The sequence below is a fragment of the Panicum virgatum genome, chromosome 2N (genome assembly GCF_016808335.1).
Source record: "Panicum virgatum strain AP13 chromosome 2N, P.virgatum_v5, whole genome shotgun sequence".
Taxonomy (NCBI): domain Eukaryota; kingdom Viridiplantae; phylum Streptophyta; class Magnoliopsida; order Poales; family Poaceae; genus Panicum; species Panicum virgatum.
Genome location: NC_053146.1, coordinates 17,483,607 through 17,553,660, shown reverse-complemented (window position 1 = coordinate 17,553,660; position 70,054 = coordinate 17,483,607). Strand labels below are relative to the sequence as shown.

At 45.3% G+C, this 70,054-nt stretch overlaps 2 protein-coding genes across 8 annotated transcripts; one reads left to right on the top strand and one right to left on the bottom strand.

Annotated features, from left to right (window-relative positions):
- The first annotated feature begins 43,497 nt into the window (after positions 1-43,497).
- LOC120659895 (probable indole-3-pyruvate monooxygenase YUCCA9) lies at positions 43,498-45,916 on the top strand. 2 transcript variants are annotated; one of them, XM_039938158.1, is made up of 3 exons: positions 43,498-44,353; positions 44,454-44,825; positions 45,204-45,916. In XM_039938158.1, the coding sequence occupies exons 1-3, from the start codon at positions 43,706-43,708 to the stop codon at positions 45,384-45,386; spliced, it is 1,203 nt and encodes a 400-aa protein (XP_039794092.1). In that variant the 5' UTR covers positions 43,498-43,705; the 3' UTR covers positions 45,387-45,916. The 2 variants fall into 2 exon arrangements, with proteins under 2 accessions (XP_039794092.1, XP_039794091.1); XM_039938157.1 differs by having other exon boundaries at positions 43,508-44,353; positions 44,451-44,825.
- Positions 45,917-48,715: 2,799 nt separating this feature from the next.
- LOC120659894 (pentatricopeptide repeat-containing protein At3g46790, chloroplastic-like) lies at positions 48,716-56,585 on the bottom strand. Of its 6 annotated transcripts, none has more exons than XM_039938153.1 (7): positions 54,745-56,585; positions 53,503-53,663; positions 50,835-50,927; positions 50,270-50,750; positions 50,128-50,194; positions 49,747-50,009; positions 48,716-49,580 (listed from the first exon to the last, which is right to left on the bottom strand). In XM_039938153.1, exon 1 carries the CDS (start codon positions 56,538-56,540, stop codon positions 55,017-55,019), a length of 1,524 nt encoding a protein of 507 aa, XP_039794087.1. In that variant the 5' UTR covers positions 56,541-56,585; the 3' UTR covers positions 48,716-49,580; positions 49,747-50,009; positions 50,128-50,194; positions 50,270-50,750; positions 50,835-50,927; positions 53,503-53,663; positions 54,745-55,016. The 6 variants fall into 6 exon arrangements, with proteins under 6 accessions (XP_039794087.1, XP_039794089.1, XP_039794086.1 ...); XM_039938155.1 differs by having other exon boundaries at positions 48,716-50,009; positions 50,270-50,577; positions 50,678-50,750; XM_039938152.1 differs by having other exon boundaries at positions 48,716-50,053.
- Between the last annotated feature and the right edge of the window lie 13,469 nt (positions 56,586-70,054).

The following is a 70,054-nucleotide window of genomic DNA, read 5'->3' as shown; positions in this document are numbered from 1 at the left end:
GCTCTAGTCTAAGAGGGGGAGGGGTGAATTAGGCAACTTAAAACCTTAACCTTTGGCTCCAACTAGATTGCACAATATTAAACTAAAACATGCTATCTATATGTGCAACTAAGGTTGTTCTAGTGTGAAACCCCTATCCCAAAAGAGTTTAGCAACCTATGGCCTTTGCTATCAAGAAACTACTCTATGAAAGTAGAGGTAAACAAGAATTGCTAATATAAAATGCGAAACCTTAAAGAGCGGGATATGAGGAAGCAAACTCTTGACGCGGGTGTTTACCCCGTAGTTCGGTTAGCCACAAAGGCACATCTACATCCACGTTGTTGAAGCACTCACTAAGAGTATTGTTTCTCGGCAATTAAGTCTCTCCCGTGAACTCAATCACGGTCACCTTGATCCCGAATTCCACTAAGGAGCTTCTTCACAAAGGAAGGGGGTCTCCACGTCCCCCGCACAAGGTTGTCGTCGCCGCTCCACACCAAGTCGGAGGGTCGATGACGTTGCCGGCGAGCTACAAAGCTCCAAGGGGCCGGCCCTCCAAGATGTCTTCTTTTGGTTCACAAGAGAACCACAGCACAAAGGCACAAAGCCTTGTTTGTTCACTCTCTAAAGAGCTAACCTAGCATTAACACTCTCAAGTGTGTGCTAAGGACTAAAGAAATGATTAATAAGAATTTGGATGGCTTGGAGATGTTCTTGGGTGTGTTTGAGGCTTGTAGCAACTCCAGCAATCTTGAAATGCCCAGGGGATAGCATATATATTGCCCACAAAGTCCATAGAGCCGTTAAAAGCCGTTGGGGCTTTCCTGTGTAAAGCACCGGATAGACCGGTGGTAGAGCACCGGTGTTTCCGGTCACTCACAGCTCTGACTTAGTCGTTGGGCCTTCTGACAGACCACCGGATAGACCGGTCAGTTGCACGGGTGGTGCACCGGTACAACCGGTCCTAAATATTTTCTCCTCAGCCTCCTTGATATTGCACCGGTGCATTACTCCGGTGGGGCACCGGTGTATCCGGTCCTGAAGGATTGCTTGCTGGCCACTTTGACATGCTCTCTGAGTGATAGCATGGTGGTTGCACCGATGCTCCCACTTGACATCACCAGTGCATTCGGTGACACTTGCTCCTCTTCACATGGCCTGGGCATTGGCCCCGTTTGGTTTGCAGTGTGCTAGTGAATAGTGACAGTTTGACCGCTAATTACGGTGTCAAATAAAGGCAGTTTACGAAACCAACTTCAGAACCCCCGCGCTAGTGACCCTGAAGAATCTAATGAGGCCTTTGACCGTGCGATTAGAGGATGATTACTGTAGCATAACTGTAGCAAATCAGCGATTAATTAACGTCATTAGATTCTTCACGAAAAGCTACACCCATCTCTAAAAAAGTTTTAAGTTTTGCAAATAGACTTCATTCAGTCCTTCATGCGGGAAAGATTCACTTCTAGCGCTAGCATTGTAGCGCCAAACCAAACAAGGCCATTGCATGGCCCAATGCACTGGTGGTAAGGCACCGGTGTATCTGCTGACAACCGGTTAGACCGGTGCAGTATCACCGGTGCATCCGGTGCCACTGTTTTATGCTGAACTCGTCCATTTTAACCTTTCTTTGAGTTCTTTCTTCGTGTTTTGCTTTGCTTGGCCTTTTTGCTTCATCCCTAGGATCTATTAATGTTCACTTGACAAACTCATTAGTTCCATTGATTGCGTTGTTACTCAATCACCAAAATCACAAAACAATGGCTTAATGGGGCCATTTTCCTTACAATCTCCCCATTTTTGGTGATTGATGACAACACAATCAAAGCAAGTATAAATTTTACAAAAATTGACAAATTGAACTACTTACACTTGCTTGGATGCTTACCATCATCCAATGTTGACTTGGCCTCCCCCTAAATCCATCACCCCCCTTTGTTTCTCCCTATTTTTGCTACTTCTTCTTTTTCTCCCCCTTTGGAATCAAAGTTTCTCCACCTTTGGAAGATACTCATTTTCACCTTGCTTTGATCCAAACTTCTCCCCCTTTGGAATAAAATCACCTAAAAAGGCTTGGCAAACCAAAATAGCTCAAAGGGAAAATTTAGTAGCCTAGAGAGTTAGTCCCATGAATCATGATCCAAGTGTATGATATCAATGAAGATACCAATTTGAAAAATTACTAAGGTGGATCACAAAAACACGAAACTAGCATGATATGAGCTAAGCTTTCCACAAAGTGTGTGCATAAAATGATAATGTGAAAAATATATGCACAACTAGACATTGAAAGAGAAAGCTTAGATCATATCATGCACGGAGGTAGCCCTAAATTAACAAAGAATTGACAAAGATACCAATTGAAGGGGTTGTAGATCATGCATACCTCCGGGGAATTTGTTGGCGCTCCTTAAGTATCCATTTTATCCCCTGTTTAACTTTGATAATGGCATGAATTTAATATCAGAATCACTAACCATCCTAACCTCGGCCCAATTATTGGTCGTTTTCGCGTTTGCACATATATTTTGGAGGTACTTCGTTTTTGCAGGTTTTTGACCAATTTTGGAGCATGAAATGGCGAGGCCCACGATCATGCGATGACACGAAGAAAGACGAAGGCCCAAGCCCGAACAAAGGATCGAAGGCCAAGATGATTAGAGGCCCGTTCATGCACATCCACCCTCCAATGAAGCCCAAAAGACAAAGCCCACAAGATAAGATCAAGATACTTCGGGGCTAAGCAAAGCAAAGAGATATTTAAGGAAGGATTTTCCATCATATCCTTCTCCTCGAAGAAATCTCGAAGATAATGATGTCTAATGGGGTGCAATCGTGAAAGACATAAACTCTAGAAGATACCAGGAGACTTGGGGAGAAAGATGAACACGAGCCGGCGAAGGAAAGTGCCAGGCCGGCCGGCCTAGGCTCATTGGGCCGGCTGGCCCAGCCCTTTTTTAGGTCGGTTCGACCTCCCCTTTGACCGAGGGTTCCCTGAGGCTATTTAAAGACCCCTCCCCAAGGTTCACGCAGAGATCAATTCGGGAGACGACGCCAAGGAGCAGAGAAGATAGAGGGACACCTCTCGGAGAGCCGAGGGTCGTGCTAGTTGTCTAGGGTTCGCCCTAGCCGATGTGGGAACCTTGCAAGGAAGACCACGTCGGAGTTCTGGAGCTAGGATCATCAAGATCAAGGTAGGGCCCCGGTTGTGATCTTGTGATGTACAATCATTCGTGGTGAAGTTATTTGTGATTCCGAATGTTTAGCGATCATGTTCTCTCTTTCGATTTCGTTCTTTTCTTTGGGTTTGCTTCATCCTAGATCTATTATCGAGATAGATCGCTTAGCATGATCTTGTAGTCATGGTGGCTAGAGGTTCATGACGGAACTACCAAAGGGGGTTCGACTTGCTTCAGGGTATTTCGTTCAAAAGGGGGGCGTCGTGACAGGCCGTCTCCACAGAGTAGGCGGAGTATCGAGGGATCGGATTGGAGATTTTGGGTTTAAAGAGGCTTTTCATTGAGATTCACATCTATCTTACTTCACTTTATCTAGCTGGAATTACAACATATGCATGATCTAGGTGATCTAGATTGATTATCTCTAACTTTCTCTTGCTACCTTCGGTGTTTGTCGTGACTTTAATAGATTAGATTCGTTTTACACCACATCAACACAAAGGAATCTCTTATTTTTCTGAGCTAACTAAAAAAACGGATCTATTCCACGAAAATCAATCTAATCTAGAGTTTTCTTTATTTTGCTTTGTTTTTCTTTTATGTTTTAGATCTTGTATATTCATCTTTTAGATCTCGTATATATTTTTTCTTTTTCACTAACCCCTAATAGGAGATGGATGGGAGGCTATCCAACAAACCCGAAAATTTTGTGGATGATCCAGAAAAAATTTACAGGCAAAGGAGACGAGAAGCACGATCAAGGAAGCCGGAACTAGTAGATTCAAAAGTTGAAGCCGACGATTCATCGTCTTCACCTCAAGCAACTCCACCAACAAGTCCAAAGGAGGCGCCACTTCACCAAGGGATGGCGCTACCGGAGCCGGAGCGTACGATCGGAGAGCTATGCACTCCGGACGTTCGGGACTTGCCGATCCAAAATCTCGACAACATCGGAGTTCCGTTCGAGATCAAGACTTCAATCATAAGGATGGTGCAAAGCTCGCCCTTCACTGGAAAAGAAGACGCTAATCTACATCTTCAAGCGTTCCTCCAACTATGCCGCACCTTCGACATGCAAGGGATGACTCAAGATCAAATAAGAGCGAGGCTCTTTCCGTTCTCTCTACTTGGGAGAGCGCTGCAATGGTTTCATTCTCTACCACCGCGCACCGTGCAAAATTGGGAGTCCTTGATGAAAGAATTCATAACGGAGTTCTACTCGCCGGGCAAGACCCAGATTCTACGCAACAAGATTGCAACATTCGCGCAAGCCCCGACGGAGACTATTGCGGAAGCCTATGAGCGCTTCAACGACTATATCCGCGCCGTACCTCATCACAAGTTTCAAGGGAGGATGTGGTCCAGAAGTTCTATCAAGGCCTCACTACTGCATCAAGGGGGATCATTGACGCATCGGCTGGAGGTTCTATCATTGAGCTCACGCCTACTCAAGTTTTCAAGCTATTCAAGAAGGTGGCGGACAATGACGCATGGGTATCATCGGGGCGCCTACAACACTCACCAGGATGACTCAATAGGGCTCTCCGTTCTCTCTACTTGGGAGAGCGCTGCAATGGTTTCATTCTCTACCACCGCGCACCGTGCAAAATTGGGAGTCCTTGATGAAAGAATTCATAACGGAGTTCTACTCGCCGGGCAAGACCCAGATTCTACGCAACAAGATTGCAACATTCGCGCAAGCCCCGACGGAGACTATTGCGGAAGCCTATGAGCGCTTCAACGACTATATCCGCGCCGTACCTCATCACAAGTTTTCAAGGGAGGATGTGGTCCAGAAGTTCTATCAAGGCCTCACTACTGCATCAAGGGGGATCATTGACGCATCGGCTGGAGGTTCTATCATTGAGCTCACGCCTACTCAAGTTTTCAAGCTATTCAAGAAGGTGGCGGACAATGACGCATGGGTATCATCGGGGCGCCTACAACCACTCCAAGCTGTGGGCGCCGCGAAGAGTGTATTACAAGTGGAACGCGAAGAAGTGCTAGAAGGGAAGATCGACTCGCTCATGAGAAGGTTGGAGAAGATGGAAGTGGAAAAGAGAGAAGCCCAAGCTATCGATTTGAAGGCGGCCGAAGCGAGGTCTACATGTGAAGAATGTGGAGAGTACGGCCATGTACAAAAGAATTGCCCGGAGGAAGCCAAGATGCTCGACTACATGAAGAAGGGAGAATGGATTCCGCCGACCAACTTCCGCTACGGGCAAGGTAGACCCCAATTTAATGCAAGCTCTTCCATTCAAAACTCGGTGCCTCTTCGTATACAATTGAAGGAGTTCATGGAGGAGCAAGGCAAGATCAACAAGGACACCGTCACCAAGTTCAAGGCTATGGACAAGATTTTGGAGAACATTGATGGCAAGGTGACGGAGGTCGGGAGCTCTAACCTTCAAGTACTCAACATGATGAAGATGCTAGAAACACAAGTAGCCCAGCTCGCCGGACGCCTATCTAGCAATGAAGGAAAATTGCCCGGGCAACCTCAAAGTCCGGAGACGGCTAAGGCAATTCAAACTCGCTCGGGAAAGGAGACCGAAGAACCCGAACATGCAGCGAGAGCAAGGAAGCCTAAGCCAAGAGTTGAAGTGGAGACCATCATCAAGGAGAAGGCACCTACTCCTATGCCAGAGATAGTCAAAGAAGAGCCGGAGTTTGAGCTAGATGATATAGATACCAAGATTCTATCGCCAAGGCCACGATACCGCAAAGGTAAACATGAAGATGAGCAATTCAACAAATTTGTTGACATGGTACGCAGGTTGAGCATCAATATGCCGCTCTTGGACGCTCTACAAGTTCTGACGTATTCTCGCTACTTCAAAGACATCATGGGAAACAAGCGCGAGATACCGCCAAGCACTGTCAAGCTAACCGAGTAATGTAGTGCGGCAATCACTAATGAAGCTCCTGAAAAGAAGAGGGACCCCGGATGTCCTACCATCCCGTGTTCCGTTGGGTCTCTTATGTTCGAAAGAGCACTTTGTGATCTCGGTGCAAGTGTGAGCGTCATGCCAAAGAATGTGTTCAAGAAGCTACGCTTACCGGAGCCGGAGCCCACCGCCATGTGCCTAGAGTTAGCGGAATTCCATTCGCTATCCTTTGGGAATCGCCGAAGACGTGCCCGTGAAGATTGGAGAACACTTAGTCCCCGTTGACTTTGTGATTCTCGATATGGGAGAAGGGAGCAAGGCGTCTCTCATACTTGGGAGGCCTTTCCTCAAGACCGCAAGGGTAAACATCGACGTTGGCAAGGGGGAGATAAAGTTCGACATCAATGGCACCACAAACGAATTCAAGTTTCGTCCACGCCTCGAGGTAGGCAACATGATCAATGTCAAATATGTTCCGCCTCACCGCCATGTCACAAAGGAGAAGCCGGAGAAAGATGAGGAACCAAACAAGAAGGAAGCGAAGAAGGAGATAGAAGTCGTCGCGTCCATCGCGACAAAGAAGATCGTTGCACCCGTTAAGAAGAAAGCTAAAAGCCCGCCTGTGAAGAACAAAAAGAAGACTAACGTAGAAGACAAACACGCACCAAGGATTGTGTTGAAGAGGGTACCCAAGACTGCAGCGCCATCACCAAGCGTTGGTCCAAAGTGAAGATGAAGAAAGTCTAGCTATAGACTATAAACGAAGCGCTTTGCGGGAGGCAACCCGTTCGTCGAGTCAAGAATAAAGCTGCTGGGAGTGCAACCCGTTCGTCGAGTCAAGAATAAGCTGCCGGGAGGACAACCCGCGAAAAGTTTAGGTAATGAAGTCAAGAATTTTTCTATACAAGAACATGATATACTTTTGAACAATTGGTAGTTCGGTCAAACAATTCAATTTGGATTTTATTCGCTCAGTCATTTCGATGTTGTTTCTTATTTTAAACCAATGACATGAGCCATCCTATGATTTATTTGCCTCTTCTTGAGAAAGCCACATCCAAAATTCCATACCCATTTTTGGCGACCGTCCTGTCGATGACGGCCGGACCAAGTAAAGATAAAACACACAAGTAGAGCCGCGCTATGTTTATATTACTTAAATTCTTGATGCGTAGGTTCGCACAAACATAGAGAGAATTTTCAGTTTCATCACCATAGGACTAGAATTTTCCTAACCTTAATTACTCTCTTTTTCAAAATTCTCTCTCTCATTTTGGCAAAAATTAGAACCTAAACCCAAGACCCACGGTTGAATTCGAGATTGTTCGCTATCAATTCATGAAAGTGAACGGTTCCGGTGCAATCAAAATTAATGTAGTCGGGAAATATTTTTCGACTTACAAATGTAAAGATGTTTCAATCCCCCCCCTAATTATTCAGTTAAACTCATTGCATGCTTTGAGTCAATTCTGAAATTTCGAAGTTAGAGGAGGATTAAACATCTAAGCATGATTTGGAAAGGGTTTATGTGCTTGATTAACACCCATTGATCAAAGTGAGTTCACGGGAAAGAGTAGTGCTATCTACCTACCACCACATGCAAATAATTCAAAGGAGGGAGCAGCCATGCATGGAAGGACATGTGATTTTCAGCAAAGATGGCACCATGTGATGCATGATGAAGCATGGGACAAGGTGAATGACACAAAGTGGAGAAATAATATTGCAAGTGGACATCAAAGGCAAAGAAGGAGTGGTTCACGGGATTTGGATGGTGCAAAGCATGCAAGATGTACTGGACAGAAGCGAATAATTGCACCAGGAAGCCACCAGAGAAAATTGAAGTGGAGAGGAGCCAGGAATCCCCTAGGCCAGCCGGCCTGGCCCTTATTTAACCCCTCTGGTGCTCCCCTTTGGAAGGTATACTTCTCACTCAGTTCCTTGCTTATGTTCTTCAAGTTCTTCGCCCAGAAACATCAGTTAGAGCCCTGAAAAATTCGTCCACCAAAATCTACTCCAAAAATCTCAGAAAATTCACCACAATTCCTAGTTTGTTCCACTCTTCGATATATTGTTCTCCCGCTGGCAAGAAACCCCCGGTATGTTTGTTTTTGAGTGTGTGCAGCAAGGAGTCACCATGAGTGGCCTCATGAAGTTCATCGCCGGGAGGAGAAGGACGCGTTCATCAACATCCGACGCATCGGCAAGTTCTTCGCGGAGGCACTTGGTCTCCGAGTCTCCGCGGAGCATGGAGCAAGACAACCCCACACCGAGGAGCGACATGCTGCTCCTTGGTGGGATGAGAGACCCGAGAAGCTCCTCCATGAGATTCACCGAAGGGATGCCACCTCCTCCACGGCGTTCGACAAGGTCATCCGCACCACCACCATACAAGCCCAAGAATTCAGAATATGGGTTTATTATATTGTCGAAGGAAGAAGAAGAAAGGCTCAAGTTCATGAAGGGAAGACTACGTGCAAATTATGATTTTGATGATGAAGCATTGGTGAAGCTGGGATTTCATCATGACATCTATGAGCTCTTGGAGAACATCGGTTGGAAGTTATTTTCCGATGGTGTCACTATTGATATGCAAGAAGAAGTGGCTCTTGAGATGTTCATGACATTAGAAAAATCAACAGAAGTGGTGGATGATGAAGAAGTTCCATGTCTGAAATTTAGGCTCAAGAATGAAGAGAAAGTAATCACCTATGGAGAAATAGGAAGCTTGCTCGGATTCAAAAGTAATGCATATGAAATGGTGCAAGTTGAAGATGGAGAGCTTGATGAATTTTGGACAAAAATAGCAAAAGATGTCAACCGCCAAAGGAAAAATATAAGTAATGTGACCCTCCAAATATTCCACTCTTGGTTGAGCAAGAGAATTCTCGGGAGGATGAGAGAATCGAAGGTCACCGACCAAGAATTAAAATGGATGTATGCTGCATTGGTGAAGAAGCAAGTGATTGATCCCACCTACATCATGGTTGAAAGGTGGCTTTGTGAAGCATCATCCGGCATGGGAGAAGTTGGTTCGGGATGTTATCTCACAATGATAGCCCGAGCCATGAATCCGAGGTTACGAGTGATCCAAAAATTTTATGTCCCGGGAAGAGATATTGGGATTGATCATTTGAGGCAAGGTCATTATATCGGAGGGGATGAAAAGAAAGGATTCACTATTTCTGAGATGGATATTTCCCTCCCCGATCAAATGCTGAAATTATTTACAACAGGGAGGACAGATTGGCGAGTTGAAAATATTGGAAAAAAGGTGAAGAAATCAAAAAGAGGAAGGTTAATTGAAGGAACATCGGCATCGGCACAACAAGAAGACTTGGAAGTAAACCTTCCACCGCCAAGTTCCGCTTATTGGAGGAATGAATTTCAAGGTGCATGAAGTGGACAGGGATACCCGCAAGGATGGACGAGTCAATGGGAAGGAAGCCAAGAACAAGCATCGGGGCACGCTGCGGCGGCACCCCCACCATTTAGCAACTATGGCTACCCACCCTCGTCATACCAAGGAGAGATGCCCGACCCGTCATTTGGAGCACAATATTTTGACCTCCCTCAACCGGAATAAGGAATGAGAATCATGGGTGCATATGCGAGAAGAAACATGGAAGATATAGACACCATCCGGAGGCATACAACCCAACTAGAAGATGGAACTGCAGGAATTACATATCAAATGGGACTTCTAGGCCTGGCGCCACCGGAACAATTTAATGGAGGAGCATTTCAGCAATATTATGACCAAGGATACAACGCAAGAGCCAATCAAGGAGATTGATCGACGGCAAGACCATGAATAAAATGCTCGCACGAGTGGTTTGGATTTTTCTATTTCTTTTCCTTTATCTTCAGCATGTGTGCAAGTTTGTGTGTGCGTAGCAATTTTCTGTTTTATTTATTTCAGCATGTGTGCAATTTGCTTTCTTTTGCTTTCATCACCATGATAAATAAATGCATCACCCACGCTTTAATGTTATGGTTAGTAATGATGATAGAAAGTTTGTGCCATGATAAAATAAGATGATCGTTGCCGCTTTGTCTACTTTCTTGTGCTTGGTTTATGCATGATTAAACTAATGCTCTCTCTAACATGATCTGAAAATTACTTAAATGCCGGCTAATTCAATTGTGGAGGTTATGATAAATTAAGACCCATATCTTTTACTCTTGCTCTCTTACTTAAGCTTGTCAAGAAAAATTTAATTTGGATTTAATTTTGAGCTAACCTTGTCAATCATACCATTTGCAATTGCTCTACCCTTCTGCAAGCCTAAATGATACATCATAACAAACCATAGAGTAAGAATTATTTTTAGGTGAATTAATTCAGGATTTATCTTCTTTGGTACGAGACTAAGAAGCTAACCATTCCGTATTTTTGCATATCTCTCTTTTGCTAGCCATTCTATCCATGCATTGTGAGTTTCTATACCGAGAACATCGCAAAACTCGCTGGATATCCATCCTTAACCAAAAACATCTTTTTGTGAAACACCTCCTTGACCACAACCTATATATTGAGTATATATTTGTTTCGACGGCAAAACTGTGGAATCAAGAGCAAAATTCAGTAAAACATAAGCTTGGGAAGCATCAAAGAGTTCGCAGAAGAAAAATCCGAAGAAGTGGAGGCCTACAGGCAGTAGGCCGGCCGGCCCAACACCCTTAGGCCGGCTGGCCTGCTCCTTTTCTTCCTCTGTTAGCTTTAATCTTTCACGAGGAGATGCTCCATTGAATTCCAAAGTTGAGTCCAGAGAATTGATAAAGGTTTTGTGCACTCACTCCATCAAGTTATCATCACTTCATTGCTTGAGGACAAGCAAACATTCAAGCATGGGGGGAGGTGGAGTAAGTGCATTGTGTTGCCAATGGTTCTGAGGAGCAAAAAGAAAGAAAGAAAAGAAAAAAACAGGAAGAGAGAAAAAAATGAATTATGATGAAAAGCTCCTCGGTTCCTTTAGCTTCATTAAACTCCAGGTACTTTAAAGATTATTCTATACTCAATTATTCCAACCATGTGCAATCCGATAACAAGGACTTCAGTCGTGCCTTGGGATCAACCGTTGCCATTTGCACATGTCCACCATCTAAAGTGTGTGTTCCATTCTCTCCCTCTCCACAAAGAAATTATTTTCCAATGGTCTTTTTGACGAGTCTCGGTAAATCCATAAGAAGTATTTCTTGTTTTGATAATATCTTTATTATAATATCTTTTGTTAGGACTAACCTTTCCAGAGCTCCAGATAAAGCCTCACACATACATATGAGAGAAAGAAAGGAGAGAGTTCTAGCAAGATTGAGAGACAAGATGAGCTGAGAGTTTCCATGAGCAAATTGCAATGAGGTTTGAATTATTGATCTTGGTTTAGCATTACTTATGGAACTTACTTTCTTAATTCTGAGACTTGTTTAATTTTGAGAGCATGTGCTTAATAATTGTGGGGAAGCATTTAACTTGTATCTACCTTCCACATTGAAAAAGCTGGTTACAACTTGAACTATTAATTGCAAAATATTTTGGGAGCATTGTGTTTTCTCATGTATGATCAAGTGCAGGGATTGGACACTGAAAGGCAGCGCTGATTTTTATCAAAGACTTACTCGAGGACGAGCAAGGTTTAAGCATGGGGGGAATGTTGGCGCTCCTTAAGTATCCATTTTATCCCCTGTTTAACTTTGATAATGGCATGAATTTAATATCAGAATCACTAACCATCCTAACCTCGGCCCAATTATTGGTCGTTTTCGCGTTTGCACATATATTTTGGAGGTACTTCGTTTTTGCAGGTTTTTGACCAATTTTGGAGCATGAAATGGCGAGGCCCACGATCACGCGATGACACGAAGAAAGACAAAGGCCAAAGCCCGAACAAAGGATCGAAGGCCATGATGATTAGAGGCCCGTTCATGCACATCCACCCTCCAATGAAGCCCAAAAGACAAAGCCCACAATATAAGATCAAGATACTTCGGGGCTAAGCAAAGCAAAGAGATATTTAAGGAAGGATTTTCCATCCTATCCTTCTCCTCGAAGAAATCTCGAAGATAACGATGTCTAATGGGGTGCAATCGTGAAAGACATAAACTCTAGAAGATTCCAGGAGACTTGGGGAGAAAGATGAACACGAGCCGGCGAAGGAAAGTGCCAGGCCGGCCGGCCTAGGCTCATTGGGCCGGCCGGCCCAGCCCTTTTTTAGGTCGGTTCGACCTCCCCTTTGACCGAGGGTTCCCTGAGGCTATTTAAAGACCCCTCCCCAAGGTTCACGCAGAGATCAATTCGGGAGACGACGCCAAGAAGCAGAGAAGATAGAGGGACACCTCTTGGAGAGCCGAGGGTCGTGCTAGTTGTCTAGGGTTCGCCCTAGCCGACGTGAGAACCTTGCAAGGAAGACCACGTCGGAGTTCTGGAGCTAGGATCATCAAGATCAAGGTAGGGCCCCGGTTGTGATCTTGTGATGTACAATCAGTCATGGTGAAGTTATTTGTGCTTTCGAATGTTTAGCGACCATGTTCTCTCTTTCGATTTCGTTCTTTTCTTTGGGTTTGCTTCATCCTAGATATATTATCGAGATAGATCGCTTAGCATGATCTTGTAGTCATGGTGGCTAGAGGTTCATGACGGAACTACCAAAGGGGGTTCGACTTGCTTCAGGGTATTTCGTTCAAAAGGGGGGCGTCGTGACAGGACGTCTCCACAGAGTAGGCGGAGTATCGAGGGATCGGATTGGAGATTTTGGGTTTAAAGAGGCTTTTCATTGAGATTCACATCTATCTTACTTCACTTTATCTAGCTGGAATTACAATATATGCATGATCTAGGTGATCTAGATTGGTTATCTCTAACTTTCTCTTGCTACCTTCGGTGTTTGTCGTGACTTTAATAGATTAGATTCGTTTTACACCACATCAACACAAAGGAATCTCTATGCTAGTAGATTGTTTCTTGTCTCTTTGGTTCCGTGGATTGATAAACCTTGGGGGAATACTCTAAGGGAAAAGCTACACGAAACCGTGCCCTTGCGGTATATAAATCGGGGGCGCTAAGGAGCGTCAACAGAATTGTAGTTACCTTGCATGTACCAATTTGAAAGAGACTTGTGCCAAATAATATCAATTGAAATTAAATACCAATTGAAAGTCTTTGAGGTCAAACACACTTGGTACACGAAGGGGAGCAAATGTATGAGCACATAGCCTATTAACTTAGATATGGAATTTTAGTTCAATAGATCATGGCTCAACATGAGACTACAAAAGATAAGCTGAAAATATGTTAGTCTCAAAATCACAAACCATAGGATGAACTCCCCTTAAAAGTGTGCATTTATTGTTTGAAATCACCAAGTAAATATATGCACATTGTTTATGACAATAATGGAAAGTTTTACCCTATAGTTTGTGTTCATGGTACACAAATAAAACACATACCTCATGAAGTCCATGCACCATAAAGGGTAATCTTGTGTAGCTTTCTACACACTTATCAAACCATGTATGTTGCTCATGGGTTAGAGTCATGACATAAGCAACCCACCATATATAGCACTAGGTGATGCAATGCAAACAACCTATCAAGGGCAATGGAGGTACATGATATTTGAATTGAAATCTAGCTACCATTACCTTATGGGAGACTTGGGCACCAAATGTCCAAGTTGTGAGCTTAACTTCTTTGGCTTGAACCTTCTCATCATCTTGTAAGCTAAGCCTCCAAATCCCCCGAAGCTATACTTAGGCTTCAAGTCTCCTTTGGAACCCACACCATTTGAGGCCCCTTTATATTGGTGATGACATCCTTGGGCACCTAAATGGAGTGATTCCAACTCCTCTCTTGCTTCCCAACCTTGTGAGCAACCACCTTGCCATTGGTTTTCTTCTTTATCATATAGATGGTGCTATTGCTTTTGTTCCTTCGGTTGGGCTTGGTGTAGATGAGAAAACTATTGATTGTGCGTTTCTTCTTGTTCTTCTCATCCGAAAGCTTCTTTCTTAGTTGAGGGCACTTGTTTGACTTGTGGCCTCTTTGGTGGCACTTTGAGTAAGTCACGGTGGACCCCTTCTCAAGCTTCTTCACCATGTCTTCACGGTTATCTTGAGAAGGTTGAACATTGCTCTCTATGCTCTTGTCCTTTAATCTAGCCAAGTCCTTCATGAGCCTTTCCACTTCTTGCTTGAGTTCATCATTCTCCTTGGCAATGAGATCATCACATGATTATACAACAACATTCTTATAGCATTTCTCATTGCAAGGGTTAGACTTATCAATTGAATCAAAATAAGAAGTTGAAGCACTATTAGTCTCATTAATACTCTCAATTTTCATCTTGAGCTCTTCATGCTCTTCACTAAGCAATTTGAATTTGTATAACAAATTTTCATAATCTGTAGCGAAAATAGCATTAAGAGCATTAAGAGCATTAAGGTTTTTAATTTCATTTGATTGCTTCTTAATAAGTTTTTGGTGCTCATGTATTAATTCAAGAAGTTCTTCATATGAAGGAGAATCGGAGTCATCATCACTTACATCGTTTTCCATACCTCGGGCCATAAAGCATGTGTGTGATGATGATCCCATGTTGGTGCGGGTGGTGAATTTCTTGCTTGATTCATCACTTGAGCTTGCGCTTGATTCTTCACCACCGCTTACCCATTCACAAAAAATGGCAAATGATTCATGTTTGGGCTTCTTCTCCTTTTTTCTCTTCTTCTTGAATCTCCTCTCAACCTTCATTTGTTGGTGATGTGGTCCATCTTGGAGGAAGATCATGTACCCCCATTGAGTTGATTTCTTGCAAGCATTTGTTCATCTTTTTGACTTGCTTGTAGAGATTGGGGTTCATTGGCTCTTTTTCATCATTTGAGAAGCTTTGGCATGCCTCCTCTTCTTCCTCTTCACTTGAGCTACCTTTGATGGTTATCTTCTTTAACTTCTTGACTAGCTTGCATGCAAGTGCACTATATATTGGTGAAGAAGGTGGCGCTCTTGGCTTGATATCATGGCGTAGCTCATGGGCGATCACCTTGTTGAGGACTTGATTTGGCGTCAAGGTGTTGATTTCCTTCTCATAAAGAATTGTGATCACCAAATCATAGTCCGGCCTTCTTAGAGAGTGAAGGATCTTGCGAATAAGCTCCAAATCATCAATTTTCTTCACATCTAAAGAGTTAATCTCATTCACAAGAATATTCAACCGTGAGTACATAGATTCGGTATTTTCATCATCTAGTTGTTTGAAGCTATTAAGTTTATCAATGAGAACATGATATTTTTCATTTACAACATCTTTTGCACCTTCATGGTTATCACTAATAGTTTTCCATAAATCCTTAGCATTTTCACAAGCAAACACACGGTTGAACATGTTGTCACCAAGAGAGCTTAAAATAGTACATTTGGCTATAGCATCATATTGTCTCTCTTGTTGACTTTTATCCTTCATTCCCTCACTAGTTACCCTCCAAACATTTAGGCCCTTTGCTTGGAGGTGAGATTGCATTAAAATCTTCCATCGTTGGAAGCCCGTGCCATCAAAATGTGGAGGAGGTCCTAAAGAATCAATCCCTTCCCCCAAAGAGCTAACTCACTAGGCGGTGAAGACTAACCGATCAAATGAGCCGGTAAGCACAAATTGCCAACAGAATTGGCTTCCTTAGTGAGAGGTGTGAGTCCCGGCTCTGATACCAATTGAAAGTGATTGGACCGTGTGCTCTAGCCTAAGAGGGGGAGGGGGTGAATTAGGCAACTTAAAACCTTCACCTTTGGCTCCAACTAGATTAAACAATATTAAACTAAAATATGCTATCTATATGTGCAACTAAGGTTGTTCTAGTGTGAAACCCCTATCCCAAAAGAGTTTAGTAACCTATGGCCTTTACTATCAAGAAACTACTCTATGAAAGTAAAGGCAAACAATAATTGCTAATAGGAAATGCGGAAGCTTAAAGAGCAGGATAGGAGGAAGCAAACTCTTGACACGGGTGTTTATCCCGTGGTTCGGTTAGCCACAAAGGCACACCTATATCCTCGTTGTTGAAGCACTCACTAAGAGTATTGCTTCTCGGCAATCAAGTCTCTCTCGTGAACTCAATCACGGTCACCTTGATCCCGAATTCCACTAAGGAGCTTCTCCACAAAGGATGGGGTCTCCACGTCCCCCGCACAAGGTTGTCGTCGCCGCTCCACACCAAGTCAGAGGGTCGATGACGTTACCAGCGAGCTACAAAGCTCCAAGGGGCCAGCGCTCCAAGATGTCTTCTTTTGGTTCACAAGAGAACCACAGCACAAAGACACAAAGCCTTGCTTGTTCACTCTCTAAAGAGCTAACCTAGCACTAACACTCTCAAGTGTGTGCTAAGGACTAAAGATATGATCAATAAGCACTTGGATGGCTTGGAGATATTCTTGGGTGTGTTTGAGGCTTGTAGCAACTCCAGCAATCTTGAAATGCCCGGGGAATGGCATATATATAGCCCATAAAGTCCATAGAGCCGTTAAGAGCCGTTGGGGCTTTCCTACGTAAAGCACCGGATAGACCGGTGGTAGAGCACCGGTGTATCCGGTCACTCACGGCTCTGACTTAGCCGTTGGGCCTTCTGACAGACCACCGGATAGACCGGTCAGTTGCACGGGTGGTGCACTGGTTCAACCGGTCCTAAACATTTTCTCCTCAGCCTCCTTGATATTGCACCGGTGCATTACTCCGGTGGGGCACCGGTGTATCCGGTCCTGAAGGCTTTGCTTGCTGGCCACTTGACATGCTCTCTGAGTGATAGTATGGTGGTTGCACCGATGCTCCCACTTGACATCACCGGTGCATCCGGTGACACTTGCTTCTCTTCACATGGCCTGAGCATTGCATGGCCCAATGCACCGGTGGTAAGGCACCAGTGTATCCGCTGCCAACCGGTTAGACCGGTGCAGTGTCACCGGTGCATCCGGTGCCACTGTTTTCTGCTGAACTTGTCCATTTTAACCTTTCTTTGAGTTATTTCTTCGTGTTTTGCTTTGCTTGGTCTTTTTGCTTCATCCCTGGGATCTATTAATGTTCACTTGACAAACTCATTAGTCCCATTAATTGCGTTGTTACTTAATCACCAAAATCACAAAACAATGGCCTAATGGGTGCCATTTTCCTTACAATCAGGTCACCGGATTCTTCTGTAGCTTCATTCTACAGAATCTTGCACGAGGAGGGAGGGTAAGAGAGGCACATTGGAACCCCTATTGTAGAGATCATCAGCAAACGATTTGCTACTTCATCCATCATAATTTTCACATTTCTATGTATATACGCTGCTTTCAACATGTTGCACCGCAACCCTGTAGGTTGTGTCAATATCATTTTGTCCTTCATGTTGTGACTTGTGAAGTAGTGCAGTGCTGCTATTTACAAGCTAATTAAGCATTGTGATTCGTATCTTTTTACAACCCTTTTTTCTGTAGGAAATACTTCATCCCACTAGCGCCCATTATTTGGCTGACCTTAAAATAGAAGCAGTATTCCTTCCTAGTTTGTTTTGTGCTAAAGAGAAACCAGGTTAGTTTACTTGAATCAGAGCTCTGAAGCCCAAACTATGTGACCGTTTTTTCTACATATATAGCTTTGGTTAAAAAAAAGGCAAATCAAACGGGGTCTATAAATATATAAACTCAGCGGTGTGAATACGGGGAGACGACTTTCCAACTTGCAACCACATGAAGCTAAACTTCTCCTTTAGACCACACTTAGCAAGACTTGAACTGAAGGTAATTATTCTGATGGTGCGGCCCTAATGGCACTATAGCTACAGATAGCTTTCTGGCATCAACTTTATCAGTACGAATGATTACGTGCATCTGATCTTGCATGGCCACATGGCTTTTGCAAGTACGATTGAAAGAGAAGGATCATTGAAATGATTGTTGGAACATGCATGCATGCATGCACTCCCGCAGCAAAAGGTTGGCCCTACACGTTCTCTCTTAGCACTAAGACTATTCTGGTACCTGTTGGATCTTGCACTTCACGCACACTACTACTGTATTGAATATTATCGTCAAAAGCAATAGGCGGTGACCGTATTCCTACAATTTGGATGGTCCACGGGCATACTTGTATAGTTGTATTCAGGCTCGCAAGTCTTCATTCAGATTAATTTCGGAATATCATAGTGAAATTTCCACAAAGATCCATTATTAGGATTGACAGCCCAATCTTATTACCTATGCAGAGAGAGAGGAAAAAAAACCATTAAGTGGATAAACTTTTGGTAGCATATATAAATTTTAATTTTGAAAGTGTCAAATTTGCAATATTTTCATATTAAAAGTTCCATAAGAATGGCATGAAGTATGAACTGAATTTCATATCAGCAAGCCCACATCAGGCCAGGGTTAGAAAAATCAGCAGTAGCATACGACAGGGTGAGTGTTACTTCACATTAAATATACTAAACATGCATTTCTTGTCAGTTGTATGTAGCTGTTAGCTACATCTCACAAGTAGACAGACTCCTACTAAATTGACCCTATTTATTGGATATTTATAATAGACCGAAGTGAGCCAGTGTGAGTGCAATGCAAGAATACAGACCATATCCTCTTCCTTCCATAAATAGAAGTTCACAAAGTCAAAAGCCGATGCCAAATTGTTTTCTTATCCATAAATAAGTTTCTTGGCTGAAATAGAATTCCTAAATATTTGCTATTTCCATGCATATTCCTTGAATGGATTCTTCAAGAGGAAAGCTAAGCCTCAAACGTTGACAACACATGGAGTCACTGTTCTGGTCACGTGGACTAAATTAAAGCAGTATGGTCATCACACAAGAGAGTCACGGTTTATACTCCTTAAATAGCAGCCTTCTCATGAGAGTTTAGCAGTCGAACTTGACCTTGAAAGTGCCCTTGTCTCCACTGATTTTGCAGGATCCCTCAGTTGACGCTGTCGAGACAGCCACCGCAATGCATCAAGATCAACAATTCATTTAATGGTAGAAAATTACCTCAATCCAATCTTTATCAATTGACTAGAATCGCCATCTCGCCTCTCTTATAAAATCCGGCGATTTTGTTCTTAAATCTTGGAGGAGGCCGACCCGTTTCTAGTTATTATCAGTAGCTTTTATCCCAAAAACTCTTTTCATTCTTCAGAAATTTTTGCTCTCTACTCTTCGAGTAAGGTCTAGCAAGTAATAAAGAGTACATTACAAAAAAATGAAAATGAAAGCCAAGTCTTTAACATTTAATTTATAGCTCCATCTTCTTTCTGTGGAAAACAAAAAATGTTGAAGAGATAATGGAATGACATTTCTGTGTTTTATCTAGCTTGTTATATTAGTTCGAACATTTTCAGGAATATTTAATTTTGAATTGCTGCGGCCAACACAATCTTGGCTGCAACACTAGCTTGTTCTTGAACCCGAAGGAAGAGGGAGTAGGACCGTGACATTTTAGTAGGCGGTGCACCGCCAGAAGAGCATGCGATCAAAGTTAGTGTCTGAGCCCATATCTGGTCAACATCCGAGACTCAAATTTTATTAGACTTGCTTGGGAGCTGATCTTGGCAGGTCAGAAATCTTTTACGCTGTTGTCAAGTTTCAGACAAAATTAGGCTGCAAGGCAAGCAGATACCATTTCCCAGACAATTTGGTCTCAAAATTGCACTACAAGAAAAGTGAATATTAGTGACGAAAATTATTATGACAGACGTTAGAATTGTCATAGAATACCGGCTATTCTGTGACGATTTCAGTATTTTCGTCAATAAGTTGAGGTCATCGGTTATTTGTGACGAACATAAATTTTTCGGCATAAAAGGTTCATCAATTTGTGACGATTTCATATATTTGTCATGGAACATCTAATCATTTATGACGATTATTTTATGACCAGTGTGTTTTTGTCACAAAAAGATTACAAAACTGATTTGCTGTATTTTATTTCAGATGGACCTATGTTTATGGTTACATTGGTAGTCAGATGGTAGTTCTGAATGTATCAGTGCTAAAATCATTCGTGATGAGATACTAGCATAGTGCCCAGCCATGCACGTGTATCCGCAGGAGGTCGAGGCGGAGCGAACGTGCGGTGGCCGGGTCACGCCATCGAGCATGCGTAGAGTTCAACACTGAAATGGTTCAACGTAAGTAGAGCATAAAACCATACAGGCAACTAGTCCGTATAAAATTTGGTTAGTTCGGTCACTTCGGTTAACTGAGCTCAAAGACCGAACTAACCGAAGAAAGTTCGGTTACCTGGAGGCCAGGACCGAACTGCTGACCGAACATTTCGGTCTCGGTCCCAATCTTTTCAGTTCGGTTTTCGGTGGTCTTCCGTTCTCGATTAATTATGCCCAATCCTAGCAGGAGCGGAGGCAGAACCACGAATGGGGCAGATCCACGGAAAAGGTAGACTCACTTTGTTCTTTTTTTGTAGTAGTAGATTAGAGTTCGTTTGAGAAAAAAAAAAAGATGAGACACAGACATACACGCTCTAATGTGCTTGGATCGAGTACAACCTGTAGGACAGCTATACATCAAGCACTTGCTCTTGACTTTTCCCTCTATTTATTCATGAAAATTTCATTGTTGTGACCTTTCCCTCTGTTTTTTCACGAAAATTTTGTTACCGCGGCATGCCCCGCCAAATTACTAGCGCCAGGCGCACCCTTTTCATTCCAAAAGACACCCCTTCCCCATCTCCCGCAGCGCCAAACCAATCCCTCACCATCGCCCCCCGCCCCACTCCCTCCCTTCGCCATCGCTCCCAATCCCTCCTTCCGTCGTCCCCTCAGATCCATCCTGCCCCAGCCACCTCCACCAATCACCATCCTTAAATCACCTGCAGCTGTAGCACCATCGAGCTGCCCACACCTCCATGGGTCGATCTGCCCCAGATCTGGTGCCTCCGTGAGGGTCACACCCACCCAGGCATCCCTCCCTCTCTGCCTCCACCGGCCTCGACTGCCCCGCTGCGCTGTCCTCGACAGCCCGGTTGCGCTGACCTCGACGGCCCCGCTGCACCGACCTCGACGGCCCCGCTGCGCAGACCTCGACGACACCGCTGCTCAGACCCCGACGGTCCCGCTGCGCCGACCTCGAGCTCGTGACGGCAAGGTCGGAGGAGCACACATCACCTACTCAGGAGGAACCAACTGCATCAACCCAAGACTTGTTCCGTTGCATCAACCATAGAAGAGGTTCTTGTTCGCCCAAAATTTTCTATTGTGTTGTGTCTCTTAAGGTTGAGGATGCTGATTGGTTATTGGGCTGTTATTGGTTAGAGGAGTTTGATTTATAAGCTAAATCACATTTTTACCTATAGATAGAATTAATTAGTGCCAAGAACTTAATTAACTATATCCTGTCTAGTTCATGTAAGCAATGCAAATCGATGCATATGGGAGGCGAGGGATAGAAATATCAAGAGTAACATTGAAAAATTGAAATCTTCTGGCATATATGATACAAAACACCTTCTCAACCAGTTGTCTACAAGAAAGAAAAATGATTACAAAATAGTTGCAAGGAAGAAAAAATTCAGTGAAGAATCTGCATTGGACTATGAACCCTCTGCTGATGAGAACAACAAATCTGAAGAAAGTGAAACCAATTTAGAAGAGGAAGAGGAAATGACAGTGATGAACAAATCATCTAGGTCCAAGGTTGAGCCACTTATTCTTTTCAACTTTAGTGTATGTACTATGTGTTCTTAAATGTATTTTTTTATTGACTACACCCTACTTTAATATTGTTGCTAATTAACAAGTGTACAATACATCTATTTTTTTATGTTATGCAGGTTTCAAGGGTTATACTGATGTTGTACAAGTAATTGTAAGTATATTAACTGCCAAAAATGTGCATATGTGATCTTAGTTGAATGCATATTCTGAACTGAAATATAAACATGAAACATGCTACTTGCCTTGTCAAAATATGAACTGAAAACATGTCGAATATGGTTCACTGCTTTTTTGTGGCTGCCATGCTTGTTTCTTTCTATTGGATCTGAATAAGCTCAAAACATCAATATGATGAAAATTTTGATCTAGTATATAAATTTGTAGTGCTTTGTTATGTTCTTTCCATCAAATGGTTGGTTCTATCCTTTCTATCAAATCTGAATGTATTGATCACAGTGAAATGGTTGCTTATGTTTTTTTTCTATCAAATTTGAGCAATGGAATAGATTCATATTGGCTTTATTCAATCTTAGGATTCCATGAAAACTGCAAGGGATGAAACACTAGAAGAAGGTGAAGAAACTAAACCTATAGATGAGATTGTGGGTAGAGTTCAATCCGAGTACAGTTCATCAAGCAAATTTCTAGAAAACATGGGTATTCGTTCAGCCGGAAGCCAACCAATTAGCACTAACACTTCTAGTGCACGCATAAGAGAGCTTGAAGAAATAGTTCAAGTCCAAGCTTTGCAGATCGAGAAAGCTGAAAGAAATGAACAAGATCTGCATGCTACTATTATTTCTCAACAGGAAGAAATGACGGATGTGAAGCAGAAAATGGAAGAGACAAATGAGTCAAATAAAAGAAATGAAGAGCAGATGTTCATTCTCAAGCAAAAGCAAGAAACTACTAATTCTCTTCTTTTACGTCTGATTAGCCAATCACCAATCAGTTAAATTCAGGTTGACCATCCTTCATTCTAGTGGTAGTATATGGTAGATGTTCAAAGCCATGCTAATGTTTTGTACTTGTGTTGCTGGTGACCACTAGGCCTAGTGTTGCCCTTTGCTTTTGTAACCACTATATAGTTGGATGGTGAACAATCATGGATGAAACAATGACATGGTTGTAATGAAATCTGTTGGAAAAAATGTCAGTTCATGTGTCATGACCAATTATTTTATCATATCAAAAAAAAATTTTGTGACTATTGAGTCTATTTCATCCTAGATTAGTCATGTCGGTTAATGTTTTTGTGACGTTACAGCACACATTGCATGATGAAAAAAACATCATAGAATGTGCAAACTTGACAATATGTTGATCGTCATTATATGTATTCTATGACGACACAGAAATCGTCATGGAATATACTTTTGTGACGATATGAGAATCTTCATAAATGTGTTTCATTCTATGACATTTTTGAGAAAAACATCACTGGTCACATTTTGTGACGGTCGTTCTATGACGATCCTCGTGATGCAGCGTACATGTCACCATTGCAATTCAGTGACGAAAAACCATGTTTTCAGTGACGATAACCGATCATCATGGATAGTGAAATCTCTTGTAGTGTTGTTAACATGTCGCTTTTTATGTGACGAGGGTAATAATGTTCAGTGCCACTAGCCATTTGATCATCACCAAGTTGAGAAAATGCCATCCAACTATGGATGTCATGTGGTCCCAGCTCCACATGGCATCTCTGTACTGGACGAACTTACGCATCTTTCGCGACGGTGCCAATAGGCGGCAAGTTGATCTCAAGTACCCAACATACACATGGCTGGATGGGAACTCCCACGAAAGCACATCAATCCCTATTTGGAGCATGGTGCAATACCACTGTCACAGAAAGTTCATTTAGGAGCGGTGAGCTTCGTTCATCGCGATTTATTTGCAACTGTAACACGCAAAAAAAAGTGTTTGCCATGATCATTTCTTGATCTTGTTGAATAGCTAGGATTTTCAAGTGATTGAGGAAGTTAAGCTTAGCTTTTGGGTCAAGTCCACAACATGCATATGATTAGGGGGCAACTTTATTTATCTGTATTGTTAATTCCTGATTAGTGGTCAATGCTGGAAATGCCAAATGCTCGATTAAAGCACACATGCCATGATGACACTAGTTTATAAACTATCACATCAAGGCCTGCACTCTGCTTTGGTTGGTGGCTTCGTGCCACCCAGCATTTTCAGATGAGTATCTCTCGCTGCAAGGATTCATGGCTCCTGATGAGGTATCGTCTATATATTGTTGTTAGCAAATCATTGCAGATCTCACCTCTCATGTTTCAACTCTTCAATCATAGCCTTTGAGACCAAGCTAGCTGTAAGCATTTGTATTCTTCTTGTTTGTTCTTCTAAGGACTCAGCTCGATCATGTCACTGTTACAATCAAATACTATATCCCCAACTAGAAATTAAATTGGAAGCAGGATTTTAATATATGTATATAACTTGTCCAAGAATAGTTTCTCTTCAGAGATAAAAAAAATTATGTATGTATGTTCCAGAAATTCAACACTTGAAAATTGACTAAAAATATATTGGCACACATCGTTTTCCAAGCTGCAAGCAACATAACTTCGTTCCCCCGTTAACCACCGTCCACGGGTTAGCTTGTTGCTGTGGGTTTGAAAAGGACATGATGGTACATAGACAGCCAATTGCAAGCAGCCACAGAATAAACGAATTATTGAAATACCAAGTGCGGATGTGTGTTGGTGGATAATACCGATGATATATGATGAAAGAGGAATGTCCCATTGCCATTTGTACGCTTGGTCGCGGCTGTGTGCAGTGCAGTTGAAAGCTGCACATTGAAGCCGGGCAACGCGGGTCAGCGGATGTGGATATCTCTTAAAGGTTCTGAAAAACCGCGGAGCCCGGCCGACAAAAATCAAACTTGCTGGGCAGGCATGGTTCTATTTTTCCAAAACCGATAAACATTAATATCCTGTGATCAGCTTGCTGCCTAGCTAGTTATTTCTGTTGGAATTTATCTGTGGTCAAAAACGCCGATAAGAAAGGAAAACAGGAAAGGAGAAGAAGTCCAAAAGAAACCCGTTAAGCGCCCTGATCGGGGGTACAACCAGCCCATGGTTGTGACCCCAGGTCACCCAGCGCCATGTAAAATAGGGGTGGGGGCCGGCTCCTTTGACAGTAGTGAAAACCTAGTCAAAGGCCAAACCCTAACCCCTACAGCCGCCCGATCTACGGCGGCGCTGGAGTTACCTGAAGGTCACTGCCGCGCTGCCTTCGTCCTCCCTTCGCAGAGGGGACAGTGTCGTTGGAGGCCGGAAGGACGCTGGTACCCGCCACGGACTTTTTCGACTCCAGCGAGTACGGCTACGACGACTACGCCGACTCCGGCATGTACAACTACGCCGACCACTCCGCCAACCGAGATGGCCAGCGCGTCCACAACAAACCCGATGCCGCTTCTCGCTGGTTTTGATCTAACTCTCTTATGTATTTTTAAGGGTTGTGCTTACTTGAGTAGATATAGATCCTGTAAGATTAAGTTCTAAGCCATGTTTAGTTACTACAATTTCTGATAACTACAGCTTGCTATTTGCATTTAGAATTTGAAATTTTGAGTGTAAAGTTTTAGAAGAAAATAAAATCAGCATTGTGGCAAATTAGGGTTGGACACCATAGGTTCAAAAGGAAACCATGCATAAAGGTTGATCCAATTTATTTTGGATTTCATCTCATAAAGGTTAAGAGGGGCTTTGGTATATATATGCTCATTTTTCTTCATTTTGGCAACAAGTACACATATAAACACATTATTTCGTTCATTGGTATTACACCAGCTTGTGATCGGACCAACTGGTTTTGCACATGCTGCCATAGCACCCATGCTGAAGTGAGCAACTCAAATCTTCAGACCATCAATATCATGGTTCACATCAAGATGGCTACACCCCCTCCCTCGCCAACCCTCAGCGTGATCGAATCTAGTTCATAATAGGATCTAGCTATGAATAATCCAAGTTGCAAGCATAATTGATCCAATCGGAATGAATTGCTTTTCCTTAGTCCCCCTGCCATGCCCTGCGCGTTAATGTCTCTCTCTTCCTCTAGTGTTGGTGTGAGATTCAGGAGGTCACTAGTCCTCTCCTCTCCAACAAATTAATGTATGTATGTATGTATGTATGTATGTATGTATGTATGTATGTATGTATGTATGTATGTATGTATGTATGTATGTATGTATGTATGTATGTATGTATGTATAGCAGTGAGAGAACCAACCTACATGTTGTCAATTTTCTGACCGAGGCGAAAACCCCGAACACCAGGTTGAAATAAATTTCTAAAAACTGATCAAATAATGAAGCTTTGCCAAATTGATGATCGGGACATTAATGCATGTTTTATTTAACTCGAGCTGAAAATCCTGCGAAAATATAATCGAGTAGCTAGCTAGGAAGATCATTGTCGCGGAAGCACACCATAATTCCGATTGCCCCCCAATGATCCGAAAACGACCAGTCGGACCATGGAGCTGAGCCTGAGCTAGCCTTGAATCATCCCGATCGATCGCAGCTCCATCGCGGTCATCTCGATTGAATGCACTGTTGATAGGTAGCTTCCTTGGCGTGCAGCAGTTGCCAATACAATGCTCCATGGCATGATAAGATCATGACGACTGACATGCAGGTGTGGATGTGTACATGCTATACTAGGCCGGCCGGGTCAAGCCAGCGCTAGCTCGCTGGCAGCGAGGGCAATTTGGCCACTGTTTCTCCGTGACGTTTGTCCCAACTGGGAACGCCAGTCCGGGACAAAAGGATACCTTTTTGTCCCAGGTCTGGCAACCGGGACAAAAGATCCAACGGGGACAAAAGGTGCTGCCAGCGTCCACGTGGCTGACGCACCCTTTTGTCCCGGTTGGTGGGTCCTTTTTTTCTTCCTATTTTCCTTTTCTCAATTCTTTTTCTATTTCAATTATACTTTTGCATTTCAATTAAACTTATGTATTGGAATTCAGTGTGTATGATCTCCACTAATATATATATAGTTACTTATATAATATTTGTCCTAGATAGTTTTCATATATAAATTAATTCACTTATATATATATGTATACACATATCTATACATTTGAATTCCTTTACATATGAAAATGTCTAGGACCAATATTATATAAATATATATATATACACATATATATTATTGGAGTGCTTATATATATAATACATACATACTCATAAATAGAAATTTAATACATACACACATATATATTTACATAGGTATATTCGTTCTTAATTACATATATACGCGTATATTATCATATTTGCTGCGATTGTCAATATTAGATAGTCCATCATAGTAGAATTCGTCTTTTGGATCGAGGACTTGCTCAACAATAAATCCGGACAATTGTTCTTGAATTGCCATAATTTTTTCCTCCGGTATGAGTTTATCGCGCATCTCCTCGACCTATGGAAAAAGGGGATAATTAATTTTGACTAATTAAAATACGAGTTCAAATATTAACAATTTTTTACTTACTTCCTCCTCCCAATCTGTCCAGGCTCTTGGAGGACCTACCAGACCATGGATATTCTCGCATACATAGTATGCGCATAAATTAGTGCCTTGTTTCTGCCTCATACACTTTAAGAGAGAAGAAATTATCAGATATTTACATGAATATATAATAAAACTAATGAATCGTGCAACGAATCATCCAAGTGCGTACCGCAAAATCTGTCTTGATCTTCAATTCCTTGTCAAATTTGCCTGAATGATTTTTAGCGAATTGTTTTCAAATCCTGTGCATGATTAGAACAATTATAGTCAAGTAACAAAGTGATTCAAATTATCGGTCATCGACGGAGTAGTGGTAGAATTACTTTTTCATCATGTTAAGAAGATTTTCGTATTGTTCTGGATTTCTCCTCAATGAGTCCATAACCACGAGTAGGCTCTTCTCGAGTGAAGCCACCACCCGGGACAAAATGACCTTTTGTCCCGGGTCGTGGCTCCACCCGGGACAAAAGGTGTTTTTGGGCGGGCCGGAAAAATTCCCAGCCCGCGGCCCACCTTTAGTCCCGGGTGGATCTACCACCCGGGACAAAAGGGGGCCATTTTCTCTCATTCCCGCCAAATCTTATGTTTGTTTTTGTTTTTTTACTTCTCTTTTAAAATAGCCTTTCATTTGTTAATTCAGTTAATAAAATTATGATTCCAAAAATTATGGAACAAAATTTCTTATCTCTATATAAACTGGATACATGCAACAAAAATAATTAATTTTCATTCAAGTGATTGGGTCAACGAAATATCTAATTTTTTTGTAATCATATTTGTTATTTTGACCATGCAAAAATATATTAGGTGAACAAATTTTTTCAAACTGTTGCTTTTCGAAAGAAAGTGAACTCTATCACGATATTAACGTTTAAAAAGTGAATTTTACATAAAATTTAGCAATTTCATGATATTAATGAGTAGTGTGTGAGTTTGAGAGATAGTGTGTGTTAGTGAGATTGTGTGTGTTAGTGAGAGAGTATAGTGTGTTAATGTGAATGTAATTTCATGAAATAAATAAAACTAGTTGAGTAATCCATTATTGAATGAAAATTATAATTGAGACTGGTAATTAAGTGAAAAATATAAAAAAATGGTATATATAACACATAAAGTATAATTGTACGGTACATATATAATAAAAGTATTCGAATTGCGATTACGTTTTTATACAATAATATAAAATGATTCAAGTACATGAAGGATTAGCGGTAACAGACTTTCTCTTCACAAATGCCCCTTGATTATGATCACGGCGCAAGTATGGAGCATCATCATTGGCTAGCAGGATGCATGGATCAGCATTTAATTCGAAAGGTGGAATGACAATAAAATTATTATATTCTTCTGACAAGTCTGTCTTGTCCTCCACTCCAACGATATTTCTCTTTCCTGATAGAACTATGTGTCGCTTTGGCTCATCCTTTTGCTTGTTAATCCCCTTCTTTGGCTTGCTGGACATGTCCTTAATGTAGAAAACCTGACCGACATCCTGAATTAGGACAAATGGCTTGTCTCTATACCCAAGATTGTTGAGATCAACTATTGTCATTACATACTCATCTTTTGTTACCACTCCTCCAGATAGCTTAACCCATTGGCAACGAAATAGAGGCACCTTGAAATTGGGACCGTAATCCAGCTCCCATATCTCTTCAATGTAGCCGTAATATGTGTCCTTTTTTCCATTATTGTCCGTGGCATCCTATACGAACACCGCTGTTTTGGTTGGTACTCTTTTTATCTTGGGCTATCGTATAAAATGTGTTTCCATTTATCTCATACCCTTGGTATGTTAAGATATTCCAAGATGGTCCCCTAGCTAATAAGAACAGTTGTTCACTTATATCCATGTTATGCATTAGATGCTTCCGCAACCAGCTGCAGAAAGTGTTCATGTGCTCACGTGTAATCTATGCCTCAGACTTTTCCGGGAAATTGGAGAGCAGAATTTTCTTGTGTTCCTCGATATATCGGTCAACCAAGGATGATTGTTGAAGAAAAGTATAACGCGCTTTCTTGAATGAGAAATCATCTGTGCAGACATAAGATTTCTTTCCTAATGTACCCTTTCCAGTTAGTCTCCCCTCATATCGCGATTCAGGGACTCCAATCGGTTTAAGGTCATCAATAAAGTCAACACAAAAGTCAATGACCTCCTCAGTTCCATAGGCACTGGCGATGCTTCCTTCTGGACGATCTCGATTACGAACACATTTCTTAAGTACCCCCATGAACCTTTGGAATGGGAACATGTTGTGTAGAAATACTGGTCCGAGGATGTCAATCTCTTTCACAAGGTGCACTAGAAGATGTGCCATGATGTTGAAGAAAGATGGTGGAAATATCAGCTCAAAGCCAACAAGACATTGCACCACATCGTTTTACAGCTTTATCAAATTCTCCGGGTCAATTATCTTCTGAGAAACTGCGTTGAGGAAGGCACATAGATTCACGATGGTTAACCGGACGTTATCAGGTAGAATCCCCCGTAGCACAACCGGAAGAAGTTTGGTCATAAGCACATGGCAGTCATGGGACGTGAGATTTGTAAATTTCTTCTCTGCCAAATTTAAGATTCCTTTTATATTGGATGAGTATCAAGATGGAACCTTTATACTGCTCAAGCAGTCAAACATGATTTCTTTCTCTTCCTTGCTAAGAGTATAGCTGGCAGGACTTAAGTATTGTCGTCCATTATCTCACTGTTGTGGATGTAAGGCATCTCGTTTTTCCATACGTTGCAATTCTTGACGTGCTTCTACTGTATCTTTTGTCTTTCCATATACTCCCAAGAATGCTATCAGGTTGACGCAAAAATTCTTCGTGAGGTGCGTCACATCAATTGCATGACGAACAGCTAAGACTTCCCAATATGGTAGCTACCAAAATATAGATTTCTTCTTCCACATGTGCGCCATTCCGTTCTCGTTTGGAATAGGTTGGCTACAAGATCCCTTTCCAAAAATAACTTCTAGATCTTTTTCCATGTTGAAGACGTCTTTACCACTACGGTGCATCGGTTTTGTTCAGTGGTCCGCTTGGCCTTTGAAATGCTTGCCCTTCTTTCGTACCGCATGCCTGATGGGAAGAAACCGACGATGACCCATGTATACAACCTTCTTACTGTGAGTCAACCATATATTATCGGTATCATCTAAACAGTGTGTGCATGCTTTGTATCCCTTGTTCGAATGTCCTGACTAGTTACTAAGAGCAGGCCAGTCATTGATCGTTACGAATAGCAATGCTCGTAGGTTGAAGTTTTCCTGTTTGTATTCATCCCACATCCGTACACCTTCATCGCCCCAGAGCAATATGAGTTCTTCGACCAATGGTCTTAGCTACATATCAATGTCATTTCCGGGCTGCTTTGGACCCGGGATAAGCACTGGCATCATGATGAACTTTCGTTTCATGCAGAGCCATGGTGGAAGATTGTACATACAAAGAGTCACAGGCCAAGTGCTATGACCACTGCTCATCTCACCAAAAGGATTCATGCCATCCCTACTCAAACCGAACCTTATGTTTCTCGCATCCAAATCAAATTCAGGGTACATTCTATCTATTTTCCTCCACTGCGACCCATCAGCGGGGTGTCTCAACATCGAGTCTTTCTTGCGTTCTTCTTTGTGCCATCGCATCAACTTAGCATTATCTTTATTTCTAAACAGACGCTTCAAATGTGGTATTATAGGCGAATACCACATGACCTTCGCAGGAACTCTCTTCCGTGGAGGCTCACCCTCGACATCTCCAGGATCATCTTTTCTAATCTCCTTCTTCATTGTCTTCCATGGTAACCCCCTGTTCTCCGTGCTTCGTCCAACAAACATACTTCTCCATGAAATCATTTTCGAAAATGTGGCTGTGTAGGATTCTTGAAGATGAGTAATCCTTGTTATTGTTGCAATGCACACACGGGCAGCACATAAAACCATTCTGCTTGTTTGCCTCAGCCACAGACAAAAAATAATGCAGGCCATCAATGAATTCTTTCGAACGTCGGTCAGCATTGTACATCCATTGCCGGTCCATCTGTATTTTAAATAAATCGATTTGAATTCTTTACACATATTGAATAAATAAAATATATCAAACCTAAATTAAACTAAATGTAACATAACATGAATAATTAAAAGATCTGCAATATCCATCATACATCTTGATTAATTAAAAGGAGTACTTAATCCATTACAGAAATTAACAAATGAGTACTATATATGAAACTTAAAAATTCGGACAACAACACATGGGTTTTCAACCGTCCTTGTGTTGGAACGCAGAATGCTCTAACGGATTTCTTGCTGGCGCAGAAGAAGATGGCGGAGCTGAAACCTCCGAGTTTGGTGGTGACGAACCGTAACGCCGCAATAAATCCTCAAGATCAAACGGAGGTTCCTCGCCCCTTGCCATGCATTCTCTATATTTTTTTCCAAATAACGGAGCACCGCCCTATGAAAAGCACTAGGTTTTTTGGACCGACGACCTACTCGAGTTGTACCCTTCTCTCCAGAAGGACAATGATCACCCCCACCGGCGCCACTCCCTCCAGCTGCTGAAGCCATATTTTACTGAAAAATACCTTTATTTTCCACAAAATTATAAATTCTTACCAATACAATGCAAATATTATTTACTATTACAATTACAATGATCAGATTAATAACTCTTGCAAATAACAATGAAATCATATAAAAAAGACGAAATGTATCATTGAAAGAAATCTCTAATTAATTGAAAGAAATCTCTATAACTTCTAATTACTTTGACACCATTTAGTTCCAGGAGTACACTTTTTTCAATATCCAGAAACCCTCTAGAAGAAAAAAAAAACATTTATTTCTGAAAATGTATATGTCAGTAACCTCAACCCTGCGGTGATGACATTGCCTTTCGGGGGGACACGGTGCGGTACAAGGATGTCACCAATCGGCCAGTCGCAGCACCAACATTTACGATTAATAGGCACAGCACTTGGCACAGGCAGCGTGCTCGTTGATATGCTCTCAGTACAACAACGGACATGCTGATTACGTCAAATACTGTCTTCTTATCAATCGGAAGTGCTGGTGATGCGACCAACCGATCCGCGACGTCCTTATAGCGCATCATGTATCCCCGAAAGATAGTGCCATCACCGTTGGATGGAGATTAATGACGTATACTTGTTTCGAAACAAAGATTTTTTTAGCATCTAGATAGTTTCAATGTGAGCCTGAATAAATACATCACTAGAGTGTCAAAATAATCCATTCATAATACAAAAAATTCTAATATACTCATTTCATTAATTCATTCGTGAATACAAAAATCAACTATCCATAATATGGTCATATATACAAGTACATCACATGAAGTATCTACACTCATTCTAAAAATTTCTACTATCCACATACTCATCTAAATCTAAAAGAAAATCACACCTACATATGCAATCTAAATGTCCCAGAAATGAGCTAGCTACACATTTTCTCTATTTCTAAAACATGAAATGAGCTATACAAGCCAAGAAAGAAGAGAAAAACAAGCCACAAACCTTTAGCGTCGATGGATGGACGGGGAATCAAAGATCTTCACAAATGTGGTGAAGAAATGAGCAAGAACTCCTCTCTCCCGAGCCAAGAACAGCAACAACAAGTGAGCTGAATGGCTCGAGCGGGGGGAGAGGGAAGGGGATAAGGGGGCCAAGAAGTTTTGTCCTGGTTGGAGATACCAACCGGGACAAATGGACCGGGAGACACCAATCGGGACAAAAGGGGGGCATTTTATCCCGGTTGGTGGCTCCAACCGGGACAAAAGGCTGCGCGGGCCTTTTGTCTCGGTTGGAGCCACGAACTGGGATAAAAAGCCTCCCTTTTGTCCCGGTTGGTGTCTCCAACCGGGACAAAAGACCCCTGTCTCCCCCCCGGCTAGCCGTTGGACCCGGGACAAAAGCCACCTATTGTCCCGGGCCCAAAAACTGTCGTGACAAATGGCCTGGAACAAAGACCTGTTCTGTAGTAGTGAGCTGAGCCTGAGCTAGCCTTAATCATCCCGATCGATCGCAGCACCATCGCGGTCATCTCGATTGAATGCACTGTTGATAGGTAGCTTCCTTGGCGTGCAGCAGTTGCCAATACAATGCTCCATGGCATGATAAGATCATGACGACTGACATGCATGTGTGGATGTGTACATGCGCTAGCTCGCTGGCAGCGAGGGCAATTTGGCCACTGTTTCTCCGTGACGCCTGATCGCTCGTGATCGGCCGGGGCGGGTCAGAAATCTGTTGCGTTGAGGGTGTGTCCATGGGTTCTCGTCCAAGGGGTTGACTGTCGGCCTCTTGGGGCACCAATCCATGCATGTTGCCAAACATGGGGTGTCATGCATCGCGTTGGGCACTGTGGTGTCCTTCAGGTGTGGCCACCAAATGAAACCGAACCTTTCTGAGAGCACCGCCAACAATGGCCATAGAGGGAGGGGCCGCACGACGAGCCAACAATGTCTTTATGTTTTCTCCACGCTATTCCATTCTAAAAAAGAATTTTATATGCATGGTATACTAAATGAAGTCTATTTGCAAAAAAATTTCAGGAATGGGTGTAACTTTTCGCGACGAATCTAATGACGGTAATTAATTGATGATTGCTACAGTGATGCTACAGTAACCATCCTCTAATCACGCGGTCAAAGGTCTCATTAGATTCTTCAGGGTCACTAGCGCGGGGTTCTGCAGTTGGTTTTGTAAACTGACTTTGTTTGACACCATAATTAGCAGTCAAACTATCACTATTCACTAGCACAGCACAAACCAAACGGGGCCAATACCACGCACCACGAATCAAAAGAAATTAACCCACCTAGGTGCCGTTCGGTTTACTCGGAATGGGCCGTTCCGGGTGGAACAGAGCAGGCTGTTTCGAAAACTGGAGTGTTCCAGCAAGGATTGAAACCTGGTCTGGCTGCTACCGAACGAACTCTTAGGTAGCATTTGATTGAAAAGCGAGATACATAGCGTTTGATTATAGATGGCCATACAGCCTGAGCCCGTTAGCCCAGCACGAGGCCCGGTTTTTTGGCCCGGCCCAAGCCCAGCCGGTCTGTTGACCTACGGGCCCGGATAAGCACGGCCCGGGGAAGAGTACGGGCTTGGGCCGCTCACTAGGCCCGTGGCATGGCACGGGCACGGCCCGTTCCAACGGTCGGCTCGGTGGCGGCCCGTTAACACCCCCCCAACGGCTCGCCGGACAACCGGCACAGCCCATCACCGCCGCGCACCAGCTCCATATAAAAGCGACCACCCCCCCCCCCCCTCCCCAAAACCCTAACCAACCACTCCCCCACACTCGCTCTCGGTCTCGTGTCTGGATCCGTCGGCCACCGCTCTACTCCGACCGTCCCCGACTCCTGTGACTGCGCCGCCGCTCCTCGACCTCGCCTCGAGCCAACTAACCCCTTTCTCCTCTGCTCCTCCCTCCCTCCTCTCCCTTCCTCTCCTCTATCCTCTCTATCTCTCCGAACTATGTGAGTTCGTGTACTGTCCTCCTCCGCCAGTCGCCGTCGATTCTTATTTCTAATCGGTGCTTGTCTCGTCTCCTCTGTGTTTCCCTCGTCCTCTCCGGCACCGGGCTCCGGTGGTAGCGCAGGTATGCCGGCGAACCCTAACCCTAACCGTAGATCTGCTCACCCTAACCCTAGATCTGCTCATCCTAACCCTAGATTTGTTTGCCTCTCTAACTCTTCTTCTCTACTCTCTGCAGGTCGGTGTCTGATGCCGAGTCTTCCTCCTCTGGCCTAGACATGGCCAGGCACCACCAGTGTGCACCGTTGAGGAACGGTGCTGGAGGGCAGGGTTAGGATGCCAAAAAATTGTCATATACTCATATACTCATGTGTTTCTGTTCTGTACTTCTGTTCTATCAATTGTATTTGTGCACTGAATTGGGAACTGAATTGGTGAATGCCAAAAATTGTGAGTTGTTGGAGGTATTTTTGAGGGTGATGGGCCGTGGGTTGGCACGGCCCGGAAGGTGTGTCATGCTACACGGCTGGCACGGCACGAAAAACGGCCCATAGGGTCGTGCCTGGGCCAAAGGCCAGGCACGAAGCACGTAGCGGCACGGCCCGGTAGGCCTGTTGGCCCGTGTCGGCCCGTCCAATGCCGGGCCAGGCCGTTGGCCATCTATACGTTTGATTGAAGAGTGAGATATGATGGGACAGTTCCTGATTAAAGGGTTGGAGTGTCTTTATTTTTATATTTGGTTGGAGGGATGGAATGGCTCATGTTTTTATTTGGTTGGAAGGATAAGATCGAGTCAGCCGGCTCTTATGCCGTTAACTCCCATTTTGTGGGGCATGCCTATCATGCATACCACCCTTCTTCTTCCCCTCTCCTCCCCTTCCATTCCCTTCCCGACTGCAGCAGCCTACCGCCATTGCTGCATGCTCGGCGAGTGCTTCTCCCTGCAGCAGGGGGGTTGCTCCCTTGCTACCGCCACTCTAATCCAAATCGAGGGGATGCTTCCCAAACCGAACTACCACTAGCCAAATCGATCAGCTGCCACCCAAATCGGTCCGCCCTATTCGATTTGTGGAGCCCTTGCCCAAATTGACCAATCAGCAGCCAAACTGATCTGTCACCGCCCAATTCTTCGCCCCGCCGCCTGATTCTTCATGCCACCACCCGAATCGATGCAGCGCCACTTGATTCACTGCTCGCCGGCTGCTTTCGCCAGTGCCGCCTGTGGGAGCCAGAACTTGGGCTCGTCGCCGCCTGCGAGTCTAGCCATCAGGGTCGCGCTCCGAGCAGGCAGGGTGTGTGCGGAGCAGAGGGCGCGATGAGAGGGAGTGCGAGATAGAAGAGATGGCGTTGGAATGGAATAAGCTCGATCGGTGTTTGAGGGAGTGCGAGATACAAGAGACCGCGTTGGAATGGAACGAACTCGATCGGTGTTTTTGGCAGAGTGAGTCCATCCCGAATATTGAGCGAATATTCGCTCGTTGGGACGGCTCAGTTCCCACGTCCGCCAACCAAACAATGAACGGAGCAGTTCCATCCCAGTTGGCTCCCCAACCAAACACAACCTTAAGGATCGGAACGGGAAACTTTAGTTTTGACAAACGCAAACTAGCAAACTAGTTGTGTCGAATTCTCTATTGCAGACACAAGTGAAGATTTAGAAAATAACCCACCGTAGTACTCTTCTTTAGTAGATTTGAAGGCGAAGCACCCCTGAAAAGTGGGAGAGAGTTCTAATGTCTAGCTAGACGTACTTTGACCGATAGGGTGGATCGATTACCAGAAAGCAGCTAGCGCAGCCGAATGAATTTTCTATAGCACACCCAGTCCTTTTTTCTTATTTTGCAATGCCGGGTAGGCTTTCCGCGCGCTTTGCAATTAGTAGGCGGAATGCATGGCCATGTCTTTGATCCAAAGGAAACGCGACGGCGCCGCCCGCCGTAAACCATAATCTATTTGCTAGTGCTCATGTGCCTTTCCGAAAGGTTAAGTTGGTGTGCACGCCCCTGATCGATCGCCTGTAACTTAATTAATTACTACCTCTCACCATCAATAAACTAGTAATAATAAACACTATTACCACAACCAGATAGCTGATCTAGCTTAGCTTGCATCTTCTCTTTTAAACTAGCTAGGGTAAAAGTGAAAAACAAAAACAGCCAAACAAATGCCAGTAGTGCGCCCCAGTAATTATGGGATTCTTCCCATGCTTCAGTAAAAGCCTGCCTTCCACTCACTCTAGGTTACTATTAAATATCGGAGCACTAACGACGACTATTTGCCTTCTAGAAGCATTATATTGATCGATGCATGGCGCTAGCTAGCTCCTTAATTATTATTATCAGGAAAATTTGTAGAGGTAGAAAATAAAAAAAAATGCATGGTACGGCGTGAGCACTCCTGCCAACCTCTGCCTTCAAACCTGTCCAACCTGAGGAGACACAATCTGAAAATTGGAGGTTTAAGTTCAAACACTAGCTACCAACCGGCAAGAATCGATCCCCTACATAACTTGCTTGAGGTGCCAAACTGCTGGATGCCTTCAGCAAGCTAGCTTCAAGCTGTCAGGCGTGTTTCAAGTTGACTTCAACGGGACGAATTGAAAAACTTGACCTGCCGGGGGTAAGACCGCCCCCACGGAATGGTTTGAGAGGTACAATGACCTTCTCACAGCAGGCCAAGAAAACCTCCGAACTCCTGCCCCACCCGTACACGGGGGCCCGTTGCCTTGTGAGTTAGACCGGGCTCCATAGTGCTTTGGACATGGGGCAGTCGAGGGTTTTTTTTTTACCCGCAAGCGGAAATTCTCCCTGACCAGAGATTGAACCCACAACCTGCGTGGTGCTGCCGGACTACCGTGACCAACTTGCCCGACATCCTTTGGAACCTGTTTCGTTGACGCGTAGAAAGTTTTAGATTATTTGGTTACAATTGTTATAGTTTATTACTTACTGAGATTATCCTAAGGGATCGTCGTATGGAACATTTTCTTTTATTTCTAGATTATTCGATCGATCCAAAATTCACTCTTTTGAATGAGCTAGTTAATTCTACTTTTTTGTGTGGTGTATATGTAGCTAATCTTTCTTACTAATCCTCTGCACCAGGAAGGTGGCCACGTCATACCGAATTTCGACGGTTAGGAACAGGTGGGGATATAAATTTTGCAAAAGACCCCTCAAGCTTTGGAAAAAGCAACCCGAAGTCCATGGATGGCAATTTTGCAAAAGAGCCCTTGGACTTTGTGAATGTCAATTTTAAAAAGACCCCCTCAAACTTTGGTGAAATTGACACGCACTCCATAGATGGTAATTTTATGAAAAATCCCCTGAACTTTAGCAAAACCAATCTGCACCACGAACATCAAATTCACATAAAACCCTCCAGACTTTTGCGAAACCAAACCCCTTAATGTGTATCAGTGATAGGTTGAATCGTCCCGCACATTTACATACTCATATACCACAGCATTGGCACCTACGATGACTATCACATACACGCTTTTTCACTAAGGACGTGTGGATGATCCATAGATATATTTCAACAGTTTACCTACCCAAATCAAATTGACCAAGCCTGCAATAAAACTTTACAAGCACGGATATATATGTCTGTGACTGACCTCTCGGGGGCGCCAACAGTACAACAATTTTTCTAGTAGATAACCTAAAGTGGTGACCTGGAACTAGCTAGCCATCGGTGTCACCACTTTGATTCCCTTGTGTAATAATGAAGTGTAGATTATTATTTCTCTTAAGATTGGATAGGATGGTATAGAAAGCATGCAAGTTAACTCGCTTTGCAGCCTGAGCTGTTCAGAGAGAGAATCAGCCGCCATGCTGGGAATCAACTACCCTGGAATGAAGGATTATGGCATGCATGACGCATGTAGCATTAGCTTTCCAGATCAAGTGGTTCAGATGGAAGCTCATATTCTCCATCTCCATTTAGTATATATATAGCCTCCTCATCCATGTTGATAGGATACCTAATTCCTTTTGATGCAACAATGTGCCCATATAACGACGAGTAGTCCACACATGCTCAGGGAGCACTTAGTGCAAGTGTCTGCATAAAACCGGATTAAAAAAGGGAAATGTACGTACGTCCTTCCACTCCAGCAGAACATCACAAATATATCAAACTCAATCACACTTATTAGCTTGATGCACGGCGATGGTGCCGCCCAAACCATTTCTTAAGGTTAATGCCACATCATCTAAGTGATAAGATGAGGGAATGTAGCTTGTCTCTTTATTAGCCAGCCAAGTGGTAGTGAAAGAAATGACTCGAGAAGCCAAAAACTAAAGGAAAAGAAAGCTCAAGAGGCCATTTGAGAATCTTATATTCTTAAAATGATGACAACTTATCATCCGTAGACAATAATGCATTGTAGAAATCATCTCGTAAGCACGGTCTCTTCAAGCTTACATATAATTTATAAGAAGCGGTACCGAAATTTGCAACTTAAGTTTGCCACAGTACTTGATGTGCCAAAATTTATTACTACTCTCAAGTTATAATGACCCGGGCTCCTACTATATATACTCCATTATATTTATCCACAAGTGTAAGCACTTCTAGATTTGTCCAATCTTAATAAATCAACCCATTTCAATTTGACTGTCAATAGCAGAAAAATTATGAAGATTCATTGTGAAACAAACTATCATGAAAATAATGGTATTGCTGGATTCATCGTGAAACAAACTACCATAATAAGTGTGCTTCTTTATGTTTAAAGTGATAGCAATTTTGGCGAGGTGTGGTGGGCTAAGGCGACGCCTTAGCCCAAAACAAGGGGAGCGAGCCCCTTGTCGCCTAGGTCACGCCATGAAAACAATGATAGATATTATCAGTTAGAATATAACAAACTGGAGGCCGCATCAACAATGCGCGAAGAAGATGCTTAATACATTTGTGGATGGAAGGAGTACACCACAATGGCGGCGCCAGGGGTATGCCCCTGTATGCCTAGGCATACCCAAGATTTGGGAAAAATTACTAATACATATTCATAGATGTATACTACTCCTTTCATCCTACAAAGAGTGTAGTTTTAGAAGATTTCAGACACATTACTCATTCAAAGAAATGACTTTGTTACCCCTAATTACTTCTACCAATTGTGATTGAAAACCGTGTTATTTATTTGGTTTTCTGGATCCTCAATAAATGCATACACATTGGAACTAGAAAAGTAATATCTACTGAATATTTGATTGGCTCTATATGTTTTCCTATGCAATGCTTTCTTGGTACTTGGTATTGTTTTAATTAGATGGGTCTCATAACAAATTAAAACAATACTCTCTGTGGGTCAAAATTTGAAAGCCAAAAACTACCCTTATTTCGGAACGAAGAGAGTGTCATATATAACTTATGGTCCCAATTCAACAAAACCTAGCATAAAAACCCAAAATGCAAAGAATTGCTCTCTCTGTCTCTCTGCTTGCGGTTTGCCCCAAGCCCCTGTCCCCCGGCTCCGCGTCCTCTCTAGTGCGCCTCCGGCCCTCGGCTCTCGGCCCTCGGCCTTCCGCCTGTACCCAAACCGGCGTTCGACGGTTCGGCTCCCTCCTTCCGACCTCCCTATCTCGGCAACGACAACTCCGGCAATGGCAGACCGCAGGCACCTCACCGCCCCAGCACCAGCACGAAGGAGGCTGCCACTTGTTATTATTATGGATTTGTTATGGTCGTGATAACTTAATTGTCCATTATATTACCTATTAGCTTCGAATTTTTTTATGTTTGGCATACCCAGCCGCAAATTTCTGTCTTTGCCACTGAGTACATGGTACAAGATCGAAGTTGATTGAGAGAGACGTACGCGATTGAGATAGCAATTAAGTTGGGAAACCTACATCCACTTGTAAACGTGCGGTGAACACGGGTGCCCAAATCGAGTTCTTACATGATTCCCGGTGCTCCTAGGTGTGCTTTCAAGAAAAAAGATATTAAGCTGGTGGCACCCTGTGAGGCGGGAAACATGCATCCACTTGTGAGCATGAAAGGAAAAGCATGCTGCGGACATATGGTACATAGCCACACAATAGTCTACACAAACGGTATTCATGGTTGACCATGGACTACATTCCAAACATTAAATAGCCAAATAGATTGGAGAAGCTGCCTGCTAAACTGTTTGTGTTGCTAATTCCCAAAACTTGTCGACGACAGATGTCTGTGGGTTGGAGATGCCCTTAAGCTGGTAGCACGCTGTGAGGCGGGAACCATGCATCCACTTGTGATCATGAAAGGAAAAGCATGCTGCGAACTGGGTCGAGTTTCAGGTATGGAGAAATATCGATCCACTTGCAAGTGTTTACAATCACCCGGAATTTCCATGTCAAAAATGGCACCGCCGGTATTGGCGACGGCGCAGTGGTGGATGGAGAGACGACCGGCCGGCCGGGGCGCCGGCAGATCGGGAAACATGCATGCATGCATCCTCTCTTTTCAGGCTTTCAAACTCTTGACCCCGAGTTGTATATTTATAAATAAATAGATGGAATTCTTCAAACAATACATATACATATATATATATGTATATATATAGATGTATATGTATATGTGTGTGTCTATATATATATATATATATATATATATATATATATGGACATGCATTGGCAATAGTTTAGAAGTCTTGGAAACTTCCATGGCAATTTCGCACCGGCGTCGCTCATAATGTACAAAGGCGTGCATCATGCATGCAAAGACGACAGGCCGGCCGTGTGCGCATACTCGGCCAGCACTGTGTTTATGTCAGTGCACTGGTAAACAATTGCACTGCCTATGCTGCATGCGTGCGACGTGAACAGACCAGGCCGACGGGACCCTCCACCACATCACCGACACGAGCTAGCATAGCAGATCACCGCCGTCAGAGTCTGCAGCAAAGAGATGGATCGAAACGCTAGCTGCCCTGCGCCTGCGTGCGTGCGTGCAAGCTCCAGCTGCTGGGAGGACGCCGCGTGCTCTGCTGCTAGCTAGCTCTCCGAAAGACGAGGAATAATGCATGCCGGCCGGCGTGGCTTTCCTCCCGATTTCCTTGTAGCTAGGAACTGATGAAACAGGGATGACGATGAACAAGCCCCGGCCCGGCCGCCAGCGAGGAGTCAAGAATACTATGCACCCATGCACAGGCTTGCCCAGCGGCCCATGCAGGCAACCGCTTTGGACTGCTGCTTCTACACGCCCCATGCCATCCCTTGACAATTTGGTTTCTTGCTTAATAATATATATAAGGTTTTGGTTGCGTTGCATGCACCAACCAGCAATTCGACCGAAAAACTTAAACCGTTAGCTATGGAAATAAGGAGGGCAATTCACTTGTACTCCAACAGTTTTAGACGTAGCGATTGATCGAGTTAATCTCTGGTCAAAGCTTGTGGAGCCATTTGTTATTATGCTCGGAACGAAGACCATTGAGACCGCATAATAAGAGGTTTGCCAGCTAGTATATAAGGTTTTGGTTTTCGGTAGGTCGCAGGATCAGCACATCAAAATAGCTAGGAAATTAAAACAAAAGGACAATGTCAACTCTGGTTAGTTTCATTTACATTATCATGTTTTTTAGAACTCACACGTACCTAAATATATTGCATTGCCCCTGTGGCAATTTCTCTCTTCTCAATTTTAGTTCTTATAAATATTATTTTCATCAAGGAGACGCAAGCATGGCCATCCAGGACGACGCTGATCTGATGGCTAATCTACAAATGAATAGGTCCAAACCCGATAACTCTCTATCAATCCATCATGAGCACATAATCGAACCGTGTACCCAAAGGATATGATGATCGAGCCAGGTGCTGCCATTACATGCCAATTGGACTGCCCATTGATCCCACTGCTAATAATAACCAGGTCTTCTTATTACCTACTACAACAACTTGTGCATTTTTGAAAACTTTCATAACCTTTTCTCATATATAAATTATCACATACCTATCATTTCCCCTAAGAAACAAAAATTTTCTCTAATAAATTTTAAAATCATACTTACTGTCTAATTTTGATGCCTATAAAAAAGTTTACTAGGACGTCATCCGCGATCATGGTTGGTCATCATAGGAACCCCAACATCTAACAACCGATCTAGAAATGGCTAGATCGAACCTCGACAACTCACAATCAACCCATCATAGATCCATTGTTGGTACGACTCGGGCCGTGACAGTTACCACCGCGCCCACACGATCGAGCCAGGTGCCACCACACCCACACACACGTACCAATTGGTGGACTACTGCCCACCGGTTGGCATATCCCCAGCTAATTAAGCTAATTATAAGCTGTTAGGTGGTTGTGGTACGGTGGTGCTGGTGCTGCTGAGGTGCTGCCCTCGTTATCATGACCGTCCGTTCGGCCGATCTCGCCGCACGAAAAAATTTAAAGTCGACCTAGAAAAGAAAGAGAAAGAAAAAGAAGAAAGTCACGCGCGTGCGGAGTATACTATCTAAGCTCTCTCGTCCCCGCGGCAGAACCGGATTCGGCTTTAATTTTGCCGTGGCGGGAAAAGAGTAATCCCGGCCCGATCGACGGAACACGCCATGTCAACTTCGTCCTCTCCCTCCCGCGGCCGGCCTCCCCCCCCCCCCCCCCCCCCCCCCCCCCCCCCCCCCCCCCCCCCCCCCCCCCCCCCCCCCCCCCCCCCCCCCCCCCCCCCCCCCCCCCCTATTTAAACCCCATGAGTGCAACCCCTAGCCTCCACCTCCACTCCACAGCAGCCATCCTCCTCTCCTCTCATCGGCCATTCATCCCTCTCGATCGTCTCTCCATCGTGTGTACGTTGACGACGTCGCCTAGCCTACTCTAGACAGGGAGAGCCGGAGAGGTCTCGGTCGGTCGATCGATCGAGGGGAATCGTAAGCTACGCGAGCTAAGCTAGTCGTCGTCGTCGTCATCGAAGCAGCAGCTATGGCAGCAGCGGCGGCGGCGAGCCGGGTGGTGTGGGTGAACGGGCCGATCGTGGTGGGCGCGGGGCCGGCGGGGCTGTCGGTGGCGGCGTGCCTGCGGGCGCGCGGGGTGCCGTCGGTGGTGCTGGACCGCGCCGACTGCGTCGCCTCGCTGTGGCAGCGGCGCACCTACGACCGCCTCCGCCTCCACCTGCCGCGCCACTTCTGCGAGCTCCCCGGGATGCCCTTCCCGGACCACTACCCGGAGTACCCCACCAAGCGCCAGTTCGTCGACTACCTCGAGGCCTACGCGGCGCGCGCCGGCGTCGAGCCGCGCTTCAACCAGGCCGTCACGTCGGCGCGCTACGACGCCGCGGCGGGGCTGTGGCGGGTGCGCGCCGAGGACGCCGGCGACGCCGCCGCCCCCGCCACCGAGTACATCGGCCGCTGGCTCGTCGTCGCCACCGGCGAGAACGCCGAGCGCATCGTCCCCGAGTTCGACGGCGCCGAGGACTTCGGCGGGCCCGTCTCCCACGTCTCCGAGTACAAGTCCGGCGAGGCCTACCGCGGCAAGCGCGTCCTCGTCGTCGGCTGCGGCAACTCCGGTATGGAGGTCTGCCTCGACCTCTGCGACCACAATGCCCTCCCCGCCTTGGTCGTCAGGGACTCCGTGAGCATCACCATCACCATCATGCCTAGCGACAGACATGCTGTGCCTGCCTCCAACAATCCGCTGACTTGTTCATCTCCCTCTCCTTGTCGACAAGAAGGTGCACGTCCTGCCGCGGGAGATGTTCGGCGTCGCGACCTTCTCCGTCGCCGTCTTCCTCCTCCGCTTCCTGCCGCTCTGGCTGGTGGACAGGATCCTCGTCCTCCTCGCGCGGGTCTTCCTCGGTAACCTGGACAAGCTCGGCATCCGGCGCCCGTCGGGGGGCCCGCTGGAGCTCAAGAACACCAGGGGCAGGACGCCGGTGCTCGACATCGGCGCGCTCGACAGGATCCGCTCCGGCGACATCGAGGTCGTGCCGGGGATCAAAAGGTTCGTCCGCGGAGGCGCCGAGCTCGTCGACGGCCGCCGCGTCGCCGCCGACGCGGTCATCCTCGCCACCGGCTACCACAGCAACGTCCCTCAGTGGCTCAAGGTACGGCACACGCACACACCTTACTACACTTGTATAGTGGGTCACTTTTTATTTCGCAACAACAGTTAACAAAACTTGAACTGAAAAAGTAGGTGGGAAAAAGAAAAACTCTAGCACCTAAGTAAGTAACTCTAGAATCCTTTTTTTCCCTTCAAAATCAACACTTGATGAGAGGACAAAGCAAGGTGTATTGTACCGAAAAGGGCCTCTAAAAAGGCTGGATAATGATGCCTAACAAAGTAGGGCTTTCTAATGTTAATTTGACAGTTCCAAAGCTGTTGTTAGGTAGTACTAAAAGTATCATCCTCCATTCCTCCAAATACTTTATTTGCACTACCGTGAAAAAGCTCGTCATCTGATTAAGCTTGTGATTCTCAGGGAAGTGACTTCTTCACCCAGGAAGGGTACCCCCGGGTGCCGTTCCCTGACGGCTGGAAGGGGGAGTCAGGGCTCTACTCTGTTGGCTTCACCAGGAGAGGCCTCTCCGGGGTCTCCTCCGACGCCATCAAGGTTGCGCAGGACATCGCCATGGCATGGGAGCAGCAAACCTCCACACTATGATGGATGGATTTTGATGCTGATAAACTTACCGATGACCATCATTAACCGCTGATGCTGATGGACCTGCTAACCTCACATATCTTGTCATCGAATCGGTGCATGTCCAATAAAGCTCGACGCAATTTTGCCAAGGATCTTCCAGGCACAAGTTCAGAAGTAGGCGATCATCCTGCTGGACCAGGCAGCAGGGAAGTTCAGAGAATGGAAAGCGTAGGCCAAGAAGCAGAGGAGAAACTTGGGAATTCAGCGGATCCAGAGGTGCCAGCAGAAACAAAATTTAAGAGTGCCATGGATGATGCTTCGATCAACGATGGCGAGGAGGCCGGATTGTGCGCATCAAGTAGAGCCCAGATTTTGCTGTACCCATGGGCCCTTATATATGTACAGAGTGTTGTGTAGTAAAGTTGTGTATAGTACTACTTCTAGTGGTTGGTAGAGTGTTAGAGTTGACATGCATGTGTACTACCTTGATGTTCATGTATGGGGTTGACAATGAGAATGACCTATTCTATTTATCTTCTTTACAGTAACAGCTCCAAGTTAAGCCATGTTTTTCATTCTGTTTGGACTATATTATTGCCATACTCTATGGAAAGAGAAAAGGAAAACAGAGTTTCCAAGATACTTTTCCTAACCATAGACTTCCTCAAAGAAAACATATACAATTTTTCATTTGAATTTGTTTATAACCTGAGGGCTGCATAACTGGAGCAAAAGAAGGTGGGGAATGATTCTCCATCACTGTTAGGATTTCATAACAATACAGCTTTCTGTAAAGTATCTCTCACGATTTGAACAATACTGGCCCGAACCGCTAGTCTGTCTCTATCTTGCAACAAAAGTTCATCAACAGTTTTACTGTAATATTCAATAAAGCATGATTAAGAAAATAAAGTATCTTCTCAAATCTCGAGCATCCAGTGGCCTACATGTCATTATCTAGAAAAAAAGCATACTGTAGCTAAATAGCGCGATTTGTATCACATCTGTTCATTATACCGTGCGCGTGTGCGTTTGGCATGTGTTGATGAGCCGTTAAAATCAATTACTAAAGTTCACAACTTTGGCAGAAAAGGGAGCGTTGAGTTATAGAGCATAAGTTCCTGAAAGGATTTCATATGATAGTTTGCGTACGGTAAAGAACCAACGCGTGTTTCTCCACTGCAAATGGGGTGTTTTCGGTTTCATTGGAACGAGTGGCAGGAGTTGTGCCCATCCATTAGAAAGAGAAACGAAGCTTAACAAAGTACAACGCCCAGTCCCAAATAGACCCATTGGTATGTGCCCTTTCAATGATGCCTCAACTTTAAACCTACCTTTTGTTGCAGTGAAAGAATATCATCATTGCACTGGAATCCAAGGATTGCAGTTGTCCTCGAAGCCTACTAATTTACATTAGCTGGGACTGCAGCGAATAAGTTTCGACACTAGTCGCCGTTTATGGTGGGAAATCCAGTAGAGAATCATATGTGACAATCTTATATGTGACAGGTTCCAGTCCTTGACAAACTTTGAAAAAAGCAACAAACATGGGTTTGTATGTTTCCCAAAAGAAAATATCCAAAATTTGAGTCTTATATATATGGTCCTTGACAAATTAAACATCTCAAGGCTGGAGAGCTATTTGAGTCTTGCTTTGACAACATCGGGCTTGAATGCTAAGTTTATCAGTCACCAAGCAAGTTTGTTGGCCGGGCGACATGTTTTGACAGGAAATTGACGGAGTACAAAATAGTTGCTGAATTCCTAGAACGTGGACAGAGTACATTACTGGGTTGAGGGACCCAGCATGTGGTTCAACATTTTCCAGTGAAAATATGGTTGGCTAACCTTCTTGTACACAATAAGTTACTCAAAGTGTATTCACTAAATACCTTTAGCCAAACTCAGAGCTCACCAAACTTTAACAGGCAACTAAATTAAAAACGTGGAGAGGTATAAAGCTTTTCCCAACTCTTTTTTGTTTGAAAGACTTTTCCGAATTGTTTTCCAAACTAACTTCGAACCCCAACTTTTCTAGCCCCAAAGTATCTAACTTGAGCTTGCTCGATCAGCAACTTTCATACCACATCTTCCCATCCCGAAGTACTGAATGAACCTCCCAACTTCCACCACACCATCACCCTAGCATTGGACAGTCCTTTGGTCGATTTCATCGAGGGGGAAGGGGTGTCCAACACCAAGAGCTAGGGACGGTCTTGGAACGAGCTCGCAAGGAAAAAGCCGTTGGTATCCATCCCTGACGGCCTGCTAAGCACACAATGAACCGTAACGGTTTCAATCCTAAGCACACCCTGTTCGGGCATGCCGCGCTATACTGTACACTAAACGTACGTGTTCTCTCTTAGCACAAAGCCTGAGGGGAGCAGAGCAAGACGAGCGAGCGAGACCACCCACATCGCGCTCCCTATCGGCGGCGTTATGGCAGTAGACCGTCGCCGGACGCAGCACCGCAAAACAATCGATCTCTCCGGCCGGGGAGAGGGAAGGCCGCCCGGCCGCTCCCATCTCCTCGGCGGGTCGCTGTCCGCGGCCACGGGAAGGATCGCCGATTCTACCGTCGCTTTCCGCAACATCAACGCGCCTTAGCTGTGGCCATTCAATTCGGCGACCTCCGGGGAGCTTCAGCCCGGCGACCGGACACCTATGCCGACCGTGACCTACACGCCGCGACGGCGAGTGTACAATGGTACAGCCGGCAAGTGGTGTTGCTTCGGACGAGGATCATCGTCTTCGTCATCGACGGTGGTTCCGAACCGGCGAACCGCCATGGAAAGAAAAGATTCTTCACCAAAAGAAACACACATGTATACACATACGCACTCTCTCTGCATCCATAAGAAACTGAGGCTAGATGGAGGAGCTTCGTGTACAAATTGAAGGCACCCCACCGGAAGCCTCCTGGGTGCCCGCAGCCGCCGAAGGTTCCTCACCCACTGTCACGACGGCAAGGCTGCCAGCGGCACGTACTGTGCTCGGACTCTCACAACACATGATGAGCGTCACGTGCGAGTGTCCGTACACACGGATAGGACTGGATACGCTACGAACAATTGATGTTGCTGCTGCTGCTGCTAGTGCTAGGATTGCTCCTACGTCGTACCGCGTCACCAGACCCATGGTACCTCGTCTCTCGCATCCTGCACCTCACGTACATACATCTCCCGAATTAAATCTTCTAGATGCTGCTGTGGATCCTATGCTGCCGTGTGTGAGCGCTAGCAATAGTACAAGGCAAGATCCTTAGATCCATGGCCTGGGCTCGCGGCATCCGACTTTCACTGTGCCAAACATGGCCAGCCCATCCCCATGTGGTCCAAGACCAAAGATGAGAGAGAGTGTGCCGATCGCCTATTCACCTCACCCTCCAACAACAACAACAACAGAGGTCGAGAGGAAGAAAGGGCGAGCTGGACGACTGACTGTCAGGTAACTATTGGAACGCGAGCGTTGCAAGTGCCCCAACAGCGCCGGCGCCCGGAGATTCTCCGGGACATTCCTTTTCACTGATCCCGGTTACGTTCATGCATGCACGGCGGCCGCCGCCGCTCAGCTGTGCGCCTCTTCTTACCTGTCCTGCAATGTCACCTACTCACCTGTCAGTTGTCACCGCTCACCCATGGTCGCCTGTTCACCAATCATCGTCCAGGACTGTCGCCACGAGGCCCGCCTACATGTCCTCCGGCACCTGGCGCAGTCGATCAGCGGAATGTTACCAGCCATCTCGCCATCGGAACACAGCCAGCCGGGCCCAGGCGACCGTCGCCGTTCCTCGCACAATTGGATGGATCGGTATGGTACAGACATGCTGTATACGGATACTACCGGATACGGGTGTAGTGTGGGTGCTGCCAAACGCGTACGGACAGCGGCCGGTGGGACCCCGGCCGTGCCACCGGAGGCGGAGCAGGGACGGTGTCCGGAGTCCCGCTCCGTATCCGGCCAGCGCGGCGGCCCATCTCGCTGGCCGCGACAGCGACGGCCCTGAACCCCGATCCATCCAGTCGCCGCAATGAATTCGGAATCACCGCGGGTCGCCGTCACCGCCAGGGCACCGAGGGCGACGCCGCCGACACGCGCGCCACGTGACCGCCACATGACCCCGCCATCCGACATGGCGCGGTCGCCCTCCTCCTCGTCCTCCTCCCTCGGCGGCCAGCCAGCCGCGGAGGAGCCGCCCTCCACCTGCGCTGCCTGCACATCGGAGAAGAAGAGCAACCACCGCGCGGTGAAAGATGAAAGTATATGCACGCCGTCGGTCGGTCGGCCGGGGTGTCGCTCGCCACGGGCACGGCGGCCGTGCACCCATCCGGACGAGCGGCTTGATTGGCTGCGATCGAGCGAGGGCCGGGGCGCGTACCTTGGGATGCAACAGTGACAGTGGATCCCATCCACGTGAGATCTTCATGGGCGGGAGCGGGAGGCCGGGCCGCTTGATGGCGCGAGGGTACAACGAGTCCATGATTGGCTGGTTATCAGTGCCCTGTCAAGTCCCACATCGCAATTACTTCGCCGAGAGCAACGGGCGAGACCAGGCGTCCCCCACATGGCGAGGATGGACGGACGGACGGATATGCTGTTGCTGTGCTCTTATGCTATGCTACCACCACACAGACTGTAACACTGAACATACGCAAGTAAGAGCGAGATCTTCCACCAGCCACTGACTGCTACGGTGTACACAAACAGCCTGTTAGTGAAAAACTGAAAAGGCCACAGCACGAAACAGCGAACCACGTACCTGATGCAGTGATGCGCGTGTGAGGGTGGTGATCATCCTGCAGTGCAGCTACAATCTGAAGAGTTACCTGTTCCAGATGAGCAGATTTAGCAGTCGGCACTAGGGGCAGGTCCAAACCGGAGCAGGAACACACACAGCTCACCAGCGGATAACACAATGCGCCCCGGAGAGTTATGCGCGGTGCGCGGTTGGGGCTTTCCAATCACATATTAATGGCTAATCATCATGCTATTAGCATGCCGCCATCTTTTAAGACGGGGCGAACCCGCCTACAAAAGGGATGTAGCAGCCCTGCACGGAGCATGCTGAGACCGGGGAACAATTATGACGCGGCACCAACAGCAACGATCCCCCCCGGACGAAAGGCTACAGCGCCCCGAGCCGTTCCAGTCAGGGAGGCTTGCTTAAGTCGGAGATGACACGCCTCTTCGCGCATGTGATCACGAGGACCTAACCAACAACATGGGAGGGGAGGGGGCAGTCCTTGCCATCATCGTGAGATCTCAATCCAGTGAGTCATGATATTCTGGAAAGGGTCACAGGACCAAACCTGCTGTCACCTCTGAAAGTGAACAAGCCTGGTCATCGAATAAGGAAATGGCTGATGGATCCAGATGGCGAGGCTGTTCATGGACAGAGTCAGAGCAAAGATCAACACTCTTTATGCCAGACACGGGCATTGCATTGGAGGCAGAAGAGATACAAACCTAGATATATGACAATAGATTCACTCTCTAAAAAACATGGTGATCTGACTTCTTCGTTCCACTTCCATGATCTGTCTTGTTCATCAAACATCCCTGGAATCATAGCCAGACTTGTCAGTGAGAATATTGTTGTAGTTATCAAACAACAGCATCGCCAATTGCTACAATGGGAAACAAGCGATGGTAATTGTACTACTAGGCATAAATGGAAAGATAAAAATGCCACCCCATTTTTTGCTTCTTCAGGAATACACACCCACCCAAAACTAGCCAGCAGCACCAAATTTTGACTGAAAAGGTAATTTGATCTATGCATTGTATGAAGGCTAGCTGCTCTAGTGTTACTATAAAAATATGGGTTGCATTGTTCCTGGAAGAATGGTTGTAAAATACGGGTTGTATCGTTTATCATCCTGATCACCATGCCCTTGAATGATTATTACTATTAGATCTCCTCTGAAAATGACACACACCAAAGACAGTTGCAAAATGCCAAACTTAACAGTTCTTACCAAGAGATTTCATGACAGGAAAGAGTGCTTTATACAGAATTCTAAAAGTACCCTTTACAAATTATGGCCCTTGAGGCTAGTATGCTTAATTCATGAACATAAAGGGTCAAATCCAGCACATGTATCAGAGCTTCAAATCAAAAGAAGTGTTAGGCTGTTAGGAACTTCTACCAGGATACAGTATGGGCATATGGGTGCATAGCACATAACAAACTATGCTGGATGGCTGGTTATCATTTGCCCATCACGTCTTACATAATGCTAGATGTGTGATGGCAACTGAAATACAAATAAATGGACAGGTTGTATTTTGAATACATCTCTAGTTAAGGACTTTCCTCAGACCTTTGAACAAAGACTTGGACAAATAAATGATATATATCCAGCAAAATATACAAAATTAACAGTGGTCTACTTCTATTTGCATAGGAAGGCATGTCATAACGTGTGGTATTACATTGTTCAAATGCTCTTACGATTGTTTATATTCCACCATGCGTACATCCAACCAACTGTGAGTAGCATCCACAAATGGATGCAGAAGATGCACATACAAACAGCACAGATGGAAGCTTCATTGGAAGGAAAATTAACCATCTAGCAGTTAGCTATATAGTTTGTTTGTTAGCTATATAGTTTGTTTGTAATTCATGCACTTTATAAACAATAACTTTACCATCCTACAAGCGAAAGTGGAGAGAAGTGGAAGTTTCATGATCACGATCAATCTGGCTCCTTATGACATGAAACGTGATAGCGTTTCCTCTTTTGCCGAACTGATTGCCCAACTAGCAAATTGCCGGTTAGACCAAAGAAGCCTGAACCAGGAGCCTGAGCAGTTTACTTAAGCATGGTTCTATGTTCTTACTAATTTGCGTATACAGTGTGCCACTAAAAGATATAGACATTGTACATGTCATATGTTCAATCTATGCTGCCAATAAAATTAAATAACGTGGGAACTGTTTTAAAAAGTAACAGTGGGATCCACATGCATGCTAGATAGTATTTAAAATCTTAAATGTTTTCTTGCTTATATACATGATTTTGTAAGGTCCAGGAGCCAAATCACAACTATAAAATGCGTGTCAAACTGACAATAAATGTCTTCCGAGTGGAGTGTTCTAGAATCCAGAACCAATTGCTTGGATTTAAATATTATTAAGTTAGTATGTGGAGAAAATCAAAGAAGAAATGGTTGTTCAGATTTGAAAGTGAACGGGAGGTTTGGTTGCATTCATTTTGTAGTACCCAGTATCTTATCTTCAGAATCCAACATTTTAATTTGAATGGAATGTCTTCATTAATAAGGTATACTTGATATGCACTAAATAAATGTTGCCAGCAAGCCTGGCAGCCTATGACCTAGTAGAAGTAGACCAACTGCTTCTTTTCCGGACATGCTTCATACTACTCCATTCCTATGGTCAATATTATTTGCTATCGGACTGTCCATACAAACATTACTGCAGTATAACATCAAAAACTTCCTGGACATTTTTTAGCTCATGGCCCTACTGCCCCCTTCAAAATCCAACTCAGCCCGTAATCATCCTTTAGCTCAAAAACATATAAAATATGAGCCAGCACTCCTTTTTTAGCCAGATCCTTAAAATTTATAGGCTAAATTTACCCCCCCCCCCCTCCCCCAACTTAATTCTGATAGAATTATGGGACAAAAGCATGGGGCATTTTAGTTGTATAAAACTACCAGATGGGTCTGGAGGATCGGTTCATCCGAGTTTATTTCTTGGTTGATTGGTCCAAATAAACTAGGAAGCCTTTAAATAATATAAGCGCCACTCAAAAATAGCAAATAACTTGTGATAAACTAACAACCAAATATAAATACTCTATATTTCTAAGGAACTTAACACAACATCAGATATATGACGTCATTTCCTTTCTCTGACAGTAAACTAATTCAAATTGGAAACAGAAGTCTCCAAATAAATGTGATAAGAGAATGCACAGATTTTTAAATTTCATTGTCATACACTTGACAACAAGTAATTCATAAGAGAATGCACAGATGTTGCTTAAAAAATAAAATTCTAGGCTCTTGTGAGGGCACTACACTGGGAACCATGTGCAAGTTATGATAGACCATAAAAATCAAATTTGTTTGCACAAACAAAGAAGCAAAGAGCATGCACCTTTGCTTCGAGGAAACGATTCACATGCTTGTAGTGCCATTTATGCAGATGCTGGAAGTACAGAAACAAGATATAAGCATCGGATTTTCCCCCCTCTCGCTGTTCCTTTATGGTTACATTCAATCTGGTCTCCAATTATCTTACTTTACATCATGTCCAGCCTAGACATGCAGATTCACAGCCAAGCATAGCTTGAATCAGATTTATGCACCAGCCAAATAATTGTTGTCCAGGAAAAGTCAAAAGTTTTAGTAGTAGGTTGGAACTGACAAGGCCACACAGGCATTTATGATATCATTGACTATTATGAATCCATTACCAAGATCTCTTGCAAGCATCATCCAATGATTGTTAGTTCAGCTAAGCAACAAATTTCAGCCATATCCCATACTTGTGGAAGAATGCAGCAAGTCATTTCAAACATCAGTATATAAAACTGAGATACAGGTCTCAGCCAGTCAGGAGTCAGGAGATTGTTTACTGGCCTAGACGGAAAGTTGTCATGAGCGTTTATAAGCTATGGCATGTCAATGGTGCTGGAGAATCAAGATAAATGATTCACAGCAATCTACTGGTTTTAAAAGCAATTGAGCACGAAATTAGCCTCATGAATTCTCAAGTTACAGCTTCATTGTTCACACAAATTGTTCAACTAGGGCACTAGGCACAAATCTTCAATCATTTTATACTGTCCTACTCATCATAAGACCTAGAAACCTAGTTAACATCAGCAATCCCATGGTCAACCCCGCGGCAAAATTTAATCAGCCACTTTACCTGGACAGTTTATTTTGCAAACAAGCAGCCAGACACTTTTTTTCTTGTTGCTCTTGCTTTGAGTTTGTGAGCCAGAGAAGCAGCAGAATAGGACACACGTCAATAAACAGAAACAAAGAAAGCAATCAAACTACATTGGAGTTGGTAATGGTAATCTGCAAGAATGCTAACACAGTAAATTGAAAGAAGAAACCAATCTCTGTGGAACAAGAGCATAATTATGAAATTATTACAAACATCTATTATAGATGTCTGCTCCAGAGATGACAACATATAAATTTAAGGACATTGTTTAAGGAACTGCATATATAAGGCCAGCTTGGGGAAACCTCTTGTCTGTTTAAGCTTCCTTACAATACTATACATGTATAATTTAGCTTCATGGATGGAGAAAAACACCAAACTATGAAACAATTAAACATTTTCTATATCTCAAAATATGGACATATAAGTAGCAAAATTTACCTTAATAACGTAGAAAGAGTGGATATTGTGGACAACTTCGAAATCGTAGAAGGTACTTTTGTTGTTTATAGGCTCAAACAGTAAATGTGTCATCGAATATACAAGTATTGCAGCTCTGCTGTTGTAGCTTCAACACACCCTGGTCCAGTAATGTGTGTGACCTGATGCAATCCCTTCCAGGCCGCGGCCAATTAAAATGTACACTTCAGATCAGAAGTGTTGAAACACCATCGACAAGTCACTCTGAAAAGCATTGTTAACCTATGTTGGATTTACCAGCTACGACCAGTTTTCTTCTTCAATGACCCCTGATTAATTGTATTTCTTACTCGTTCAACAACATTCCACATTTCTGAAGAGGCATTGACATTAGAAACTGCAACAAGATTTGATGGTTTCCCTTCTCCCAATCTAAGAAGAGATTTGGAGGCCAAATCTTGAATTTCTTTGTTGCTGTGTGTTCCAGAGGCATCCAGAAGAGCTCCCCAGACACTAGGGCCTGGTTCTACACTCATTGACTTCATAAAATCCAAGGCATGGTCAACATTCCCAGATCGACCAAGTAAATCAACAACGCACGCACACATCTCCTCAGTGGGTTGAACCCCATGATCCTTTACCAGGGAGTTGTATATATCAAGGCCCTTCAACACCAATCCCGCACGGCAACACGCTGAAAGAACAACCAGGCCAACTATCTTGTCAGGTTTAATCCCAGAGGCAAGCATTTGGTCGAACAAAACAACTGCTTCCACACCCATACCATGAATGCCATAACCCAAAATCATTGCACCCCATGAGATGACATCTTTGCACCAGCTGGTATCATCAAAGAACCGCCTTGCATAATGTAAGGCCCCACACTTTGCGTAGGTATCAATCAAAGCATTGCTCAGTGACACCTCCCCATACATTGCCATCCTCACCGCGAAACCATGCACCTGCTTCCCCTCTTTTAAGGCCGAGAGGGCCTCAACGGCCGATAGCACGCTAATCAATGCGATCTTATTTGGTAGGATGCCATCGATCAGCCACATTGCACGGAAAGCATCCATGGCGCCCTCAAACATTTCATTCTCCGTGTACCCTCCCACCATGGCGGTCCAGGAAACAACGTTCCTCTGCTCCATCCCGTTGAGAACTGCGTGCGCAAGTTCCGGGTTGCCAACCCTGCAGTACATGGACACGAGGCCGCTGCTGACATGGAAATCGCCCGCCCCGAACATCCCAGACCTCACGGCGTAGCAATGCAGCTCCCTGCCCCGACTGGCGGACGGGCAGGTGGGCAGCACAGCAGAGACCGTGAACCGGTCGGGCGCGCACCCATCCGCGACCATCCGGCGGACGAGGCCCCACACGCCCTCAACCGCGGCGCCAGGCAAGCTCGAGTGCGAGATGAGGGTGTTGTAGGAGGACGCGGTCCGCGCGGGCATTTCGTCGAACAGGCGGCGCGCAAGGCCCGGGCGGGGGCTGGGCGGGCGGAGGTAGAGACGGAGGAAGGAGTTGGCGAGGACGGGGTCGGCGTGGAGGAGGCCGAGGCGGAGCGCGAGGGCGTGGAGGGCGTCGGCTGCGGCGGAGGGGAGGGAGGAGGTGAGGGCGGAGAGGGTGAACGCGTCGGGGCGGCGGCACGGGAGGAGGCGGCGGCGGAAGAGGTGGAGCGGGAGGTGCGCGTGCGAGGGATCCGCGGAGGCGGCGAGCGCGGAGAGGAGGGAGTTGAAGACGGGCAGCGGGACGCCGGCCGGGTCCGCGAGCACGCCGGCCAGCCGGGACGCCACGGACGCCGGGAGCGGGCGCATTGTGTGTGAAGCAGAGCAAGGCCAAGGCGCAAGGCGGGCGGGAGGAAATTGGATTTGGGTTTTTTTTGTTTGAGTGTCTACTCATACACACGCACACCCACTCTACTCATACACACGCACACCCACTCCACACACGCACGCCACACACACCATTCGTGTACAAACAGATCTACAACTACACATAGATCTAAATCGCGTTCTTTTTGAGATCATTGGAATCCACCGACTCCGTAGACGACGAACGTGCCGGAGTCTCTTTGTGGTTTCATACGTGAAAAACTGTTGATTTAACTGAAAACTGAGGAAAAACCCCTGTGCCACACCCAGTAATTCGTCCCAGACTGGATCGAACCCGGGCGGGTGGCCTCCACGACGGGAGCGCACACCACCGCGCCACGAGAATTTTTTTTATTTTTATATTTTTTTATTCGATTTATCAAAAATATATGTGGCTATTTTTTTTTTCAAAAATGTCATCCTGCCGCCGGTTTGTTTGGCGGTAAGGAGTTACCGCCGGATGAACCGGCGGTAAGATCCTTGGCCCACGGCCCATGGAAGCTACCGCCATTTGATCCGGCAGTAGCTCCTTACCGCCAAACGAACCGGCGGTAAGTGCTACCGCCGCGCTGTAGCCCGGCTATAGCCGGCTGCTACAGCCGGCTGTAGCTGCCCTGTAGACGGCAGCGCCTTACCGCCGTTTGAAACGGCGGCGGTAGGTGTTCCCACAATTTATTTTTAATTATTTTATATGCAATATATCTTTAGTTATTTTATATGCTTTTACTGCTGTAATTAATTGTATAATTATTTTAAAGACTGTCTGAACTGTAATTATTTTCTTTACGTTTAGAGATATTTCAGAAAATAATAGAGATAGCGGAGGTTAGGGAAATATTTTTTTATATTTATACAAATTAGATTTAACTCTAATAGTCTGTGAAAATATATTTTCATGAGATATTCATGAGTTTCAATTACGATTTCGATGTCCTGTCACCTTGCATCAGATTCTTCTGCACCCCGCTATAATTAAAAATGTGGGAGTACCTACCGCCGTTTCAAACGGCGATAGACATGCGTGAACCATGCCTATAGACCAAATAGCTTCATCTATAAATAAAACATCGCCCCATCTCATATGAAGTCAGTAGACATCTCATACGAAGTCTTTAGCCATCCACGCACGGCCACCATGTCTTCCTCTGGTTCTACCTACATTCCGTGGAACAAGATTAGAGAACCTGTGCCTCAAGGAGTGCAGGTTCCAATGTGCTTCTGCGGTTCGTTGTGCAAGCTGATGGAGTCTAAAGTTTTGGGCGATGACTTCGGCATGAGGTTCTTCATGTGTGAGAACTACGAGTAAGGTTCTTCATGTGTGAGAACTACGAGTACGATCCGCCAAAGCGCTACGGCAAGGACAAAGCGAAGGTATCACCTCGCACTATCTAGTTTGCGCCTTCGGAGTTCAGTATGTTAATTCTAACTCAGCTTGGAAATAGAGTCCACCACCTCTTTGTGATTTCATACAGTGGCTGGACACGGAGCAATCGACCGAAGCTAAGGAACACGTTGAGCGCCAAGCAAGGTGGGCTGCGGAAAGGTGGCAGCGAATGCTGTAAGAGGAAAAAATGGAGGAGAAGCGCAAGAAAGATAAAGAAGAGATCGAGAAGAGGTTCGCAGAAGTGGAATGTCGGCAGGCGGAGGAGCGTGAAGCTGATAGGGAGAGGAAGCGAGAGAGGGCCCGCCGTGCGAAGGAGGCGGGACCCGAGGCTATTAGGAAGGGGAAGTATCCTCGGTGCACTTAGTAGATGACTATCATATAATGTTCGAATTTCATATTCCTTAAGGCATGTTAGGTCTAGATGGAACACGACGTTAGCGTGTTCCATGTACATGCCAGTGCAATTGTTATTGTAATTTCAATGTCAAATTAATCGGCATTGTGTAATTTGTACTAGCTAACTAAATTTTTCAGAAGCATTGTCCTACAAATAAACTTTTCAGACCGACGCGATGACAACTCCATTGGCATATATCGGCCAGTACACACAATAAAAACAATGAAAACAATCACCGTTCAAACATTGAACACAAATTAAATAGTGGTCCACACAATTCAACGCACAGAACACATGACATGGCATGTCAGGTCCTGTTGCAAACTACGGTAACGAGGTCCAATACTAAACCTAACATGCCTTAGGTAATTCGAACAAACGTTACATTATTTATTCAGACGGAGCAGTACAACATCAATCATTCACGGGCAGTACCCTTATCACGTCCCGCGATGTCTGGTTTTGCACGCTCGCCTTTGCGTGAATCTTCATTCACCTTCTTTAACCACTCCATATATTGCTGATCACGATGGGTGATCCACGTGTCAATCCACTCATGGAAATGACACCAATGAGTATGCGTGTCATCACCAGCGTACTTTTGCAAACAAGAAACGATTCAAAATTAATAAAAATAATAAAAGCATATTTACAAATTAATCTATACTTGTGATGTTGCACCTCTTTTTTGGACTTCCTCGATATTCTTGCAACACCAATATCTCTGGCCAAAAGTCTCGTAATCACGAGATATGTTCGGAACACAACGCATTTGGCAATAGCAATCTGGTGGCTCTACACCTTTCGGTCATACCTTGCAATCTATAATACATCTATTGGGATCGTTAGGAGAGGGTCCTAAATTAGCCTCCATTTCCCGACGGAAAGCTGCCCGGGAGAATGAGGAGCTCTTAGCTGTTTGGTTGAGCTAATTAAAAAAAGTGGAAACTAAATTGCAAGTCTGTGCTCTCAGGAACCACAAGGTGCTCTTTTATAGACGCAGGGTTGCTTGCATGTCCAAGCACTTTGAACACATATATTATCTCTCACTGCTCCACAGTCGTCCACGGTTCTGCACTCGCACGCTCCACAGTGCGCACTCATTCCACTAAAAACAACAACATGACCTCTCACTGCTCGTACCATCAGTACTCGCACGCTCCACAGCGTTCACTGCTACCACTTTAAACACGGATTATTGCATCGACCTACTCATCGCATCGCCCACTTTAAACTCGTCGTACTGTCACTGCATCGACCTACTCGTGATTATTGCACTGCCCTGACACATCCCATCGCCCGGAACACTACACAGTACCGGCGTAATCGTCACAATGTTAACCATAGGAATTACATCATAATACAACGTTAATGAAACACACAGCAGAAATGCAGTGGCATGGCAGAACCCATTGCAACTACGGTAAACAGATTCTGATCTAAGCTAACATGCCTTAGGTAATTTAAAAAACCCAACAAATACAATGATGCAGCATGTCACTTGGACTAGGTAGTCCTAATAGCCGTACCCCCACGTAGCAAACTGCGTTGAGCCTTCTCCGCAGTATCCACCCATTGCAGGTTGCGCAGGCGGTGGTGCCGGAGGGGCAGGGCCCTTATTCTTGTGACAAGGGCAGTTGCAGTAAGGAATAGTGCAAGGTTCATCTTGTGAAGCGGCAGCATTGCTGGTATCATCATCTTCATCGTCTTTGTTACCCTCGCTCACTTCCTCGTAATGGTTCACCTTGCACTCCAGATCAAAGATCTTTATCTGGAGGTACTCGATGAACTCCTGAACTGAATCAATTGGTGCAGGATCGACCCACCTGGTAAACCCATAGTTTTCTGGAGCATCTGAAGACTGCAAAATAAATTTCATGTAAGGTGTCTCAATGAAGATAAAGAAATAAAACAACCGAGCATTACCCATGCATGTGGGCATTTGAAGAAACGCCGACCGCCATCCATTCCGTCGGTGCACATCTGCACTAAGCAGTCCTCACCATGTCTGCATTTTGGCCACATTTCTCTACGGTTATCGTATTGTCGAAGAGGAGTTTCATTGGTAAATTCAGTCTTGTGCTGTGGCGGAAACTCAAACACTGGTTCCGGAAAGGAATCAGATCCAAAAGGCCCCTCCCATATTATGGGGTCTCCCTTTCTTCCCCCTTTTCCTTTCCCAAAACCGTAGTAATTCTTCCCGCTAGACCCACCTCCAGACATTGGGTATACAATGAGCTTTGGTGTTTGAGTGGTGCTGGGAGTTCACAAGCTTGTGAGTATTTATAGGCGCACAAAGGTCTGATACCCGGAGTGTGGAGTGTAAATGCACATGAAAAACCTACTGTATTCGCACGCTCCACAGCGCTCACTCCTACCACTTTAAACACGGACACGACCTCTCGTTGCTCTTGATTTGTACCCTCGCACGCTCAACACCGCTCACTCCTCCCACTTTAAACAACGACACGACGTCTCACTGCTCATGACTTCAACACTTGCACGCTCCACAGCGCTCACTCGTGATTATTGTACTGCCCCAACATATGCCATCGCCCGGAACACTGCACGGCACCGGCCTAATCGTCATAATTTCACTACACGGACATATACCATCGCCCGAAACATTGCACCGGCCTACTCATCATAATGGTACGTAATGGACACATCGAATCATAGTCTGCACATGCATACATAACATAGTACGACGGAACAAAGTAATTAACAAGCTACAACCTGTAAACTAGATGCGTCCGCGCTTGCCCCCTCTCCTCCTGCCATGTCGCTCTGCAGCCTGGCCCGCCCTAGTGTGGTGCTGCGAGTACGTCAGTGGCTCCGGCGGGATGGTCTGGCGAGTGGACCGACGAGCCTGCTCAGGAACAGGCGTCTGCTCCACGTGACTGTAGTCCTGCGTCGCGAGTGGGGCACCCCCCAGCTGTGAAGTGCCGACGACTTCCTGCGTCGGTGCAGAAGAGAAGAACGTGTTCACCCACTCCATCTGTGCGAGGTCGTCCACCTCCTGAATCTCCTCGTCATCGTCTGTCCCTCCCACCTGCCGGTACTCTGATTCACAAACTTCAATCCATCAATATTCAATTAAAAATTCCCTTGTTACTGCAAATTAACAACTGGTCTTAGACGTACCTAAATCGTGTATTGGACGACGAAGAGACGAAGATCCAGCGCCGTAGGGATCCATCGACGGAAACAGCGACGAGCCGGGCGCTACATGAATAAGAAGTACAAGTTAATGAATAAAGTTTTACATGATACGGTATTGTAAGTGACACGAGGTTAGAGTACGATTTACCTGCCGAGTACAAATGTGCCGGTCGCGGCACGTACGTGGGCCGAACTGCAGAACCCGAAGGTGTCGCCATCGTGTCAGGTGGCGGTGGCGGTGGCGGTGGACCTGACTGTGCCGCGGGTGCAGATCGTCGTGACGATGGACCGGTGACAGGAACCGGCCCCGAACTGCGAGGTGGGAGGAAGGTGTCGTCCTCACGACAAGTCACGGCTCGTCGGAATCGCTTGCACATATCGACGATCTTCTGCAGCGTGCTCTGGTGTTGGGCAGGCGTCATGTCATGGTACTGGCCCATACTCGACGAAGCCTCGGACTCAATCGCTCGTATGACATCGTACTGTACCGAGAAAGTAGTAACATCATATGCAACCAGTTTTTTTACTGCAAAATCAATCAGAGAAACGTACCGCTATGGCGAAGTTCTGGTCTCGAACTACGTGGTACGTCTCCGACACCCTTGCGGCCTTGATCGGAGCCTCTGGTGGAATGTGCACGACACAGGTGCGCGTCCTCGGCAGGTACCACCGTAGGTAGTCCGTGAACGCCTCGTCGCTGTGCGGCCGATCCTCGAAAACGACGTCGTCGAGGACCGCGGCCCAAGAGTCGACGTAAGGACGGATCTTGTCGGCCCACCGCGAGCCTGGTGGCTGACCCTGCCGTGTCCACCTATAATAGAAAGCTTGAGCGATTCAATGCTAAATGGTAGGTTAAAAAAATAATGAATTATTAACAGAACTATTTATTCGGTACCTGTGGACGTGGGCCTCCACTGAGTGCACAATCGGGACCGGGGTCTGCTGGTAGAGACCGAACTGCCTCATAACCCGGTGAACGTGGTACTCCTCGATGTGGATGTCGTAAAGGATCGGCTTCCTCGTCATCCAGTACTCGTGATCTCGCAGGCATAAGGACGAAAGACCGCTCGGTGCCCGGGCGTAATTGTCGGCTGCAGTGTACGGAGTCCACCTCACGTCCGTGTCCACAAGAGCATCAAACTGTCCAACGAAGTCGTGGTACGACTTCCTCGTCTGCACGCCGACCCAAGAAGGCTGCATAATGAAAAAATAAGTTAACCGCTAAATCGTACATTTGTGCACGCATGTAACAATAAGTAAAAGAAACGATGTAACGTACCCTCCTGAGGCACCACAACGAACCCATCGTAGGTCTGTCGACGTCGTCGTGGTCTGCGGACAGCTGGACATACGGCTCGAAGTCCATCTCTAGCCTACCGACAGGAAAGCGCTCGTAAGACCAGAGCTGTAACAGTAGAGGACACCCAACAAAAATGGGCTCCTCTGCTGAGACCTTCGTCACGCCCGTGCAAAGACCCCTGTAACTCGCAGCCACGAGAGTCCCACGTCCTCTGCACCCACAGCTCGTCCAGCACACGGCAAGCCTAGAAGCATCGCCACGTCCTGAAGAGTAGGGGTCATCTCACCGACCGGGAGGTGAAACGTGTGCGTCTCCGGACGCCATCGGTCAAGAAGTGCCGCAAGGAGGGACATGTCGAACTGGAACCGTGGAGCCCTGTCCCTAGGCCGACGTGCAAGGTCCGCCATATCTCCTTCCACAAGTCGCGCAATCGGGAGAAGACCTGAAGCGCGTAACCTGCATCGCAAAAATGAAAATCAAGTTAGAATAAAAGGTTAAGGAAACAATTAAAATATGTGACAAATGTAACCCGTACCTAGGAACCCAGCGACGGTGAATCGGCATCGTCGACATGGGCACACGAGCCCGAAACGTCCCTAAACTGATGCCACGGACCGCAGACATGTACGACCGTTGGCGCTTGTCGACGAGAGCATCTAGCAACTCAGGGGTAGCTCCTTCCTCGTGCGCCATACCTGTATAATGAGATTTATTACAAATAATTTCATAACATAAATAACAATATTAAGCATAATAACATTAACGTAAAACAATACTAAATAAAATTTCAGAACATAAATTAAGTAATACAACAAATTTTTAATAAAATACTAAATAAAACATAACGTAATAAACTTATAAATGATGCACAACAAATTACATATTATATAACTTCAATTTCCAATTACAGCAATAAAGTTGAACATACATTTGCGCCACATATTACAACAAATATTCGTACGCCAAGACGAAATCAGTTTACGACATATTAGTTCTTAATATTACATAATTTAACATCGAACATGATTCAATAGCGAATGACACAAATGACAATCGTCATGGATCACATAAGGCCATCGTTGTTAGGACGGCGGCCACGACGACCCGTTGCCTGCTGTGCCGGATTTGGAGTAGCTTCTGATGGGCCCGCTCCATCTGTGCGGCCACCATAACTCAATGCCGTACAATACTTGTACGTATGACCCGTCTCATGGCACTTCGAGCAGAGGCGGACATCTCGACCAGCCTCCGATCGATCATTTTATTTCTAATGCGTTTCTTCTTGCGTCGGCCCACCCCTTGAAACATTTCTGGATCTGGATCCGGAATGTAAGTTGTATTGTGTCCAGGATCAGTTATGAAGTCTCCAAGGATGCGAAACCCATATATCTCGTGCCTCCAAGTCATCCAAATAGTTTCCTTCATGAAGTAATTTGAGACATACATACGAGCCTATAGTCCACCAGCTTCAAAACAGGCAGCAATGACATGTGTGCACGGCAGGTGCAGCAGTTTTGGCTTATGACATGAGCAAATACAAGCATCAGGACGGAGAACACACTCCTGCACATGCTTCTCACGCCGGCCCCCCATTCGGCCTTTGTCCCTACACATAACCTCGTACCGACGTTCCATAGAGCCAACTGGAGTCACCCGATGCAAACGGGCCTTTTTGAAAGCTTCCTCCATATGCTCCGTAACCTTGTATCCGTAAACTTTGCGATTATCGACCATATTTTTCTATGCCACAGCGTAACGGTCCCTGAAATACTCGCAAGTGCGATACAAGAAGAACTCCACGATCCCAACAAGTGGCAATGATCTTACACCACGCAGCACCCAATTGTATACCTCCGCTAGGTTCGAAGTCATTAAACCGTACCTAGCACCTCCTTCATCAAACAGTAAAGCCCATTTCTCTTTTGGTTCGTGCTCAATCCACTCAGAGAATGTCTTAATTGCCCTTCTCCTTTTGCGCCTGACATTCGGACCGTCCAAGCCCACATCTTCAAGCAAGACCTGGTCGTCGTCCTCTGTATTGACAGATCTCTTCGCTAGCTCCGCCGTTTGCTTTTTTGTTAGCTCATCCAATTTTTTCCATAGGAAGTTGAATTTCCTTTCCTGATTCTGGCTGCATAACCGCTTGAATAGCTTCATAAGGATTTTGTTCTTGAACTGGGTATGAAAGTTTGCCCCCATATGCCTCATGCACCACCTACTCTTTAGGTCCGGCCAAAGTGCAGTCCTACTACGCTCAGTAGAACCATTCTGTATGTCATCGATTGCTTGTAATATACCCTTGTGCCGATCATGAATCGAACACACGTTCTCTACATCTTTGACAATCATCTGCTTCACCCTCTGCAAAAACCAATACCAAGTATCCCCTGATTCTTTCTCCACAAAGGCAATTGCCAAAGGCAACAATTGTCTGTTACCATCAGCTGCAACAGCTATGAGGATTGTGCCTTTATACCTTCCTGTCAAAAATGTCCCATCTATACAAATGACTGGCCGGCAGTGCGGAAACGCCTCAATGCAAGCGCCCAAGGCCAAGAACGACTGTTGGAGTACCTGCTTTCCAGGCTTCTGGGCACATGGATACGTTTTCAAGTCGTAGTAGCTACCAGGATTTCTAAGACATATAGTGTGCAGCAATGCCGGCATATTGTGATATGAAGCTTCATACGTCCCCCACCTCATCTGCAGCGCTTTCTGTTTCGCTCTGTAAGCTTTGTTGTAGCTAATTTTATATTTAAACTCCTCCTCAACAGCACAAATGATTGACTTAGGTTCATAACTAGGATTGTCCACGATCAAAGGGTACATGTAGTTAGCTATGAAACCTGCACTGAGGTTGTGGTGCTGTGGTTCTAATTGCTCAAGCAGGCATGTGTGCTCCACAATTTTTTTGACCTCCCAGAAATCCTGCCACTTGCCCATAGAAGTATACACCCTGAAAGGACATTCGCTTCTCACACAACGCACGTCATATGTTCTCGGACTGCTCTTGACAACTTTGAACTGTCTTTGCAAAGAGAGAGTCGACCAACGTTTTATAGCTTCCTTCATGTTGTCACTGTTGGCATACACCGAACCGATGCATACCTCATTTTGCCTGTACTCCCAAGGCACCGCTTCACCTTCATTTACACTTAATTTTGAAAAATTATAACCGGACCAGTTGTGTGGGACATGATAATCTCCGTCGTCATCATCATCATCATCATCATCATCCGAGGAGTCATCATTCATTGCATTGTGCTGTTCTTCACCCTCCCTCTGAAACTCTTCAACTATCTCTGGAATGTTTTCCCCTTCATCAGCCTGACCAGTTGCTTGACGAGGTTCGTGTGCAGCATGTCTATCATCTTCTAAAATCTCGAGTTCACCACCTTCTTCATGAGATTCATGCATCGTCTCAGTTTCTTCCGATACTATATCTCCCTGGCCTTCATGATCCCCGCCCGCTTCAGTTCTAAAACTAGTCTTCTCGAATGCTTGAACAAACAACACAAGCGGTAAGCCTCGGCTACTACTTATATTGACATAGTTCCTCCAGTTTTGCGTCCCTTCAAGCGGCAATAGCTCCCAAAATACTGGTTCCCTTCGACTGACCACTGCCATGACAGAGATCTCATGTTCATCTCGACTAAGGCCGAAAGCTTTAAATAGCCAATTGGATATTGAAATCCAAGTCCTCTCTCTAGCTCGGGGTATTTTTTTTGTGATCGAGCTACACTCTGACAAATCTACCCCTTCAGGACCATATCTAACTTCTCCTGACCCATAGAACAATTGAAAATACAAATTATCTGACATGCCTGCCAATATTTACGACAATAATTACTCTTCCTTAGAATTTAATCAACGCTAAAAAATAATTCTGCTATTTTTACATATATCTTAATTATTTCTCTACAATTTTTATTACTGACAACAATTTCTATTTTTCTGTAATATAATATTTATTAATAATATTTTTATGAGATAAATATGTCTGTTTGAACTCATTAATATTTTCAATTATATTCGTATGTAAACTAATATTTTCAATTACATGTTGTACGATTTTGTATCGTAATAATTTATTTTCGAATCACTAATATTTCTACACTTAAAAAAACAATTTCTACACAAGAAACTATATTCAAATAATTACACGCTAAAAACTATTTCTACACATAAAACTTTATTCAAAAACACTAATATTACTAATTCTAATGTACCAACCATTATTACTAAAATTAAATTTTAAAATATACCTGCGATCCGAGTGGCGAGCGCCGCCTCGGTGCGGCGGCCGGGACAGCGCTCCGAGCCGCGCCGCCGGCAAAGCCCGGCGCGCGTGCGGGAGCCGCGGGGGGGGGGGGGGGGGGGGGGGGGCGGGCGGGCGCGCGGGCGCCGGGGCGGGCGGGTGGCGGCGCGGGGCAGCGCGCGAGCGGGCGGCTGCGCGGGCGGAGCGGGCGGGCGGCCGCGCGGGCGGCGCGGGCGGCGGCGTGGGCGGAGCGGCGGGCGGCGGCGCTGGGGGAGCGGGCGCCCGCGGTTTAATACGCCGGACCTTACCGCCGGTTGAAACGGCGGTAGGTGCTTACCGCCGGACATCCGGCGGTAAGCACCTACCGCCGTTTCAACCGGCGGTAAGGTCCGGCCCACCACGGCCCACGGCGGAACGATCCTACCGCCGGTTCATCCGGCGGTAACAACCTCCGCCGGATGAACCGGCGGCTGGGTGACATTTTTGAAAAAAAAACATGAAATATATTTTTGATAAATCGAAAAAAATATAAAAATAAAAAAAACTCGCGCCACGAGCGCGTTGGCAATTGGATTTCGGTTGGGCGAACCGGTGGGGGGCATTTTGTTTTTCTCGGCGAATGACGGCGCATCACAGCCCAAATAAGGTGGCGTGTTGGCAGCTGGGCCCCCATCCCACGTATTTTTGGGCCGGTTGCATAAGTAGCGTGCGTGCCTTTTTTCATTGTTCTCAAACTCTTAAGGCAGAAGAAATTATTGTAGTATATTGGTCTAAAAAATTTTTGCTATAGCATTTTTGAACTGTTATATACCTAAGGGGTGTTTAGTTAGTGAAAAAGTTTGGGTTTTGGTACTGTAGCACATTTTATTGTTATTTAACAATTAATATCCAATCATGAACTAATTAGTTTTAAAAAATTCATCTCGTATAAATCAGTTAAACTATGTAATTAGTTATTTTTCAATTACATTTAATACTCCATGCATTTATCCGAAGATTTAATGTGACGGATACTGTATGAACTTTTTTATACTAAACTCCCCCTAAGCTGATTAACCACCCCCCCTAAATTACTTATTTTATTTTGTTAGAGCAAGATCTCGACTAAATTTTACTTATTTTATTTCGTTAGAGCAAGACCTTGACTAACAATTTTATTTATTTTAGTTTGTTAGAGCAAGGCCTTGACTACCAATTGCTCTATTAATGCATAAATTCCATTACACAAAGGCCTTGTTTAGATCACTTTGCATTTTAGATTATTGGAAGGGAATTTTCAATATTTGAAGTATTAAATGTAGACTAATCACAAAACTAATTAAAAATCTCGTCTGTAAACTACGAGACGAATCTAATGAGCCTAAGTAATCCATCATTAAAGCATATTTACTGTAACAATTTAGTGTTTAATCATGCCCTAATTAGACTCATTAGATTCGTCTTGCGATTTACAGTCCATTTGTGTAATGCAATTTATTTTTCGACTACATTTAGTACACCATGCAAGCGATTTACAAAAATTTTGCATTTTGACTTTATGGATCTAAACAGGGTCAAAATTGGTGTCAGATGCGTGTTCACTTATGATTATAATTTTGTATCACACGATGTGATAGTACTAATGAAATAAGTCGGAACCTTATGCTAACAAAATGAAACATGAGCCTTGTAAAAAAATTATACAAGATTAATTTTTTAGGGTGGCAATAATTATTCTGTCCATGCATTTTTTTTTATCAATCAACTTGCCTGCCCATTGCGAGGTGACGTCAGTAGCGCTTCATCAATCACAGATCATCAGTGGCTGACTGGCTGGAGAATCTCCCGAAGGCATTAATTCTTAGAGGTAAATTCGCTGGTGCGCGTGATCATAGGGTGAATAATGTACGTTCATGCATGCGCACATGACTACATGAGCAGCACCATGTTGGGCAAAAAATAATGAAAATGGTGGCACTTACATTTCACTAGGTTAATTAATTCAAGAGTTAAATACACTATCGGCCCTCGAACTTGTGCCCAGGTGTCACTTAGGTCCACAAACTCGCAAAATCGAAATTTGGCACCCTGAACTTATTAAGTTGTGCCACTTAAGTCCATAACCCTTCAAGAGGCATGAATATATGCAAAAAAACCCTTGATTTTTTTCATCTTCTATATCTACATCCTCCTCGTCTCTTTCACCTCTCTCTCCTCCCCCACAAGCGCCGTCGCTGCCGCCGGAGGCCGCCACGCCGCGGGAGGCCCCTGCTCTCCCCACCGGTGCTCCTTCTCCCTCCCTCGCCGGCGCCTCGAGCTCCGCCACGCTGAGTTCGGGCGGATCTGGGCGCTTCCACCTCCTCCCCAGTGCCTCCATGCCGCGCCGCCCCCTCCTTCCTCCCTCCACCTCCTCCCTCCTCCCTCTGCCACGCCGAGCTCGTCCCAACTCCCTCCTTGCTCCTCCCTCCTCCGTGCCGGCGCACCCCTCCTCGCGGTGGAGGCCATGGCATGGCGGCGGGCACCCCTCCTTCCTCCCTCCTCCTCCTCCTCCTCCCTCCTCCCTCCGCCGCACCGAGCAGATCCGAGCGGCAAGGGAGGACCAGCGGCGAGCAGGCCCGGCACGAGCTCCTCGCCGGAGCACGCGCGGCCCGCCATGCCCGCCGCGTTCGCTGCGGATGCCGTGGCCGCCTCTCACGCCATGCCTGCCGTGCTCCTTTGCGGCCGCCGCGCGCGCCACGGCCGCCACGCTCATCGCCAGCACCAACAATGGCGGCGGCCTCGCCCGCCATGCTGCTGTGGCCGCCGCGCTTGCTGCGCGCACCACGGCCGCCCCGCGCACGGAGGACAAGGGCTGCGGCACCTGCTCGGCGCCGTGGAGCTCGATACAGGGGTCACGACCAGTGGTGGAGGTGGGGGCCGCAGCGGAGAGGCGCGGCGCGACGACTGGCAGTGGAGCTGTGGCCCGCGGCGGAGGTGC

Bases quoted from the DNA above. Each gene is read 5' to 3' on its own strand.
- LOC120659895 (XM_039938157.1), top strand. From the start codon at position 43,706: ATGGCAGCAGCGGCGGCGGCGAGCCGGGTGGTGTGGGTGAACGGGCCG. The intron at 44,354-44,450 runs GTGAGCATCACC...CTTGTCGACAAG, and splicing joins CCTTGGTCGTCAGGGACTCC to AAGGTGCACGTCCTGCCGCG. The intron at 44,826-45,203 runs GTACGGCACACG...TGTGATTCTCAG, and splicing joins ACGTCCCTCAGTGGCTCAAG to GGAAGTGACTTCTTCACCCA.
- LOC120659894 (XM_039938152.1), bottom strand. From the start codon at position 56,540: ATGCGCCCGCTCCCGGCGTCCGTGGCGTCCCGGCTGGCCGGCGTGCTC.